The sequence below is a fragment of the Rosa chinensis genome, chromosome 1 (assembly GCF_002994745.2).
Source record: "Rosa chinensis cultivar Old Blush chromosome 1, RchiOBHm-V2, whole genome shotgun sequence".
NCBI lineage: Eukaryota > Viridiplantae > Streptophyta > Magnoliopsida > Rosales > Rosaceae > Rosa > Rosa chinensis.
The window spans coordinates 8,151,805-8,223,363 of NC_037088.1; the positions used below are offsets into that span (position 1 = coordinate 8,151,805).

The 71,559-nt window shown below is 40.4% G+C and overlaps 4 protein-coding genes and 1 long non-coding RNA gene across 15 annotated transcripts; all 5 read right to left on the minus strand.

The window, feature by feature from the left end:
* Positions 1–1,773: 1,773 nt before the first annotated feature.
* LOC112199750 (putative disease resistance protein RGA4) lies at positions 1,774–2,169 on the minus strand. The gene has a single exon (XM_024340724.1). The coding sequence runs from the start codon at positions 2,167–2,169 to the stop codon at positions 1,774–1,776; it is 396 nt and encodes a 131-aa protein (XP_024196492.1).
* Positions 2,170–14,632: 12,463 nt separating this feature from the next.
* LOC121051103 (RNA helicase aquarius-like) lies at positions 14,633–16,258 on the minus strand. Of its 3 annotated transcripts, none has more exons than XM_040513083.1 (3): positions 15,671–16,258; positions 15,407–15,496; positions 14,634–15,321 (listed from the first exon to the last, which is right to left on the minus strand). In XM_040513083.1, the coding sequence occupies exons 1-3, from the start codon at positions 15,926–15,928 to the stop codon at positions 15,283–15,285; spliced, it is 387 nt and encodes a 128-aa protein (XP_040369017.1). In that variant the 5' UTR covers positions 15,929–16,258; the 3' UTR covers positions 14,634–15,282. The 3 variants fall into 3 exon arrangements, with proteins under 3 accessions (XP_040369016.1, XP_040369017.1, XP_040369018.1); XM_040513084.1 differs by having other exon boundaries at positions 14,639–15,100; XM_040513082.1 differs by having other exon boundaries at positions 14,633–15,496.
* An 18,705-nt stretch (positions 16,259–34,963) lies between these two features.
* On the minus strand, positions 34,964–42,065 carry LOC112199759 (putative disease resistance protein At3g14460). 9 transcript variants are annotated; one of them, XM_040511018.1, is made up of 7 exons: positions 37,922–42,065; positions 37,461–37,557; positions 37,250–37,347; positions 36,995–37,080; positions 36,354–36,457; positions 36,087–36,242; positions 34,964–35,352 (listed from the first exon to the last, which is right to left on the minus strand). In XM_040511018.1, the coding sequence occupies exons 1-2, from the start codon at positions 41,916–41,918 to the stop codon at positions 37,490–37,492; spliced, it is 4,065 nt and encodes a 1,354-aa protein (XP_040366952.1). In that variant the 5' UTR covers positions 41,919–42,065; the 3' UTR covers positions 34,964–35,352; positions 36,087–36,242; positions 36,354–36,457; positions 36,995–37,080; positions 37,250–37,347; positions 37,461–37,489. The 9 variants fall into 9 exon arrangements, with proteins under 9 accessions (XP_040366952.1, XP_040366950.1, XP_040366948.1 ...); XM_040511016.1 differs by lacking the exon at positions 37,461–37,557 and having other exon boundaries at positions 36,087–36,172; positions 36,354–36,386; positions 37,812–42,065; XM_040511014.1 differs by lacking the exon at positions 37,461–37,557 and having other exon boundaries at positions 36,354–36,386; positions 37,812–42,065.
* Positions 42,066–48,129: 6,064 nt separating this feature from the next.
* LOC112191017 lies at positions 48,130–50,077 on the minus strand. The gene is made up of 7 exons (XM_024330548.2): positions 49,782–50,077; positions 49,392–49,666; positions 49,105–49,278; positions 48,891–48,998; positions 48,728–48,797; positions 48,523–48,621; positions 48,130–48,438 (listed from the first exon to the last, which is right to left on the minus strand). Exons 1-7 carry the CDS (start codon positions 49,977–49,979, stop codon positions 48,346–48,348), a joined length of 1,017 nt encoding a protein of 338 aa, XP_024186316.1. The 5' UTR covers positions 49,980–50,077; the 3' UTR covers positions 48,130–48,345.
* A 2,303-nt stretch (positions 50,078–52,380) lies between these two features.
* LOC121050567 lies at positions 52,381–53,766 on the minus strand. The gene is made up of 6 exons (XR_005803486.1): positions 53,639–53,766; positions 53,451–53,543; positions 53,238–53,306; positions 53,041–53,099; positions 52,872–52,911; positions 52,381–52,650 (listed from the first exon to the last, which is right to left on the minus strand). It is a non-coding gene; the product is annotated as an uncharacterized LOC121050567 (long non-coding RNA).
* Between the last annotated feature and the right edge of the window lie 17,793 nt (positions 53,767–71,559).

The following is a 71,559-nucleotide window of genomic DNA, read 5'->3' on the forward strand; positions in this document are numbered from 1 at the left end:
AGTGAATATTATATATAATCAAGGTTGACATTTTCAGAAAATGGAAGCTGAATTTCCAAGAATAAATTTTAATATGACACGGAGGGTGTAATGTGCGTATCTATACATTTCAAATGACCAAGGCATAGTATCAATATCTACATAAGAACAACAGAAACAAAACTTAAAAATTGCCGTACTGAATGCATCATTAAGAAACCGCAAATTCATGAAAACACAATCAGCAAAAGGAAGGAAAAGAAAAAAAACAAAAAACAAAAAACAAAGAGGCTCCTAGGCAAGAAAGTGCTATATATGAGCCTTTACCTTAAACCAGAATTAGAAGGGGGCGTGAATCAAGACTCTTGAAGTGGTCGTCCATTGCTCAAGTCAACTTACTTTCTCAATCTTGTACTTGTTGCGGGTCTATAGTCTGCCACACATACACAAACAGTTACCAAACGGATGAAGCATGAGCATATAACTTATAAAGAGTAAGGATTGACTAGCCGCATCATAGTGTACGGGCTCAAGGTCTTCAATTGCTTACCACAACAAGTAGTAAAGTTAGTTCGATGACGATGGTGGTGTATGGGAATTGAACTCCATAGGCTCTGTAGACGTGAAGATGATCTAGATTACAGCAAAAGATGATCTGCACAGTAGAATGAATCAAGGTTTTGTTTGTAGGTAGAAGTCAACTTACCTGATTTGTAAGGGATGTGCTATTGGCGCCGGTCGGCCTTGGCTTCGTCATCGAAGTCTCCAACATAAATGTAAGGGATGTGGGCTATTTTGGGGCAGTCACGTCCTTTACCTGGTTGGTATTTATTTGTGAGCAGCGGACAGCCCTCATAGATGCGAAGTTCTGTAAGAGAAAGAGGCAGATGATCCTCTTGTTCAAGGGATGCTAGCTTTGGGCAATTATCAATTGCAAGGGATTCAAGAGAGGTGAGAGACTGAAGAGATGATGACAGGCGCTTCAGATTTGGGAAGTTTGCAATGGTGAGTTTAATGAGAGATTTAGGGAGCAGCACTTCCCTTAGCGGAAAAGACACCAGATCTGGATCTACACCATAGATAATCAACTCTTTCAAAGAGGTGAGTCTGTCTAAGAGGTGAAGCCCCCATTCTGAGAGAGGCTTGCAGTATCAAGTGTGATTAGGTTGGGTGGGAAACCCTCTTCTAGAATGCATCCCAACGACAAACTCTGAAGAGAGCTGAGGTTGTCCGTGCCTCTGGGGAGGGTTTCCAATTGATCACAAATCAAGATAGACAAGAATGTCAGGTTGGATGGCAACCCTCCGCTCGGGAAGGAAACGAGACTTCCACAATTGCGTATAAATAACGTGCGAAGAATGGAGAGATGGCATAGCCCCTCTGGTAAGGATTTCAGATTTGCACACTTCACTATCGTAAGATCTTCGAGACAAGTGTCCTCGTGGAATGTTTTGATTATTGACTCCAATTGTTCACAGTCACTTATCAGAAGATATTTGAGCGTTCTGGGTAGTCGGCCTCCTTTGCTTGATAAGGATGTCCAGGATGCACACTCTCTTATCTCCAAGTCCTCCAGGCAACCCTCTAGCTCTCCAGCATCCGTGACTAGTAGTTTCAGATTTTGACATTTTGCTATCTTAATTGTTCTTATGCTTGGCGGTACTTGATACCTTACAAAATGCGTCAAAGAATTACACGACTCCATCTTTTCATATTCAAGACAAGGTGGCAAACAAGCTTCTGGAAGAGAAATTAAATTTGAGCATCCAGTTAACACAAGTTGCTTGAGTGCTCTTAGCTCTTGAATAAAGCAATAGGGGGAGTCAGAGATGTTGCCTCCGATAATATTAGAAATCCGACATCTCTCACCATTATCATACTTCCCTTAGCTCCCCCACCAAAGGGAGCTTGCAGTTTGGTCCATGAATCATAATCACATGTGCTCCAGACATCTTCTAAAACAATCAAAAACCTTTTACCATCAATCGCCTTACTCAGATTATCTTGAACTTGACTGAAATCATCCATATCGGATAGCTGAGATGTGACTTTCTTAGAGATAGTTCTCGTCACCATTTCAAGATTGAAGTCATCAGACATTGAAACCCAGATCTTGAAATCAAACTGTTCCATTGCAACTACATCATTGAAGACTTGTCCCGCAAGCATTCTCTTGCCGAGTCCTCCCATACCATGCCAACAATGGCAGCAACTTGGTATTTGGAGGCAGAAGAAGGATCAACATCTCTTGATAACAACTCCACTATTTTTCTTGTGTCTTCATCTCTTCCGATTAACCACAGGTCCATCCAGCGCATATGAACTTAGTGTCCTTTGAGATGATGATGTTGCAGTAGAGGTATGCTCAATATATTTGAAACCGAGCTTCTCTTTCCGTTCAAATATTTCTTGCAAGCAATTTTCTCTATTTCGGAGTTCATATTGAAGTAGAATTTAACATTGTGAGGAACTTTGGTAAAGATGCCTCGTACGTTGGTTGTGTTAGTTTGGCCAACCTTGAGCTGCTTGCGTGCTAACATCTCAGTGGAAAAGGAGTCAAGTAGATCCTCCATGTCACAGGCCAAGTGTCTGAGGTCATTCAGATTTCAGCCACAGCTCCACTGCCCTGCTCGTGATCAGCTGCTTCTCCTCCGCATCGTAAAGCACCACTGTGTTGGTGCCAATTTCGGCATCAACGAGTCAACGGAGGTTCCGTTGAAATCCAAGTGTAAAGTGGTGGGGTTGTTTTCTTCAAGTGGGCCTATCTTTTCCTTCGATTAGTTTGACTACTTGAGTAGCCCTGGTCATCCACTTGTGACTGAAGGTATGCCCTGGTAGTCCTGTGCCTAGCCTTGGTCGTTCACCTCTTGTGACTGAAGGTATGGCCTCGGGCTTCCTTCACCTGATCCTGGGCCTCCAAGCTACCTTGTTTGGTGAAACTGATAGTCTCGTCTCGGACTTCCTTCACCTGATGTTGGGCTTCCTCCACCTAATGTTGGGCCTCCAAGCTCCTTTCTTGGGTGGAACTGATGGCTTCACGTCGGGCTTCCTCCACCTCGTGTTGGGCTTCCAAGCTCCTTGTTGGGTGAAGCTAATAGTCTCGTCTCGGACTTCCTTCACCTCGTGTTGGGCTTCCAAGCTCCTTGTTGGGTGAAGCTGATAGTCTCGTCTCGGACTTCCTTCACATAATGTTGGGCTTCCTCCACCTGGTGTTGGGCTTCCAAGCTCTTTGTTGGGTGAAACTGATAGTCTCGTCTATGACTTCCTTCACCTAATGCTGGGCCTCCAAGCTCCTTGTTGGGTGAAACTGATAGTCTCGTCTCGGACTTCCTTCACCTAATGCTGGGCCTCCAAGCTCCTTGTTGGGTGAAACTGATAGTCTCGTCTCGGACTTCCTTCACCTGATGCTGGGCCTCCAAGCTCCTTTCTTGGGTGAAACTGATAGGCTTGCCTCGGGCTTCCTCCACCTGATGTTGGGCTTCCAAGCTCCTTTCTTGAGTGGAACTGATGATCTTGCCTTGGTCGTGCCATATCCTCTACTTGACGCTGGGCATCCAACTCCTCAAGTTGGCGGAGCCCCATGGAAAGGACCTGCAAATGTGAAGAGATGGAAAGTTATCGGAGGACCAGCCTAAGGCCGGCCAAACACACTCCGATGCCTAAGTTAGATAGGTGTGTTTGAACATTTATAGAGATTGGAGAAGAAAGAATGATGCTTAAGCATTTTGATATAAGAATGAAGTTGACATGTCAATAGAGAAAGAGAGAGAAGAGATTATGCATTTTGGCATAGCTTTGGGAGAGAAGAAAGAGTTGAAGTCCTCTCCTCAGCCTTGTGAAGGCTGGGTATTTATAGGAGAAGAGAGTTGACGTGGAAAGGGAAAGGCATGGCTCAATCCCATAAAATCGGGGTGTCAGCCCCCCACTCTCTGCCTACTGACACTCCAGGATGGGCTGACAGAGTTGGTACGTGACAGGTGTCACCATGATGTGGTCTGGTTTGGTTGAGATGGAAAGGACAAAGTATGGGTTCTTCCTTAAAATCGGAGTGTCAGCCCATACCTTCTGCTTGCTGACACTCCAAGGGATGGCTTTGACAGAGTTGGTGACAGGTGTCACCACCATGTGGTCCGATATGGTTGGTGAAGGGTCAGTGTCGCCTATCCAAGCTTCCTTTTCCTGGAATTACTCTTAGGCCATGCCTTATGTCGGAACTTGACACGTGGCATGGTTGGTGAGATTTTGCTTTGATTGGTGTTCCATGTCTCTTCATGACGATTACATTTGCGTAGCTTGAAGGTCGAGGCTTTAGCCTTGGAGCTCGTGGTCATGATCCTTAGAGGTCGAGGCTTCTAAGCTTGGGGGTCGAACTCTTGGTCTTGGGGATTGAGACTCTTGGTTCCTTTGGAGTGTGCTATTCTAGTAGTGAGGTCGTGATATGCTTTTCCCTTGCCATCCAAGATGGTGAGTTAATCACATGGTGACCGTCCGAGACTTAAGAGGTGGAGATCCAAGGTTAAAGACTTGGAGTACCAAAGTGAGGCATCTCACTAGTCATGATTATTTCCATCTTAGGGTTATCTTTTCTTTCTCGATGAAAGGTTTAAGTGTGTTGAAATGTCAGAGTCCTACGTGGACTCTTTGGCATTTCAACGCGTACCACCTGGAATGGGTTGAAAAATCAAAAGTATTTGTCGAACCAAATTATGACATCAACAAGCCCCCAGTTCCCTGGCCAAGCAAGGCTTATGTTGGGTAGGGAACTCAATATGAGGGAGAATTTGGTGAATCTAGGCTTGAGTAGGTGGTTCTTAGTGGAAGACCAAGAGTGGATGTAAAAAAAGTTAACCTCATTGTGTGGGGGTGAGTTTCTATATGTGATAGGCCATCACTATGGTAGTTTGAAGGTCGAACTACGGAGGTCCTATGTGGATGAAGACGACATCCTCGACTAGGGATGATGATAACCTTGAATGTCGAAGGACCACGGTAGGAAACTGAACTCATTGTGACTGATCTCCAATAGAGAGAAGGGTAACATCCTTGACAAGGGTGAGGATAGGTTAAATGACTTCCTTTTGTTTCCCTTTGAGCTTTAACTATTGGCTCTAATTTAGCACATAAGTGCATTGTCCCTACTTTTGCCATAACTAAAATATTAGCATAATTTATAAGGGAGTGTAAGACCTCTAACTATTGTTCGGTCTAAAAGTCTCACAACTAGTGGTCGTGGCAGTTGAGAGTCGATCAACCTCAAGTGTTCGTTGCGAGTTTCGGCCATTAAGACTCTCTTACTTGGCTATTCAAGTGAGTTGGACCTCGAGTGCACTATGTGTGTTAGTCTCAGTTGTTAAGACTTGCTCACCTGTGACTCAAGTGAGCTGGACCTCGAGGGCACTCTGTGAATTGGTCTCGGCTAGCGAGACTCTTTCATCGGTGGCTCAAGTGGGTTAGACCTTGAAGGCACTCTGTGAGTTGATCTCGGCTAGCGAGACTCTTTCATCCGATGGCTCAAATCCTTTGGGTGTTGGAATACCAAGGATGTCTATTATACAAACTACTACTATATTTATCTTAGATGGACTTCTATTGAGATAGCTATACCTTTGTGTTCCAATAAACTTTTAGGAGTTTATATATAGATAGATTTGTGGAACTGGTACCCCACTTGGTCCGCGTCTGGGCATTGACACAGGTTCATCAGTAATGAGCTGATGTAACCAGAGTTAATTAGTCATATGCTTAGCACGGGGGTCTTTGCCGAATTGTTGAATAGATGGATATATTTTCAAGCTAATTCGTTTGTACAAATTCCGATCTCAACATGATTTATAGCATGCAAATAGTATGGAGACACATATAGTAGATACATAGAACGCCATATAAGATGTAAAAATCAATACATAATAGAATTGAGCCCCCGGCTCTCTAGGGCTAACATATTCCTATTGGTGTTCGAAAATTCATCACTCTTGGCATATCAAGGAAATCTTTAAAGAGGATGTAATGGTGCATGTGATCATACTTTATGATAAGACAAATAAGTAACTTAGAGTAAGGTGTACCGTTTGAGGTGTAGCTCGCTCCTTTGAATGTGACTTGTTCCGGACGGTGTCTCCATGTGGGCATTTTCTTGATGCAGGCCTTTGGCAACAAAATTGGTGGAGTAGTGGCACGTCGAGACCTTTTCGGTAGGAGTACAGGTCTAAGGGCAATAAGATGGTAGGTTGAAAGCTCTTTCTTCTTCTGGGGTTAGCTCTCCTAGCTACTGATTTTTCGCCATATTGGTGAATGGGTATTTTCGCCATGCATGCAAGACTTGTGAACCCATCTATATGTTCGACTCGTGTGGTAGTACTCCCGCAACGCCAAAATCTCAAGATTGTCCAAGCATTGAAATATGATCAAGCGGTGGATGCTCAAGGTCTTTGCGCCGGTTGATCAACGTTGTCTGGTCCTAGTAAAATAGTTGAGATCATCGAACGAACACCAACGTGGCATCCTCTTGCTAGTGCGCTGTCATCATTTGATAGACATCGCCAAGTCTACTGTAAGGATTACTACGCTTTGAAGCTCGTCATTATCCGACATCTTTGCGCTGGTGGTGCAGCCATCAGATTTTTAGGGAGTTAGTATAACAGCGAAGTCGAGGACATAGGTGTGTTCCTAATTGAGGTCAACCTCCTGATCATGAAAGGATGAGGGACTGGAGTCCCATAATCTTGATGCTAACATTGTGTAAGATTTGTGGATTGTCGGTGATGATATATTGATGAGGTTGATCGATCATCTTTGATCAAAGCTGCAACTTTCTTGTTAGGGTTGATGAGGATCGTGTACGAGATCTCCACATCAGTCATTTATCCAACAAGCGAACATAGTCTTTCTATGTTGGAACTCTAGGGGTCTGGTCCATGGCTCAAGCTGCCTCCTCATGTCTTCAAGGTTTGATTTGTCGTTACCTCATTCTATAACATCAATTTTTAGCGACATGTTGATCAATAGCATTTCCATCGTCTTCTTGTCCCGTTAAGTGTTGGTTAAGACCTATGATGGTGGATGCATGCTGAAATTCCAATGAAGGTGGAGGGTGCGCCCAAGCTTTCTCCATTCTTAGAGAGTCAATTGAACCTCCATGGCATTCGAGCATCGTGCTTCAACCATAATAGCATTGATGAAGCATGAGTCGTGTGCATCCTTTTAGCTACATGTTACGACTAGGAGCTAAAGTCTCTCTCGCCTTGGTAATATGGTGGCAATTGGTGATGGAGCTCCAAGCTTGTTGACTACCATCATCAATCTGAGTAGTGGACTATCGATGGCTAGACGTCGCCTATCATTCATCTTGATACTTCTTATGGCAGCAACGGTCAAAGACTTCTAGCATGAGTGGATTTTAGTCCTTCGTCTTCGGTGAAACAAATGGTCTTGTCGTCAAGCATTTCGAGGTAAATTTTTCACTCTTCCTAGCGACTCCAAAGCTTTTACAACTCTCTCCTATTACACCAGTGTCCTGGGCTGCCAGGCGTTGGGGGTTCGGGACCTCTAGTTCGTTCCAAGGCTGCTACTTCATCTAGTGGTGGTCACACAATGTCACGAGAATTGAAGTTGCTCGTCATTGACTATGCGTTGGAGGTTCCTACGCGTCCTTGTGAGCTATCATCTAATGACTTGGATGTTGAAGGTAGGGCCGTTGCTGGATTTCTACTAGAAAGATTCTCCGTGTCAGGTAGCGTGCATGATCTTTATGTGAATCTCCTGACTGCACCATTCATCAAATCTACATACTTTGTCTGATCATCAGTTTCCAGCTTGAATTCTAGTGATGGTGCTCCAACGATTATAATCAGCTCGTCACCATCCAGTGATAATAATGATTAGCAGGGGTGATATGAGGATCAATTGTGTTCGTCAGCCTAGGGTGGTGATGGTTGCTTCGTGTTCGCCAAATCATAAAAGTGTTTGTCGTTGCGACGTTGGTCACCCTTGGTCTCCTCATCAGTGGCATGTTGGGGGAGTACACATATGACAACATCATGTTCAAGAGTGGGCTATCCTCCGTCAAATAGAGACATGTGGACAAAGATTTGTAGATATGAACATTGAGTGTTCAGCCTCCGATTGGTGTAGAAGGTGGAAGCCGAGGTCTGTAGTGGCAATGGTTGGTGGACTTCTCTTCTAGTACTTGCAAGCATGATATACTCGAACTTGTGCTCCTCCTCATAGGTGGATGTCCACCCTTGCCCAATTTGTCATTGTTTCATCTTTTATTCGAAGTTGTAGGTAAGGCTCTAGACATCGAAGGTCTTTCCGGCATACTACACGCTCCTTCTTAACTAAACCAGTGAACACGCGCCAAGCGTTCAAGGTTCCCACAGACGGCGCCATTTGTTGGTGCCAATTTCGGCATCAACGAGTCAATGGAGGTTCCGTTGAAATCCAAGTGTAAAGTGGTGGGGTTGTTTTCTTCAAGTGGGCCTATCTTTTCCTTCGATTAGTTTGACTACGTGAGTAGCCCTGGTCATCCACTTGTGACTGAAGGTATGCCCTGGTAGTCCTGTGCCTAGCCTTGGTCGTTCACCTCTTGTGACTGAAGGTATGGCCTCGGGCTTCCTTCACCTGATCCTGGGCCTCCAAGCTACCTTGTTTGGTGAAACTGATAGTCTCGTCTCGGACTTCCTTCACCTGATGCTGGGCCTCCAAGCTCCTTTCTTGGGTGAAACTGATAGGCTTGCCTCGGGCTTCCTCCACCTGATGTTGGGCTTCCAAGCTCCTTTCTTGAGTGGAACTGATGATCTTGCCTTGGTCGTGCCATATCCTCTACTTGACGCTGGGCATCCAACTCCTCAAGTTGGCGGAGCCCCATGGAAAGGACCTGCAAATGTGAAGAGATGGAAAGTTATCGGAGGACCAGCCTAAGGCCGGCCAAACACACTCCGATGCCTAAGTTAGATAGGTGTGTTTGAACATTTATAGAGATTGGAGAAGAAAGAATGATGCTTAAGCATTTTGATATAAGAATGAAGTTGACATGTCAATAGAGAAAGAGAGAGAAGAGATTATGCATTTTGGCATAGCTTTGGGAGAGAAGAAAGAGTTGAAGTCCTCTCCTCAGCCTTGTGAAGGCTGGGTATTTATAGGAGAAGAGAGTTGACGTGGAAAGGGAAAGGCATGGCTCAATCCCATAAAATCGGGGTGTCAGCCCCCCACTCTCTGCCTACTGACACTCCAGGATGGGCTGACAGAGTTGGTACGTGACAGGTGTCACCATGATGTGGTCTGGTTTGGTTGAGATGGAAAGGACAAAGTATGGGTTCTTCCTTAAAATCGGAGTGTCAGCCCATACCTTCTGCTTGCTGACACTCCAAGGGATGGCTTTGACAGAGTTGGTGACAGGTGTCACCACCATGTGGTCCGATATGGTTGGTGAAGGGTCAGTGTCGCCTATCCAAGCTTCCTTTTCCTGGAATTACTCTTAGGCCATGCCTTATGTCGGAACTTGACACGTGGCATGGTTGGTGAGATTTTGCTTTGATTGGTGTTCCATGTCTCTTCATGACGATTACATTTGCGTAGCTTGAAGGTCGAGGCTTTAGCCTTGGAGCTCGTGGTCATGATCCTTAGAGGTCGAGGCTTCTAAGCTTGGGGGTCGAACTCTTGGTCTTGGGGATTGAGACTCTTGGTTCCTTTGGAGTGTGCTATTCCAGTAGTGAGGTCGTGATATGCTTTTCCCTTGCCATCCAAGATGGTGAGTTAATCACATGGTGACCGTCCGAGACTTAAGAGGTGGAGATCCAAGGTTAAAGACTTGGAGTACCAAAGTGAGGCATCTCACTAGTCATGATTATTTCCATCTTAGGGTTATCTTTTCTTTCTCGATGAAAGGTTTAAGTGGGTTGAAATGTCAGAGTCCTACGTGGACTCTTTGGCATTTCAACGCGTACCACCTGGAATGGGTTGAAAAATCAAAAGTATTTGTCGAACCAAATTATGACATCAACACACTGCAACTGCGTACAGTGTTTCCCTCCATTTCTGCAGCTTTTTGCCAACTCCTCCCAACCTTCCAAGGATCTCTTGACGCGTTAACCTCTCCAGAAGCACCCGAAGGAATACCGCAAGAAAGATCTCTCCAACTGTCATAGTTAGCTTCCGGAAGATCACAGAGGAACAAACAATGCAATTAAAACAAAATGCAGAGTTCTTTTGCGCAAGCTTTGCAATGATGAGGATTCAAGAATGATTACTGCACGAAGTCAAACAAGAATGTTTTCTGTAATTATTGCTCTTACTATTATCCCATTACCTGAAGAGATATGGATGGCAGTTAAATCAATGGATCTTGACAGCGCTCCAGGGCCAGATGGATTTAATGGTCATTTTTTTTGTTTCTTGTTGGGATGTTGTGGGTGCAGATGTGATCAAGGCAGTGCAATATTTCTTTACTCATGGTCAGTGATCAGCCTCTTATAACTCATGACTTATTATTCTCATTCCAAAGGTGGACCATGCTGACTCTATTAAGCAATTTAGCCCTATTGCTCTTACCAATTTTGTTTTCAAGATAATTCCGAAGATTCTAGCACTTCGATTGTCTCCACTTGCATCTCGCATTTTGTCTCCTCAACAACATGCTTTTGTTGCTGGTAGAAATATATCAGATTGTATCTTGGTGACCTCGTAGTGTTTTAATCTTTTGGACTCTAAATGTCACGGGGGCAATGTAGCAATTAAAGCGGATATTACCAAGGCTCTTGACACTCTTTTATGGGATTTTCTTCTGCATGTTCTTCAACCCTTCGGTTTTCATGAGACTTTTGTGCAATGGGTTCAGGCTCTATTATTATCTGCTAAAGTTTCTCTTCTCATCAATGGTAGGCCAGTGGGTTATTTTTCTTGTGGGCGAGGTGTGAGACAAGGTGACCCACTCTCTCCTTTACTCTTTTGCTTGGCATAAGAGGTTGTCAGCCCTGGTTTGTCAATGCTTGTATCTTCTGGACAATTGAAGCGCATTTCTTCTCCTAGAGGCACTTTGGCTCCGTCTCATGTATTATTTGCAGATGATGTTATTGTGTTTTGTCGGGGGAATCGGCAGAATTTATTGAGGGTCATGAATTTCTTTGAGGAATATGGTGGTGCTTCTGGCCAAATCATTAACAAGAGAAGTCCCAAGTTTTCATTGGGAAGCATATGCATAGTCGTCGATATTCTATCTCAAATTTCTTGGGTATTCCTTAGGTACTGCTCCATTCATGTACTTGGGTGCTCCAATCTTTCATGGAAAGCCTCGAGTTGCACATTTTCAAGCTATTGTGGACAAAATTAGGTTAAAATTGTCGAGTTGGATGAGTTCATTTTTGTCAATGGCTGGGCGTCTCCAACTTATTAAGTCTGTCATCTTCAGTATGTTTGTTTATAGATTTCAAGTGTATGAATGGCCCGTGTCTTTATTAAGACTAATTGAGGTTTGGTGCCGTAACTTTCTTTGGTCTGGTTCTATATATAAGCGAGGAATTCCCCTAGTTGCTTGGAAATCTTGTTGCATGCCAGTTGAAGATGGGGGTTTGGGACTTAAGCAACTTGAGATTCTAAACAGGTCCCTCTTACTCAAGCATTGTTGGGAGATTTTTACCTCCTCATCTGAAGGTTGTTCCTTTATTAGAAATCGATTTTCACGATGACGTTCTTATGCTCCATCTTCTCTATGGCCTGGAGTGCGTAAGTTTTGGGGTGTAGTCCAAGAAAATACTCGGTGGTTGATTGGTCCTGGAGTTAATATTTCTTCTTGGAGGGACAACTTCTTGGGTAGACCTCTCATTGAATTGTTTGGTGATCATGGTGCTTTGAAAGATAATCCTTCCTTGGTCTCAGATTACATTGATAATGGATCTTGGGCTTTTCCTCCTCTCTTGCAAATTAATTTTCCGATGTTGTGTGATTTGATTAGACAAGTTCCCATTGTAATGGACCCGATGATGGAGGACAAAATGGTTTGGCAGTCTTCTTTTACTGGAGAGCTTACTGCTAAGGATGCTTTTTCCTTTACGAGCCAACCTTCTCCTATGGTGCCATGGGGTAAGCATTTATTGTCTTAATTTATTTTTCCTCAAATGTCTTTGCACGCTTGGAAGGTTTTGCGGGGTAGAGTAATTTCAGATGAGTTTTTACAACGACGAGGAGTGGCTTTGGCATCTTGTTGTGACTTTTGTGGTCACTATATTGAAACTCTAAACCATATTTTTCTTCGTTGTTCTTTTGCTGCTTCAATATGGAATCACTTCATCTCTATTTTTGACATTGGAATAGCTCCTACTACAATTCATGAAGTATTTAAGTTGGGTATGGATATGGAGAGGAGTCCCCAGCTTCAAGAACTTTGGCTAATATGCTTCATTACTGTTTTGTGGTATATTTGGCATGCTAGAAATCAAATCAGATTTGAGAGCAGGGCATTTTCAGTTCTTGAAATTTGTCACCTAATCTCAGGGCATAACAAAGCAGCTAGTCATCTTGCAGCAAGTCATATGCATAATACAATTCAAGATCTACGTATCTTGAAAAGTTTTGGTGCTTGTTGTAGACCGCGACGTCCTCCTAGAGTGGTTGAGGTTAATTGGCATCCCCCCATTATTGGGTGAATCAAGATTAATTCTGACGGCGCTTGGAAACATGAAGAGGGTATTGGAGGTTTTGGAGCTGTCTTTCGTGATTATAAGTTTATTGGTGCTTTTGCTTCTAACTTGGATATTCCTAGTTCTATTGCGGCAGAAGTAATGGCAGTTATTACAACTATTGAGATTGCTTGGCTTCGTGATTGGAATCACATATGGTTAGAGGTGGATTCCTCTACTGTATTGGATAATATTTGCTCTCCTTCTCTTGTGCCTTGGCAACTTCGAGTACATTGGTTAAATTGCTTATATAGGATCTCACAAATGAACTTCAAATCTTCACACATATTTAGAGAAGGGAATAAGGTAGCAGATGCTCTAGCTAATCATGGAACATCTTTGTCGGAGCAAGTATGGTGGGATATGTCTCCTCCATTTCTCTTGTCGTTCTATGAGAGTGATGTTTTGGGTCTTCCACAGTTTATATTTTGTTGACTTGTTTGTTTCGCTTGTTTATTATGGAGGTTTTGGTTACGTCCCCCTCCATTGTCATTCGCATTTTTTTTTAATTAATAAATTGGAGTGTTAGAGAGGTGAGAGGTTGCTCCTCTGCTATCACTCATTGCATAAAAAAATAAAAATAAAAAATAAAAAGATGATTGAATAAAACTGCAAACCTCGTCTTTTATCATATTCATGGCACGTTTACTTACTTGGAATGAGAGGGAATGATTACGGGGTAAAACTATTCCTACATTTACTAACACATGCAGGAATCGAAATGGGTGTAGGTCCCACCTCCTTATAAGGAATCGATTCCAGAATACTCAGGAATTTGATTCTGAAGGGAGGAGATGGATTTAGGAATCAACTCCTCCGGAATCAATACCGATTCCTTTCTTCTCCCATTCCAATTATCTCCGATTCATGATTAGTTTCCATTCCAAGTAAGTAAATGTGTCATCAATGTTGTTTTGTGTTAGCTAGGACGGTCACATGATGACAAGAACAACGAGAAAAACTAACCGCCGGTTGATCAAATCATTATATTATTCCTCATTATAGATGCAACGGCAATCTCTAGGTATCTTTCATACTTGATTAATTTTATTGCTTTAAAGACTCCAACTTGCATGATAAGAATAATTTAGTCCCTCTCACCCTACATCATCAATTTTGTAGAATCTAATTCCATACCTTGAATAATTTTTTGAAAAAATTTACCTTAATCAGGGCAATTGAATTTCCTACTCTACAGGACATACATACCAGACCTTGAATGTGCTGAGTGGCTAGCTTTCCTGGGTTCTGGGTTCACAACCGGTCTGCTGCCAGGGCTATCTATCTCTATTTGTCATTCCACCCATCTTTGAAAGAAAGCGAGCGAGAACAAATTCACTTTTGATTCGATTGAAGTTGTTCCATTTTTACTAGCATTCGCAGCTGTAACGTAAAAGAATTGATCAAATTATTTATTTATTATTATTATTAACATTTTTAAAATGAACTCACTGGATCGTGTCCTGCAGCCCATTTAAATTTGGACAAAGAACAGTTATGGTGTCCTGCAGCCCATTTAAATATTACCTAAACAATTTTGTCGTACTCATTCCTTCCTTGCGGGTGTTAAGTTGGTGCGGGGCATGTGCCGCAATTTTTCACTTGCTTCCAAATTCAAGTAGTTAAGACTAGTGTGACAACCCCACATAGCAACGGTGTGAATTTCTGGTTGGGTTTTCGATTTTCCAAGTTCTGGGACTAGGTTGCTTACCCTTCCATTACCTCCTTTTGCAGAACAAAAGCTCAATTAAGTCTGTGAGGATTTGATGTCGTGTGGGCAATTGGGTTCGCAAAACGTTTCGCACATTTGGGTCACTGACACCTCCATTGCCCCTTTTTGCATCAGACCAAGTATTCACTGAGGTAAAATCCGTAAAGAAGAATGAACTGTGGCGCAAGTCGTTGGGTCCCTACATGGATTTTTAAAAAAAAAAAAGAGAAAAAAAAAAGAGATCTGGGTCCTTGACAACTACGGTTCTACTCCACCACACAGAACTAGTTTGAACTTTCTTTCTTGCTAATATTAGCAACAGTAGCTATGGAGTATGGACACAATTTCATTTGGAAGCCTTATTGAATCCCAAGTCTTCGACAGCAGAAATGGTGGTGGAGGTATTTTTCTTTGAGGCTTTTCTTCAGTTGCGCTCGATGGGTTGACCCCCCACAACTTGCTCAGTTTCGGTCGTTTCCAAGAAATGGAGTGCAACTCTGTCTGGAATTGGAGCTGTGCTGCAGGATGCTGAGAAGAAGTAATTCTCACAAGAAATGGAGTGCAACTCTGTCTGCAATTGGAGCTCAAACACTTGGCTTTTGACATGGATGACATCTTGGACACCTTTTCCACCCAGCTCTTGGTGATCAATCACCAAAATGGGGCTGGCACAAGCAAGGTACAACGCCTCTTCTCACCCAACTCCTCATATATAGTTGTTTGGGCCTCATCAGCACCTCTGGCATACCAATTTCCATGAGAAAAATACCCACAAGAGTCGAGGCATAAACTACGGGCAATCACATGTAAACCACCGGAGCAATCATACAGTTTCACTACACAAGCTTGACATAACGAGGAAGAAGGAATAAAATGTTCCAACTGTATGTGAATACCAGTACCAAATTCTTCAGTAATTGACTATTGTGTTAATAGTTCATTGTTCCAAATGTTAAAACCCTTGACAAAAAACATAAAATAAAAAAACCTTAGCCCATATATGATGCATTAAGGATATGTTAAAGCAGAGAAAATGGGCACAAACCAATTTAAGGCGAAGAACCCTTCCAATGAATCCTTTAAACGCATCTTTCCGGTCATGAAAGCATACCCAAGCTGCCACATTCTCTCGAAACTGCAAGTAGGAAATAAAGTACACAAATTCAACCATAGTAAACATTTTCATTTAAATCCCAAAATTAAAAATTTAAAGCATTAAGAAAAACAATTAATGCATAAAAACTACTTGGACTAGTTTTCTGACCCTAATGTGACCCAAAGTAAATATTGTAATTCCAAAAGGCAATACCTTCTCATTGACCATGAGAATTATGGACATAACGTGCTCGAACGTCGTCGTTTCGGGAACGAAATTAGGAAAGAGATAGTTCTCCAAGTACTGGCTGACCTCCAAAATCATCACTCTCTGCAACGGCACCGTCTTCCTCTGCCCCTCCTTCACACACAACTCCGTCTCGTAAATCTTCTTCACCAGCTCCGTGTCGAATGCCTTCTTCACCTGCGCGGCGTCGCCGCCGGCTTTGGACCAATTGGCAGCGGCAATCATAGTGAGCTGGTCCCTTTGAATCTCCGACAGTGTTATCGAGCCCGGCAGCGCCGCACCGGGTTTAGCCTCCACCGGCTACTCTCCGAGCTGGTGGTTCAGCTCCACCGGGTACTCGCTAACATGGTGGTGCTTGAAATCGTACGCGCCTGTTCTGTACACCTTCGTCATTGCCGACGAGAACGACGAATTAGGGTTTTGCAATGCGGGTTTTGGAGGGAAGCTACGATTTAGGGGAGCGACGGGGGTTAGGGTTTCTGAGAGAGAAAGCTCTGCAACTTCTGAGAGTGATTATGTAATCATCAGAGGCGGTTCCTCAATTCTATTCGAGTTTTGGGTACTACTCTACTGCTTCGTTTTCTAAGGTAATTATTATATACCCCTTGGAAAATATAGCATATTGCCCCCGAAGTTTGATGGTTTGATGTGACCTCTTACTTTTAATTTTTTAATTACACCTCTAACATTCATAAATTCACTTCATCTATGCTCTCCTCGTCTACAGTCGCTCAAAAGAAATCAGGTCAAGGGACACCCCGACGACCGCACCCGAACGGTACTAGCACGCCCGCGCAGAAAAGAGACTGTTGACTAGCTCAAGAAAAACTGGAGCCAAACATTTTGGCACGCCCAGTGGGACTACACCAGAGTCTTTTTGTGTTCACCATCATTGGGATGCTAGAGGAAAATCTTTACCAAAAGAAATTACTGAAGTCATGCCTGTTTTTCTTAAGAAGAAGAAGTGCAAATTCCTAAACTTCTCAAAGCGCAAGGCCTCCAGTTACAAGCCGCATAAAACTGATGGTGACGCTGCTGCTGCAGATGACGAGGCGACGATAGAAGGTTATGTGCCCATTCCTATTCCAAAGAATGCGAGCATAGAAGAGCGGCTTGATATCCTTCAAAAGAATTCTATCGCATACCATGAGAATATGAGAAAATCCCTCGCGGAGGACCGTCGATGGCTCGATGAGTTCACGATTTCGGTCAAGAGGCTCGAGCTGGGGGCACAACAAACACAAGGCGAATTGGAACGTCAAGAACCTGCTCGCGAAGAGGTCGTTTCTGAGACTAACTTCCCTATAGGTGGCAATCAACCTAAGGGTCTCACTGGTGAGTCACAGCCTTACACAGAGGCTGTGCATGGAAAAGGTCATCAACAAGATTGTTCTTCTGACAATACAATTGTCTCCGAACAAATATCTGATTTCTCCACTGATCAAGCCAAATACGTGCCTACTGATAAGATGCATGGGGGGCAAGATACAGCCCATGTTTACTCCCCTGATTATCCGAAGCGGCTTCGCGACTCAACGAAAATATACGAGGGCAGAGAGGTGATTAAACAGGGTCTAGCAGATCAGTTGGTTATCTACAAGAAAGATGAACCACCACGTGGTTTCATTCAAGCAGATGATGATCATGATGCTACAGGACACCACCTTGGTCAAGATATTGATCAAAAGCATGGTCAAAATAATCAACCAAGATGGAATCTGACTGCTGGACGTGATCATGATCATGCAGAGGACCAATTAAGGCATGGTCCACTTAATCATCTTGGCCATGGTACTGGACGTCATTTTGGAGTTAATCAAAATCATGGCCAACTTAATTATGAATTAAGTTGTGGTCTTGGAAAGCCAATCTGTGGTTTTATTAGACAATTTAACTTGAATTTCTTCATCAGTGCTTCAAGGCCAAGCAGTGGCTTTGATATATGTGGGGGATACATCTGCAACCCATCTTACAAGAATGGCCAGAACAATTATTTTAGTGGCCAATTTGTCCTTCGTGAATGTAAGTTTGAGTATCACCAGTACAAATTAACTCTTATTTACAATTGTCCAGCTTCAAATTTCTTGCTAAGAGAATTTGTCTATGATGATACTATACAATCCATAGAGGCGTATCAATATGATGCCTGGAGAGTGGATAGAGGCAATCAAATTTCTCAAACACTCTCGTCTGATCGAGAAATAATATTTGATATGCCTATCTTTGAAGAAAAGATCAATTCACCACTCTTTGGTGACTCTAAATATGATCTCGATGAGGAGCCAATATATGATGAATATGATGATAATTACAATTTGATTATTGGTTCCAAAAATCATATGCAGGAGCTCAAGTTCTTTGAGACTCTTGATCATGAGAATTCTAACCAACAAGTGGTCAAATGTAATAGCCAATTCGTGGCTAATTCTGAAGACACCATGTTCCATGACATGGTAGTTTGCGAAAAAGCCAATCTATGCTCATCTTCATCGCCAAAATTGCAATTGAAGATCATCATTCGCCAAGCAACAAAGATACTTGGGGGGGCAAGATTACTCCTTCTACGAGCCAAATTTCTTCCAAGTCTTCGACGCGAAGTATCTTTGTTTTTTTCCTGCAAGCTCTCACAAGAGGGGTTTCCATGCTATAAATTTTGATACATTGGAGCTTGGAGTGAAGCATAGATGGTCTCCCCCGTGACCTTCTAGAGGTTAGCCAAACGTGTCGCTGCTAGCTCCTTGCTTTGTTGTTAATTTCCTGTCAGTTTTCAGTTTTTACCTTTATTTTCAAAGTTGAAAAAAAAAAAACAATATCTTTGTAAGGGGTTGTGAATCATAACGGAGTAGGTGAAGTCTCTTTTGTTAATATTGGCCTAAACTCCTTATTGGTGCCTAGTTCACGTCCCTTAAGGTTAAGGGAGGCTTTTATTAACACATGTTGAACTGTCTTCACACTTATGACCTTTCTCATCTTAGTAAGTATAGCCTATGTGAAATGGTGTCTAGAAAGGGGACAACGTTCATGACAGGTTCTTGAATCCAAAAGTGCGTGCAAATGGGCCTAAACCACTAAGTGGGAATAGCTCATGCCAAAATGGATTCTGCCTCTCTTGTTCGCCCTCCCGCACCTGCCCATTTCAGTAAGGATGCCCAAAGAATTTGAAAGAAAATTTGTGTCCAGGTGTTTGCCTCAAAATCGTCTCGGCCGAAATGAGGGCCGAGGGACCTATGGTTGAATTATCCTTCTAAAATTGTGTAGGCATGCCAACTCGTGGCCAAATGGCCGAGTGAGGTTCAGATCTGATTTGCGCTTATATCTGACTTCTTATCAAATGATTGAAGGTCGAGGAAGGAACCCTCTCGGCTGTTAGGTTCTAATGCCTCTGTTGCAAGGACTTCGGTTAGGCGTCAATCCTGACCGGGATCTTCTATCATGTTCACTTCTTGGGTAAACTCAAACGTCCGGGTGACAAGCGAGAGATCTATCGGGTGAAGGTACTCGCAAATCACGGTGAAGACGAAGGTGAAGTGGACTCGGTTGTCAAAGCGTTGTGAGATTATGTGTGTGTGAACAACGAATCACATCGACCCAATCCGGACTGGCCGAAAGAGATCAATGGACGATAATTCTATGTTATGAACTACTCCTAAGTTGCAAAAAGTAAAGTGACAATAAAGTAAATGAACAAGAAAGTAAAGTGCTTGAATGTAAAGTACTAATTGAAATAGAAAAATGATAGCTAAATTTAAAGCTATTGATTTTCCTTATTCTCCTGCAAATATGTCAATTGTAATATAGGGAAATAAGGGTCTCCCGCAGAGGATTAAGTTAAACTAAATGCTTCAACAAAAGTCACAAAAATGTGACTGCAGCTCCTACTAAACAGCAGTCGAAAAACAAACTAAAAACCTAACCAAAACAACCTACAAAAATACAAAAATTTACAGAGGTATACTAGACAAAGTGTCTAGCACACAAAAATTCCCAAAGTGTCTAGCACACAAAATTTGGGAATTTTTGGAGTTCGTTTACTATATTAAATAAATACGGGAAAACAGAGAACAGAAGGTAAAATAAAGAAAACCTGATTTGAGAATGGTTGAGATCAAGATAATGAAACTAGCTAGGAAGGAAGTATCCACCTCCAACAATCACACACAACACACTTTGTCCAATTTACTTCCAATTAACTTAGTTGAAGACACTCAGATTGGCTCGGTACGCTTGAACACAACCTATTACTCTTTCTTACTTTGTACACTAGGCAGGAAGTGCTCTACACCTAGACTATTCCCAAGCAATGCAACCTAAAGGTACATTTATTAGATTAAACATGCAGAGATCATTAAGTTTGAAAAGAGTTTGAGCAATCACTAGGCATCGCAAATAACTTAGAGCCTTGCTAAACCTAGGGTTTTGTCTACTTGCTAGTGAAAACTACCAATTACTTCTCTAGATAATTTGAGGAATCCAACTATTGATCCAGGCATCAAACAATCAAAGTATTAGAACCCTAGCATGCATACTAAGTAGGCCTCCAAATCATACAAACATAGAATTCATCAATGAGAAATCGGTAACCAAAACCTCAACTTTATTAATTGGAAAACAAATTGAATGTCAAAGCATGTTATGGATCATGTCTGGGGCTTCAACTGCCCCCTAACTACTGGAAATTTAGTTACACATAATGGGAATCAAAAACACAAAGGAGTTCATGGAGAGAGAAGACAACAAAAATCAGAAAATTGGAAAATACGGATCAGCGATCGATCTCGGAAATTCCAACGATCGATCGTTTTTAGAGCGGTTTTGCAGTCTTGCTTCTTCTTGAGCTCTGGTGCGTCTAGGCTTCTTTGTATGTGAGATCTTCCTTTCTTCAACATCCAAGGAGAGATTTTATTCAGTTTGTAACTCTTTCCTTCTTTCCTTTGGGACTCTAACTCCTTGATTAATGTTCTTGTTGATTTAGGATTCATTGACATCCTTCTATCCAATAGGAGCAGCCAAGAGAATTAATTGCTTAATATCTTTTGCTCCATGTTGCCTTAAGCTTCCTTGATTCATCAAGAGTTCACAATTCTCCATCAATTGCACATATCTCCTTCCTTTTGCTCTTATTTCTTTCCTTACTTCGGAAAACCTAATAAACATAAAAACAACTAAATTAACCAAAAAATAAGATAAACTAACTAAGTAAATATGGAAATTAACAACATTATTATCGCATAATTATGCTCCTATCAAAAAACTAGAAATGAAAACAAGTTGTGAAAGTTGAATCGAAGGTAAAGTACCTATGAGATAGCAAGAGAAAAGTTTGAGAGTAAAAGTTGTATATTGATTTGTTTGTGTGGTGCAGGACCTTTTACAATGAGTTTAAAGCTCCTATATATACAGATCAAAACCTAGGCTAACTTGCTGTCTAAGACGTGGAATTCAAGTAGGATTCATCTTCCTTTTTTGGGTTGATTCATCCATAAATGTTATGATTCGGCTGATATCTGAAATCTTCACAATTGAGATCCTTAATTGATTTGAACTCTTTCCTTGTGAGGATTCCTTCCTTGAACCGACTCCTCGACCGATGTTTGTCAGTTGGGCTTGGCCGAGCATATCTAAGCTCTTTCTCGGCCCATCTGCGTAGTCACTCATTTGAACTTGGATTTTCCAACCATGTAACTGTGTGATCCACTTTCATCATCTTTTGGGTTGTTAGACCCAAAATCTCAAACCTCGGCCGAGTGATTGAACGATGTCTTTATCTCAGACTCAAAACTCTAGTCTCGGTCAAGTGACCGAACAACGCCCAGTCGTACGACTCAAAACTATAATCTCGATCAAGCGATCGAGAAACTCTGATTTCGGTCAACACCTTTATTTCGGCCGTATGACCTAAACTTTATATTCTCGGTCGACCTAATGCTTATTTGACTAATTTCCTCATCTTAGCTGAATGTCCAATTAATTTCATTCTCGGCCGAATGATCGAGTGACTTCATTCTTGGTCCTTACTTAATCTCGGCCAAAAATCTCTCTTATCCAACAACGAGAGCTTAGTAGGTTGACGTGCAAAAAATAGGTGCAAACATAGCCCTCCTAGTCTCATGAGCATTGGCTCTCAAGTCAAGTGGTTATGAGACTTAAATAAAAGTAGAATACCTTAAGACAACTCGGTCATGTGACCGAGAAACTCGGCCGAGACATCTAAGACTTGAAAACTTGGCCGAGACATCCAAGATTTGAGAAATTTGGTCGTCCAGGTTGTGGAAGACATAAAGACTCGGCCATGTTGACTCATCATCTCAAACAGGATTTTTTGCAACCCACAACATGGTTCGTAATGCTTTGTTGTTTGATCCGAAGGTCGGCCATAATGCCATGCTCAATCATTTTTTTCTTTTTGCTTGATCGAAAGGTCGGTCATGATATTATACTCAATCTCTATCCAAAGCATTATCCCATTCAAAAGGGACACCCAAATAGGAGCTCAGTCGTGCATTAACCAATACTTTGAGAACTTGAAAATTTGGCTGACACCCGTTTGGAAACTCGGCCAAGACATCTACAATTTGAAATACTCAGTTGACACTTTAAACGCGGTTGAGACTTGAAAACTCGGCCGAGTCATCTTTATTTTGGTTGTCTAACCCAATGTCTCCTTGCTCGTTGAAGCCGAATGACTAACTATCCTCATTCTCGGCCGAAACTTTACTTTGGTCTTAGTCTAGTTTTTAGCCATGTACCTTTCTTTGCATGTGTGCACACCTTCACAATTTCTCACCGAGGTTTAAATGAGATACACACACAGACACATACACACATATGAGCTCCATGCGTTTCTTGTCTTGAAAAATGTAGTTGAAGTACTCACTTCAGCCAACCACTTCTTTCACTTGGATGATTATGAAATTTAGACTCGATTGGCTGCTATGATTTTATTCTTTCTCCTTATGTTGAGACTCAGAAGGAATTTGAAGCCGATGAGAAATGAGAAGTGAGGATGATGAAATCCGCAAGCACACAGATTTTGACTAGCTTCGTAAACTGAAGACTTGTTTGGTTGAGGGGAAGCATAAAGTGAATGTTCTGAAGGTGAAGATGGATGATTACCCCTTATAATTAGCCGAAGCTGAAGAACAAATTGAAACTAGCTTGACCTCCATCCGAAACATGACCTCGCCATGCGTATTTCTATTGTGTCCTCAGCCAAGCCTTGTGACAATAAGAGAGACTTCTTGAAGCGGAAAGTTAATCGCGACATGCAAGGCTTGGAAAATGATAGAGAAACCATTGAGTTTTGATATTTTACTAGGCCGTTTGGCTCATTTGTAGTGTCTAACTATCTTTATGTGTATGGTCTTGGTTGACTCGGCCGTTAATTTTGTAAAGTGACTTAGCCGCTTTCTTTATACATCTCGGCCAACTATTTTATTGCCTAACTCGGCTCATTTCTGTATTTGCCAACCCAACTCTTGGTCACCTTGACCAACATTTCTTTTTTACCTCGGTCAACCAATCCTCTTACTTAAAACTCGGCCGACACTTCTTGTTTACCTTGGCGGACCCAACTCTTAGTTAAAACTCGGCCAACACTTCTTATTTACCTCAATCAACCCAATTTTTGGTCGCCTTGGTTGACATTTCTTTTTTACTTTGGTTTACCAAATTCTTGGTCAACTCGGTCGATATTTTTTTTACTTTGGTCAACAAAATCCTTGGCGGACTTGACCAACTTCTCAAGTACTTCGGCCAACCAACCTCTTGGATAACTTGCCTGACATTATTATTCCAACCAAATTCTTAGTAGCCTCGGTTGACTTCTAAAGTACCTCAGCCAACCTAACTCTTGATTAAAACTCAGCCAACACTTCTTGTCTACCTCGGCTGACCAAACTTTTGGTTAAAATTCGGCCGACAATTCTGATTTACCTCGGACAACCCAACTCTTGGTCACCTCGGTCGACGTTTATTTTTTACTTTAACCAACCAAATTCTTGGTCGACTCGGCCGATATTTCATTTTACTTCAACCAATCAAAATCTTGATCGATTCGGCCGATATTTCATTTTGCTTCATCCAACTAAATTCTTGGTCGATTCAGCCGACTTCTAAAGCACTTTGGCCAACCCTCTTCTTAATTACTTTGGCCAACCAAAATCTTGGTCGATTCGGCAGACTTTTGAATTTCGGCCAATCAAATTTTTTCTAACTTGGCTGACACTTTCTTTCTTACTTCGGCCAACCAAGTTTTATCCAACTCAGCTGACATTTCTTTTTTACTTCGGCCAACCAAAATCTTGGCCGATTCGGCCGACATTTGAATTTCGGTCAACCAAATTCTTGGTCGACTCAGCCGACCCAACTTTTTTCTATCTCGGCAGAACAAAATCTTGGTCGAATTCGGCCGACTTTCTTTTTACTTCGGCCAAACAAAATCTTGGTCGATTCGGCCGACTTTTGAATTTCGGCCAACTAAATTCTTGGTTGCGTCGGCCGAGGATTTTTTTAACTTCAGCCAACCAACTTTTCTAACTCGGCCGAGTTTTGTTCAATTTGGCCGACAACAAACATATAAGTAAAATCTGGATTCCTACCAACACAACTTTTTGAAAATAAAATTTTTGCCGAAACTAAAGCAAGAAAATAAAAATATAAAAATTCTTATAGCCGTTATGGAGGTGGCCAACGATGTTTTATTTTGAACTTAGAAGTTCCTTTATTTTTGGCATTTGGTTCAAGCTTTTGGAGGCCTTGAAGCATCATACTCAAATCCTTTATAGTATGTTCTTGATTTTCGGTCACAATGTAGGCCGATATTTCAACCTTTGAACATGTACCTGAATCACAAACTTCGGCTTTTACATCAAATTTTGATGATTGTGATTTTTCTAGGTCAACTTTGTCTCCAACGATCATGTCAAAATGTTCGTGATCTTCAACCAATTGGTCTTTGTGCTCAACCACATGATTGTCTACTTCTTCGAACACACTTGAATGACCAATTTTGGGCTCAATCTTTAATTCAGCCAGCCGCAGAGCTTCTGGGCAGACCTTATATTCTACAACTGAACTAAAAATTTCCTCGTCGTATTGGATGAATGGATGAGGTGGACGAGACATCATTGAAATCATATATGCATTTTGTCTTGCTCGATATTCTTCCTCGGACTTTCTCCTTCTCTCCATGGAATCTTCCTCATACTTCCTCCAATCCTCATCCAGTTTCTCTTTACGCTTTTGAAAGTATTCATCCAACTCTTCTTGGCTCTTACGAGAGTTTTCATATAAACTTTCTATACTCTTTTTTATGGATTCATTGATTTTCCAACAATTTTGTTGGTGATTCGAAACAAGTTCTGGCTGTGGGTTGACCAAATATTCGACCTTTTGATTAGTCCACGTTCTATCCACGTAACAGCCATTAAAACCATATTGACTTGTTGGTGTTTGTAAACTCCATTCGGCATAACTATTCAAATCAACAAAACTATTGTACGTCACATAGCTGTATCCATCATTGGCATCATATATTGAATAAAAGCCGTTTGCATTCGGCTCATAGAAACTCATTTGTGAATATGCTAATACATTAGTGTCCCACTGGGCATGCCAAAAGATGTTTGTCTCAAAATCGTCTCGGCCGAAATGAGGGCTGAGGGACCGGTGGTTGAATCGTCCTTCTAAAACTGTGCGGGCGTGCCAACTCGTGGCCAAATGGCTGAGCAAGATTCAGATCTGATTTGCGCTTATATCTGACTTCTTATCAAATGATTGAATGTCGAGGAAGGAACCCTCTCGGCCGTTAGGTTCTAATGCCTCTGTTACAAGGACTTCGGTTAGGCGTCAATCCTAACTGGGATCTTCTATCAGGTTCACTTCTTGAGTAAACTCAAACGTCCGGGTGACAAGCGAGAGATCTATCGGGTGAAGGTACTCGTAAATCACGGTGAAGATGAAGGAGAAGTGGACTCGGTTGTCAAAGTGTTGTGAGATTATGTGTGTGTGAACAACGAATGACATCAACCCAATCCGGACTGGTCGAAAGAGATCAATGGACGATAATTCTATGTTACGAACTACTCCTAAGTTGCGAAAAGTAAAGTGACAATAAAGTAAATGAACAAGAAAGTAAAGTGCTTGAATGTAAAGTATTGAATTGAAATAGAAAAACTAGAAATGAAAACAAGTTGTGAAAGTTGAATCGAAGGTAAAGTACCTACGAGATAGCAAGAGAAAAGTTTGAGAGTAAAAGTTGTATATTGATTTGTTTGTGTGGTGCAGGACCTTTTACAATGACTTTAAAGCTCCTATATATACAGATCAAAACCTAGGCTAACTTGCTGTCTAAGACGTGGAATTCAAGTAGGATTCATCTTCCTTTTTTGGGTTGATTCATCCATAAATGTTATGATTCGGCTGATATATGAAATCTTCACAATTGAGATCCTTAATTGATTTGAACTCTTTCCTTGTGAGGATTCCTTCCTTGAACCGACTCCTCGGCCGATGTTTGTCAGTTGGGCTTGGCCGAGCATATCTAAGCTCTTTCTCAGCCCATCTGCGTAGTCACTCATTTGAACTTGGATTTTCCAACCATGTAACCGTGTGATCCACTTTCATCATCTTTTAGGTTGTTCGACCCAAAATCTCAAACCTCGGCCGAGTGATTGAATGATGTCTTTATCTCAGACTCAAACTCTAGTCTCGGTTGAGTGACCGAACAACACCCAGTCATACGACTCAAAACTATAATCTCGATCAAGCGACCGAGAAACTCTGATTTCGGTCAACACCTTTATTTCGGCCGTATGACCTAAACTTTATATTCTCGGTCGACCTAATGCTTATTTGACTAATTTCCTCATCTTAGCTGAATGGCCAATTAATTTCATTCTCGGCCGAATGATCGAGTGACTTCATTCTTGGTCCTTACTTAATCTCGGCCAAAAATCTCTCTTATCCAACAACGAGAGCTTAGTAGGTTGACGTGCAAAAAATAGGTGCAAACACTAGGCGACTTTACTTGGGCCGCATTTCTAAACCTTGATTCACAACGTCTTATTGAATTCAGCTACTTATTCAATTTAGACATCCAGAAGCCATTAGGAAGTCAAGCGCAAACCCATATCAAAAGGTTTACGTTCACTGCCCGAAACACAAGACCTCCAAGTACAGCCCGCACTTTCGTGCAGACTGTCGTGGTCTTTCTGATGAACAGGTAATCCGAAGATTTTCTCTCCACTCACCGTCATCTGACATGTCAACCAAACAGGGAGAAAGTCAACAGCCCACCACTGAGGGCAACAATGATCCTATTATCCAGCTCGCTGGGACTGGTAATGCATCCAACACCACTCAGGTGGTGGGAGGCGAAATCTTCTTGGATGGCTTCGTGCCCACTCCTATCCCACCGAATGTGAGCATAGAGGAAAAGCTTGCCATCTTCCAATAGAACAATGCATCGTACTATAAAAAGACAAGCAAAGGGCTTGCAAAAGAGCGATGAAAGATTGACGACCTTGTTAATCAGGTCCAAACCCTAGGGCAAGGATTGCAACAGACGTAGGGGCGTTTGGATAGCATGTCTCAGCGAAGCCAAGCGAACCACGATAAGCTCGTGACCTTGATTTATGACCAGGCCGCCCAGAACAAACACATCGCAACAAACGTCGCGGCTATGCACAAAGATGGGTCCAATCTCGCAACCCAAGTTGCCGTGAAGAGAGCCGAATTGGAACAGGCCAAGGAGGTTTTGAAGAAAGCATTGGGAGATCCCAATGCCATCTTGGGTTCTCTTGGTCAACCTGCTAGAACAGGCAAGTATGTACCACCGAATGCTCATGACATGGTCAGCAGCAGTACTACTAAACCATCTGCTACTGCCACAGCCGCGTCTACCAAAGCCAAAGAAAAAGCATTGGTGATTGGCAACAAAGACAAGGCCACACCACCGGCTGGACAAAAGAGCAAAAGTCTGAAATTCAGCGACGGCAGCCTAGCTGATCCTGTTGTGTTTGCTCAATATGATAGTGATGGGGCAGAGAATGTTTACCAAGAGCTCCCAGGGAATTATTACTGGATTGATCAGATGGGCACTCCGATCAGGATCACTGCTTTGGCCAAGGATGTGTCCGCACCAAGAATTACTCTTCAACAGCCCAATATTCCCCGAGTCGTTCACCTGGGAGATGGAACAGCGACTACTAGCCAAGCAGTGCCTCCTTTGCAAACAGCCCATCAGACGGTGGCTGCACCTCCTCCTCCTGGCCCAGGTTATGTGCGACGGGAAGAGGTGGAGGAGATGATTAGGTTGGCTAACCCTAGGGCCCACCTCGATGGGGTTTATGAAGAGCCTTTCCCGCCACACATCATGCTTGCACCTTTCCCCAGAGGCTATAAGAATATCATATTTTCTACTTTTTTAGGGGAAGACACCGAGAATGCAGCAACTCATCTGGCCAGGTTCAAGGTGCAATGCGGCCAGTACCAGAATGATGACAGCCTCAAGTGCAAAATCTTTGGCACTTCTCTGTCTAGAGCTGCTTTTACATGGTTCTCTAAACTCTACCCAGGGTCGGTGGCAAATTGGCTAGCAATGGAGAAACTCTTTAGAGAGACTTTCGGTGCTATAGAGCTTGAAGTTGATTTGGCTTCCCTTACCCAGATGTCCCAACAGCCTACTGAATCTGCAGTTGCTTATCTCCAAAGGTTCCAGATTCAGAAGGCTAAACTGAACATGGTTCTGCCAGAAAGAGAATTGGTTAAGCTGGCAATCAAGGGCTTAGAGCCGCGCCAGCTAAAGAAGCAGCATGGTAGCATAATACAGTCAATAGGCGAGCTCATTATTGAGGTAGGTAGCTTTGAGCATCTCCCCAGAGAAACGGATGCTAGGAAGAATTATTCCAAAGGAACTTATGTGCCTGACAAACACCATACAATGGCTGCCTTGAACTACTAGCCAGCCACTTATGATCCCTATTATCAAGGCGAAGAGGTTTTCCAGGATGACAATGAGGAAGAGGAAAATTATGTTTCCGCTTTAGAGCTGACAGGAAGAAAGAACCCCGCCTTGAAACAGTTGAAAATAACCAAGGAACCAGTCAAGCTCAAGTCCGTAGCCTTCACCAAACCTGAGTTCGCGACGTATACCTATGATGCCAATAAAGCGCATGAGATATTATATGAAATGATAGCCGCGAAGATGGTAAAGACTGACTTTGGACCTTTTCCTCGCCCCGATCAGCTAAAAGGAAAAAAGTATTGCAAATTCCATAATCTGTGGAACCACAACACTACTGACTGTGTTAAGCTGAAGGACTAGATTCAGGTATGGCTTAATAATGGTAGTCTGCAAGTGGAGACTCCGGCGACCGCAGCAGCGCTGGTTGATTTGAATCCCTTCCTTGACACCGGGGTCAATATGGTTGATGTAGCTTGGACCAAGAAGGGCCAGAGGAGGCCAACCATGGACCTGACAACTAGAGGTCAAGAAGAAAAGAATGAAGAGGAACAGGTCCCAGCAAAGAAAAGGGGCAGCCCTGTCAGCGAAGCCTCATTAGTGGTCTTATGTTCGCGATGCAAGGAGAAATGTGGCATCCAAGTGTCACATGAAGAGGACGAGCAGACATTTCATTTTGGCTCTCTTCCGCCAATTAAGTGGGCTTCGCCAGCGCGAAACTATCAGCCTTCCAGCCCAAGAGCGAGAGACAAGATAGAGCCACCATCATCCCCAAAGGATTCCAACTTGTTTAATAAGTTAAGGGTAGCTGCGGTTGAACAGAAACAGGTGGGGAAGCCTAAAAGCGATGTTTGGACCAAACCATACATACCGCCGTCTTCAACATCTTCTCTCAAGGAAGGTAAGTGGTACACCCGAGAAAAGGGGAAGGCGGTAGAAATCAGCCCTTCTAAGAAAAGGAAGTTGCAACGTAGGTTTGGAGGAGCCAAGCAAACATTAGAGGCTCTAGATCAGGGTTTAATCAAGCCTTCACAATTAGTTAAGTCTCCTGAGCAATATCAGAAGGAGATGAAGGCGCTAGCTGCTAAGCCTTTAGTGGCTCCCCGTAGCTTTCAGAAGCAAGTAAGCTCAACATCATGGGCGTCTAAGCCCATCGTCTTCTGTAGGATCACCAAAGAAAAGACACCCCCGCCGGTTAGGAAGGAAAGTTCTCCAAATAGGCGACCAAGCATCCGACGCAGGTTGTTTCGCGACAAGCCTAAAACCAAGTCCTCAGTTTTTGAAAGGATGGGGGGCAAGGACAATGCCTCAGACACCTTGCAGTGGAGACCTAAGAAAGTTCAAAGCTTGGTGGTGGCTCTCCCAGAGGAAGTGCCAGCGGCAAAACAAATTTTAGACTCGCTGAACCAGGTTCCCATGGTACAGGAGCACGAACAAGCCCAGGCGGTGATCCCCGCAGAGGAATCATTGGTTGCTTTCATGGCTAAACTGTTCGACGCCGAAATCCCAGCAGATGAACCCAAGCTCAATCTTGATGATGACATGGACGAAACAGAAATGGTGGATACCTCTTGCAATATGGTTTATGTGCTTCCTGCTAAGTATGCCTTACCAGTCGCTGCGCAGGAATGCGTAGAAGCTGGTGCGATTGGAGAACAGCAGTTGCAGATCACTTCAGCCGCAACAACACCGGTGGAAAAAGCAGTGTTCCTTGAGACTGAAGATGCTAACAGCAAGGGTTTCTTCATGAGCTTCACAAGACCCACGCCCACCATGGTGCAACACATGCGACCTTTGTATATCACAGCGGAAATCAATGGGACTAAGGTCAGCAAGATAATGGTTGATACCAGCGCGGCTGTGAATGTCATTACTACAAGGACCATGTAGCTTTTGGGAATCAAGAAGGAGAAGATCCAGTCTACCTCTCTCACATTGAAGAACTTCGCGGGCACAGTAACCAAGACGTTAGGTTTACTATTCCTAAAAATCAAGGTGGGTCCTGTGGAAGGCTTTTATGCATTCTTCGTTACGGATTGTTACGCGGCCTACAGTGCCATCCTGGGAAGAGATTGGATTCATCAGAGCTATTGTGTTCCGTCAACACTCCACCAAGAGCTGATCATATGGAACAGGGTGACAGATAAGGCTGAGACAATTAAAGCAAACCCTCGTCCTTTCCCTGTTTCCGCAAATTACATAGATGCCAGGTACTATTTTGAGCCAATTACTCCATTGCAAGTCAGTAACATCAACAACAAGGTCTGCCCCACAGGGGGGACGGCTTCTGAGTTGGCACAGTGGGGGCTCACGCTCGCAAAAGAAGACCTAGCGAGGCCCGGCCATGCTGTGCCCCACGCAATGGATAATTAATGGATTATGACTTTCCAGAGGAAGGGGTAGAGGCCTTCCACTCCTTGTACGATAGGTTATCTTCGTACTTAGTGGAGAAAGAGGCCTATGATCTAGTCGCAACATTAGAAGTGGTCAGCGAAGAAATATCTGGAGCTTTTCATTTATAAAATCTTAGAGAAATAAGCTTTTCATCTCAGGGACCTGGATGGAGATGTCCATCATAACCCTATCAATGGTAGATACTTGAAGAAATACTTTCCCAATGTCTGGGACTCGGAGGAGTCGTAGACAATTTCTTCGCATAAGACATGGGGGGCAATAAAGTTGGCAAAGAAAGCGTCAGTTCATGACAATGGCAATTCAGATTGTGGCATTCAAGCTTTATGGCCTATTTAGAGGCCTATATGAAATCAGTCAAGTAATTTCAGTCAAGCCAATAAAAGTGGCTTTAGAGAAATGACATTATAAGAGCAGTGTTGATTCAAGACCTTTTTAGTCAAGATGAAGACCTTTGACTTCGAGGTCTGGGGGGCAATGTTTGGACCCAACATGAGCATTTTGGCCTGACAAGGCGTGTCTTGGAGAAATTGAGCCAATGTCAGTGGCTCAAGCTATGTATTGTCGACAAGTTCGAAATATATTATTTAGAGGCTAAATAAAGCCTACCTGCATAATTATGGAAAGAAAAGGAAATGATGGAAGCATGGAAATGAAAAGTTAACTTTAGCACATTTTCCTACTTCGGCTAGGAGAAACCGAGCTAAACAAGGAAGGAGGGGCGGCAGACTAACCAAATGAAATCCAAATGAGCTAAAAATTTCCAGATTGATTCTAGACATCCCAAGGATAATTTCTTATGAAGAGTCCCAGAGCTATTTTTGAGTGGAAAGCCTTCAAAAAATCAGTCCAATTTTCTGCAGAAGCAAAACTGGAAAACTGGACCTGTAAGGAGTCCAGTAGCGTTTCCGGCCCAACCACATGGAATTAAGCTCTGAAATTTTACCAGAATAATGTACACTCATGATGGATCATTTGATATGAAGAAGTCGAAGGATCGTTCCGAATTCTTGGTGGAGATATAATTGAAGGAATAAAGGAGCAGAAAGTGCTCAAACCTAACAATTCCATTAGTGTTTAAGTGCTTAAACCTAACAATTCCATTAGTGTTTAAGTGCTCAAACCTAACCCATCATGATTTGTTTAAGGCCAACCACTATGGCTTGGTAGTCTAGTCCTAGTATTCTCAAGAGCCGACTGTCAGTGCCACCAAACCCTCTGTCAAAGTGCTTCGATCCTAGTCTTCTCGGGAGCCGACTGTAGTACCGCGACCACAATGGTTACGGAACCAGCTAAGCAAGGGTGACACCCTCGCAAATCAGCTAAGCTAAAGTCACGCTTTGGCAAGTTCTCTCTACTTCTCGGTGATTTCGCTCTGCTTAACCTACAACGTTGAGTATCGACTTGGTAACACAAGATAAAGTCCTCACCACGAGGCACAGAAGACCCCCACGACAAGGTTGGTGCTCTCCTCGTCTACAGTCGCTCAAAAGAAGTCAGGTCAAGGGACACCCCCGACGACTGCACCCGAAAGGTGCTGGCACGCCGCACAGAAAAATTACTGTTGACTAGCTCAAGAAAAACTGGAGCCAAACATAGTCGTCAATTTTTTATTTTGAGACTTTGGGATAGACTTAAAAAGATACTCATCTTCCAAAGTTGCTTGACCCTCGTTAAACCAGAAATACAAAAGACTTATCTTAGCCTGAGCATATGTATGATGACCAAGAGGTCCTTCATTTTCCAAATCACTCCAACAAAACTTAGTCTGATCAACACTAGGTTCTACCAAAGTAGAATTTGTATTATTACTCCCAACCAAAGTGTCATTGTGCTCTCTAAAGTGACTAGATGAAATTCTCCAAGATAAGGCTACATTAAACTCAACTTTGATGGTTTAGTCAAAATGAATCAACAGAGTGTAGAAGGTTTTATTTTTCCAAAATAAAAATGGAGATCTTATATTGGCTGCTTCTAAAAATCTAGGTCACTCAAATGTTCTTACAACAAAAGCACTAGCTCTCAGGGTTTACATGTTGCTGGTCTTCGTGGCTTCAGATAGCTTGAATTGAGCAAATCATCAAGGATATTACATTTCTTGCAAATAAGCTCCACAATGTCAATTTTAAGCATATCAAGAGGGAGATTGACTTCCTAGCAGAAGCAATTGCAGGCATAGTTCAAATGCTCAAGTTTGGAACGATTCTCTTCCTCTTTCTACCTCTAATGCTTTTAATTTTGATAAATTAAGTCTTGGCTGTAGTAGAGGTTTTTTGTTGTGGTTTCTTCTTTTATTCAGCGGAAGGGGAAAAAAATTATGGAAAGCTCCTTAGTTTGATGGTAAAACACTTACACCTCAAGAAGGGAAATTTTTGAGAATGGTACATCAACTTAAGGCGACTATGTATTTTTGTACACAAAGTTACAAATTATAAACTTTTGTACACGAACATTTGTCCCCGACCAAAGAATTGTACATGATGTTAACCATTCTGTCAGTCCATATGCCCAACCTAACCCTTACCGAGAAACCTACGCTCTCTTCTTCTCCTCCTCCTCCTCCTCCTCCTCATTTGGATCCAAATTTGCTCACCACCAATATTTTGGTGGTGATACCCACTACTCAATATAAAACTGCCATGTGATATAAAACATAATTATAGTTAATGATGATGTTTTATTAGAAAAATATAATTGAAGTATTCAATATGACGTCGCAAGTTTTAATAAGGTGGTGAGCAAATTTGAATCCTCCTCCTTCTCCTTCTTTTTCCTTGCCTCTCTCTCTCTCTCTCCCTCCCTCCCTCCCTCCCCTCTCCTCCACTAATCCTATCACTTTTTCTCTTCACTCTTCAAATCTTTCAGACCAAATTAACCAAAATCCTTCTTCAATCTTGAACCCTCAAAAACCCAAAACCCCATTCTCTTCCAAAACACAAAATGTTCACAGAAGGCCTCGACGAAAACCCAATCAAGTGAATCAAAGTATCAAACAGGTACCCAATTCGATTCAACCCTTCCTTTTTCCAAAAACCACACAAAAGTTTCCGTCTTTCCCTCTAATTTTTCCTTTTCAATTTCTTTCAGTGATCAGACAACAACCACCGCCGCTGCCGCCTCACATTCGGTCGCCGCTCGCCGAGAAGCTCACCTTTGACCGTTTTTCCGAAGTCCCCTTTACTCTTCAACTCCAATAGCTTTGGCCATGCTTTGCCCCTAATTTCTCAGGGCGTCCAATTTCTCAACCAGCTCTTGTTGTAACTTTTCAGTCTTCCTGCAAATGCTTCAACCTCAATTACACTCGACTACTATCTAGCTCTGCAAAGTTAAGAAAATCAAAGGGCTTTAACAGAACCCAATCTTGAACAAACAATCAAACTCAAAAGTTGAAGACTTCCCGAGATATCCAGGATGGCTGCTGCATCTGCAGCTAAGGAAGCAATGGCCATGATCTTGGGTGCCTAGAGTAAGACAGAGGGGTGCCCAACGTAAAATCTGAAGAGACTAAATTACCCTTCAAATTATGCCAGGTGGCACACTAACTGACGGTGACAATCACGACATGTACACATAGTTGGTCGAGATTATACACGAAGTTTAAAATTTATAAATTGATGTATAGACATGCATAGTGGGCCTATTTTCAGGTACTGTTCTCAAACTTTCCCCCTTCAGGAATGATAGAGCAACCAAAATTTATTGGTGACAAACATCTCATGATGCATTTTTCCATACATTTCTGAATGGAGAGAAACACGCAGAGCTTTACGTTGCGACCAACTAGGATTGAACTGATGAGCAAACCAACCCAGCCCACATAAAGACTAGTAAAGATTTGCACAGAAGTCGGATATAAAACAAAGAAGCAACGCAACGATAACAGAAGATTAAAGTATCAAAAGCATAGCTTGATTTATATATTATTCTATGTTAGTTACATAGATTAAGAATTGAACTACTGATCTAGCCTAATCCTAACCGACTTATTACATCATAGAGAGGAAACCCGCCAATATAAAACTGGATTAGACGACCTTTACTGACACAATACACTCCGAACGTCACCTTTGCACCAAAGTTGACTTATCAACTCTTTACCATTCTATTTTTACTCTCAATTAAACATACAACTGATAAGGAGCACGAAGACGTGCAAGAACACACTGAGAAATACCATACTTGCTGGGTGACATATCAAAAGTCTCTGATATTATGCTCCCCCGTTAGTGCCTGATACTATAAAACATGGCCAAAGATGTATTCAGGCATTGCTCTCCTGCAGTAAGAATTCCACATTATTTACTGGAAGTGGAGAAAGTAAAGGCCAAACTGGGGTTCGCATGTGAATTCTCTGATTATTGTTCAATGATTCTTAAGACTCAAACCGAGTGCCAAGTTAGTTGTTTTTTTTTTTTTTTCCTGATATGCAAGTTAGTATGTAAGCCATATTACTGATCCTAGTAATATTTTTATTTTCAACGAAAATTCCTGCATATTTTTAGGTAAAGTAATCCTGACACAGCAAGCAATCTTTCACACTAACTACTAGAAATAGACATGAACTATGGTTAAGCAGATTTTGTCTATGAAAAGATAAACAATTTGTGATTAAATAAAACTTCTGTCATATCTTCAGTAAAGTAGCTTACTAGGCACGTCATAAACCACACACAAACCACAAAAAGAAATGCAGCTCTGAACTTCTGATTAATAAAGAATAACAGAACATCTCAATGGAGGCACCTTAAGGGCAAATCAATAAATTGATTGGCTTTAAACTTTGTTGTACAACAAAGAACCAGCTCAGTGTAGAAAAGGAGTTTTGCAAAGCATTTTGTGGACTGCAATATGTACATTTCTCTTGACTCCATGTTACATAAGGACAAAGGACCTTTCAGGTTTGTTTTAAGATTTGGATAGACGCACCAATAGGAAAAAACTAGGTCTTGATATTCTACTGTGACAATGTTACTGGTACTGTAAACAAAAATAACAGAATATGTGACTTACAGGCAGTCGATGATTTTATGCTAGCATGACTCTCGGCCTCTTGTACCTCGGCTCTTGAACAGTTGCACATACATTCTTCGGCTTTTCTGTATTGAATAGCATTTTTTAACCGAGTAATTATAAATACGACTAAGATGATGATAGTAGCATGCTTTCCTGCGGTAATGAAGTGATATTTTCCACATCATTTATTTGACGTAAGCCGGCCAAAATTTCAGAAACATGTTATTTATATGATACAACAGAAAAAGGAAACTAGTAAAGAACCTGAACAACTGCGCTCGAAGAAGCTGAAACACCCTGAAATGGTAGCGGCATGCTTAAATACCTCAATGGCTATCATATAGAAAAGAAATGCCTGAGCTTCTAACCTGATAAAAGAAGTTATTACTATATGTATACAGTATATGTACAGTGTAGTCTATCTAACTAGTTAAAAACGTTTGATGAATTTATGCTCCTCGTGTACAATTGCTCTAAAACCAGATCAAAATAAGTATATGAATTTCATACGGAGAGGACCAATCATGCATGCTCTTCTGCAGCAAGCATGTGAAATTTCTACAGTATTCGTTGGGAAAGGTTGCCCTATCAAACAAAATTTTCAGAAACAATTTTCCAATATAAAAGATACGTCAACAGAAAAATTAGTGTAGTGCTTTATATACTTTTTAATATTTGTCAGCTTTGTTTGACTTACCTAAAACAGAAAAATCTAGTAAGGAACCTGATTATAACACTACAGAGACTTGCAAGACAAAAGTTAATGGAGAAAGGTTATCCGTCATACTAGATTAATCAGTCCCACATACAACAAATTTATTGTTCACATTACTCGTAACTGAAGCATATATCAAACAGAATGCATATCAATGCACCGTAATTGGAATTACTTAAGTGGACAATACCTTGAACCAGAACTAGAAGCCCAGATCAAAATTCTTGAGGTGCTCTCATTGCAAACAACTTTCTCCACCTTTTACTTGCTGCTGCCCTGCGAAGTGCAAAACAAGATTCATGAGCAATTCATAGATAAGGTTGATCAGATAACTTAGCCAATAAGGATTAATATCCAATCAGGCCACTAGGCCTCGAAGCTCCTATAGGCAAGAAAGTGCCAGCTCAGTGTAAGGGATGAGATTTGAAGTGCTATGAGCCAGTACCTTAAACCAGAATTAGAAGGGTGCGTGGATCAAGACTCTTGAGCTGGTCCATTGCTCAATTTACTTTCTCAATCTTGTACTTCTTGCGGCCCTATAGTCTGCAAAACATTCACAAACATTACTCAACAGATGAAGCATGAGCAGATAACTTAAGAGTACGGATTGACTAGCCGCGTCATAGTGTACAGGTTCAAGGTCTTCAATTGCTTACCACAATCAGTACTTCAGTAGTAAAGTTAGTTAGATGACGATGGTGGTGTATAGGAAATCAACTCCATAGCCATAGGCTGTGCAGACGTGAAGATGGTCTAGATTACAACAAAAGAAGAATGATTGATTGGCTTCGGAACTTTAGTAAAGACAAAACAGCGGGCAGATAATATAAAAAGGACAAATGAATTAACATGATAGTTCCGATGTGGTAAATTAATTGAGCTTTTTGTTTTCTAACAAGGAGTGAAGAGTGAAAACAAGTTGTGATTTTGCTTTGCCAATCAGTGAAAACAAGAACAATATGCGGTAAACATATTTCTTTCTTGACAATTAAACACAGTTGACGTACTTGATTTCTAATTTTCTATGCCCAGCGGTCGGCTTCGGTTTCGTCACCGTAGTCTCCAACAAAAACGTAAGGGATGTGGGCTATTTCTTTGGGCCAGTGTGGTCCTTTACCTGGTTGGTATTTCTTTTTGAGCAGCAGACACTCCTCATAGATGCGAAGCTGTGTAAGTGAAAGAGGCAGATGATCCTCTTGTTCTGGAATAATAGATGCTAGCCTTGGGCAATTCTTTATGATGAGGGATTCAAGAGATGTGAGTGACTGAAAAGATGATGACAGGCGCCTCAGATTTGGGAAGTCTGCAATGATGAGTCTAATGAGAGATTTAGGGAGCAGCACCTCCTTTGGCGGAAAGGACACCAGATCTCGATCTACACCACCGATATCCAAGGCTTTAAGAGAGGTGAGTCTGTCCAAGTGGTGAAGCCCCCACTCTGAGAGAGGCTTGCAGCTTTTGGGATCGAAAATTTGAAGAGTAATTAGGTTGGGTGGGAAACCCTCTTCTAGAATGGATGCCAAACCTCCACAGTATCCCAACGACAAAGTCTCAAGAGAGCTGAGGTTGTCCATGCCTCTGGGGAGGGCTTCCCATTTATCACAAAACGAGATAGACAAGTCTATCAGGTTGTATGGCAACCCTCCGCTCGGGAAGGAAACGAGACTTCCACATCCGAGTATACTCAACATGCGAAGAGCGGAGAGATGGCGTAGCCCCTCTGGTAAAGATTTCAGATTTGCACAATTCATTATCCAAATATCTTCAAGACAGGTGTCATCGTGGAATGTTTTGATTATTGACTCCAATTGTTCACAGCCACTTATCAAAAGGTGCTTAAGCGTTCTGGGTAGTCGGCCGCCTTCGCCTGATAAGGATGTTAAAGACGTACACTCTTTTATCTCCAAGTACTCCAGACAAGAAGAAGAGGATGCATAACCCTCTAGTTCCCCCTCCTTGACTAATACTTTCAAATTTTGACATTTTGCTATCTCTATTCTTCGTATGCTTAGTGGTACCTGATACCTTACAAAATGCGTCAGAGAATTACACGACTCTATCTTTACATATTCAAGACAAGGTGGCAGAGGAGCTTCTGGAAAAGAAATTAGATTTAAGCATCCAGTTAACTCAAGTTCCTTGAGTGCTCTTAGCTTTTGAATAAAGTGAGAGGCGGAGTCAGAGATGTTGCCTCCAATAATATTAGAAATCCGACATCTCTCCTCATTCTCCCATAAACATGTCAACTCTTCACAACCAGTAATCCACAAATTTTGAAGCTTTGGCAATCCTCTGATGAACCCGTCTATTTCGAGTCTGAACTCTGGTATACTTGAAAGCCCCATATACTCCAATAGCTCAAACTTAACTCCACTTCTGTGCACCACCCTTTTACAACCGTTGATGGTCAACTTATGTATATGTTTATAATGGGCAATTGAAACCACTAACTCTTCACATTCATCAATATACAGCTCTGATAATGAATCCATGTTCTTGGGCAACCAACCTTTCAATTTGGGGCAACTAAGGATGGAAAGCTTTTCCATGCATGGGAAAAATCGAATTTCTTCATCTCTTTTGCAAGGAAGCCACTCCTTCCAATTTTGCATATCCTTGAACGTCAGGGCTTCCAACACTGGAAAAGGCAAGCTACACTCTCCATCAAACTCAGCACCCACACTTTTAACATTGACCAGTCCTTGTATCTGAAGTTTTTTCAGAAAAGGTAATTGGCCAAGAGGAGGTAAAAATCGACAGTTTTTACAGTTCTCTAACTTCATAGATATCATATCAGAGAATGAAGGATGTCCAATCCATTTTGAAAATTCGAAACCATTGTAGCCCTTGATGGTCAGCTCCTTAAGCTTTTTATGAGGTTCTAAACTGCACAGCACCTCCAATTCCTTCTCGCTTGTGCCGCTCCATTCCAATTGCAAGATTTCCAGCCCTTCCTTGTTCATTATTTGAGCCGTCTTCGCATCCCCAACATCAATCACATTTTCCAATCTTCCAACACTCAAGGTCCCACGAAGATGCAATGACTGTATCTCTCCAATCCCTGATGCACTACCTTTCCCCACCACAAAATTAGGCAAAGTTCGCAGATGAGTCAACCGACTTACTTTGGGAGGCATTTCTTCCAATGAAGGCATGTTTGAATTGTTGAGATGACGTAAATTAGATAAATTGCTCATGTTTGAAGGTAGTGTCTTCAATTTTGAACAATTCTCTAATATTAACGTCTGTAAGTTGTAAAGCATGCATGTTGACTCAGGCAAACTCATTATTAATGTGTGAGAAAGATCAAGGTATTGTAGATGTCTCAACTTACCTACGGAATTTGGCACCTCGGTCAGTTTATAGCCATTGAAGGAGAGCACCCGCAAGTACTTCAATTGTGGCAATAAATTAAAAGTAGCATAACGAGTTACATAATTCTCATAACCACCGGAAACAGGAAGTGGTAGGAAAGTCCGCAAGCGTTTTGCTTCAGAAAATGTCTCAAATCTTTTTGCCCCATCGAACTTACCAGAAACGTAAGTTAGATGACGAGTATTTGCAGAACATCTACCATGCCGTTTATCCTCCAATCTGCAAAATGTGTCTCCAGCAGCCCATCGTGCCAAATCACCAACAAGGTCGTGCATTACATAGCACAAACTGTTTTTGCCCGAGTTCTGAAATAATGACCGAGACAATAGCTCCCCAAAATATTCGTCACCAATATCTTCCATTGCTTTCCCTTCTGGTTGCTCAAGGAAACCCTCTGCCATCCACAGAAGGATCAATTGGGTTTTCCCAAATTCATAGTCATTGGGAAGTATCGAGCAATAGACAAAGCACCTCTTCAAAGTTGAAGGGAGATAATGATAACTCAATCTCAGTACAGGGAGTATTTTTCTCCCATCTGATATACTCCATAATTTGTCATTTAGTATTTCCTCCCACTTGTCAGTTTCTTTACAACGTAAAACACCACCAAGAGTTTTTGCAGCCAATGGCAATCCATTGCAGTTCGTAATAATTTTCTTCTTAAGCAACTCGAAATTCGGTGGCCTGTCATTGCCAACATGCTGCTCAAATACTTGCAAACAACCTTCATCTGATAGAGTCTTTAAATAATAAACTTCAGCGGCTGGGGCTCCCGTCAATGCAGCTACTTTTTCATCACGTGTTGTCACCATTACCTTACTTCCCTTGGCTCCGCCACGGAGGGGAGCTTGCAGTTTTGTCCATGAATCATAATCACACGTGCTCCATACATCATCTAAAACAATCAAAAACCTTTTACCATCAATCTCCTTGCTCAGATTATCTTGAAGTCGACTGAGCTCATCCATATCACATGGCCGAGATGTGACTTCCTTAAAAATAGTTCTTGTCACCGTTTGAAGATCGAAGTCATCGGACACTGAAACCCAGATCTTGAGACTAAACTGTTTCATTGCAACTACATCATTGAAGACTTGTCCCGCAAGCGTTGTCTTGCCGAGTCCACCCATACCAACAATGGCAACAACTTGATAATTTGTGGGAGAAGAAGGATCAGCATTTCTGGACAACAATTCCACAATCTTTCTTGTGTCTTCATCTCTCCCAACCACAGGTCCATCCAACACATATGAACTTGGTGTCCTGTGCGATGACGATGTTGAAGTAGAGGTATGCTCAATATATTTCAAACCGAGTTTCTCTTTCCGGTCAAATATGTCTTGCAAGCGATTAGCAATGTCGTCTATTTCGGAGTTCATATTGAAATTGAACTTAACTTTGTGAGGAACTTTGGTAAAGAAGCCTCGTACCTTGCTTGTGCCAGTTTGGTCAACCTTGCTTCGTTCTAACATCTCATTAGAAAAGGTGTTGAGTAGATCGTCCATATCGTAAGCCAAGTGTTTGAGGTCATTCAGCCACAGATCCACTGCCTTGCTCGTCAGCTGCTTCTCCTCCGCATCGGAAAGCAAAGCTGCAACTGCCGACAGTGTTTCCCTCCATTTCTGCAGCTTTTTGCCAACTCCTCCCAAGCTTCCAAAGTTGCCCAGGATCTCCCGAGGCGTTAACCTGTCCAGCAGCAACTGAAGGAATGCCACAAGAAAGATCTCTCCCACTGCCATTCTTTTGTTGAAAGGAAGTACAACTTTAGTAGTAAAGAGACAAGAGAATTGAGAAGAGAGCAGCAAAGCAAATGAAGCAAAGAAGGATACTGAGAAATCTTTGCAGAATTATGAAGTTGAAAGACTAAGTCAAGGTGATTAGCTACATATGTTCGACAGCGCAAGACAACCGGCAACGACCAAGACTTTCCACTCTTTTCTTTTTGGCCAATGCACAATTCAATGAAATGGAAAATGACACCCGACACAAAACCCATCAACCTAAATTTGATGAGTTTGAAGATAAGGGAATTCTGACTTCAAGTAATTTTGTCCATATGAAATAAATATTCAGTTATGGACAACTTATACTGGAGAAATCTCATATTTTTTATTTTTTTATTTTCTTTTTTATTAATAAGGTACGTAGTCCTCAACTTAAATGGTGAATTGTTGATGACATGGATAATTATTAGCATCTATCTTTGTTGATGACAATGAGTCAATGAGTCATTGTAGAATACCTCTTATTTTTTGGTAGATCTGGTACATAAAAAAAAGATGGTAAAAATGATATAGTGTTGAAGGATATCGACATTGAGTGTGCCTCTTCAAACTAGGGTTTATAGAATAGAAGAGAAGGTTCTAGATTTCCTAATTATATTCGGATTCTATTTCCTTGTATGAAATTATTATGTACTTTGTAGGGTTAATTACAGTTTACCCCCCTGAGGTTTGGGGGTGTCATCATTTCACCCCCTCTACTTTTAATTTTGACTTTTTACCCCCTAAACTTTCCAATTTCAATCAGCCGTGTCCAATTTCTCCTATTCCGTCCAAATTGGACATTAAGTCTGACCCTTGAGGGCTAAAATAGTCATTTCAACATAAAAAAAATTTTAAATAATAATTTTTTTTTTCTGTTTTTTTTTTAAAGAGTATTTTTTTTTTTTTTTGTCTTCAACCTATACACCACAAGTTATAATAGGTTTATAAAAAAAAAAAAAAAATACTCTAGGTGGGTGAAAGCCACTCGCTGGTCTACGATATTTGTGATATATCTCCGATAAAGTGAAGAATTTTAGGATATATCCCCAATAAAGTGAAGAAATATTTGTAAAAAATAATTTTACACTTTATCTGTAAATAAATATTTGTATATCCCCAATAAAGTGAAGAAATATCTGTGTAAAATCATTTTTGGTCTACATATTTGTGATATATCTCCAATAAATTGAAGAATTTTAGGATATATCCCCAATAAAGTGAAGAAATATCTGTGTAAAATCATTTTTTACAAATATTTATTTACAGATAAAGTGTAAAATTATTTTTTACAGATATTTCTTCACTTTATTAGGGATATATCCTAAATTCTTCACTTTATCGGAGATATATCACAAATATCGTAGACCAGCGAGCGGCTTTCAACCACCTAGAGTATTTTTGTTTGTTTTTATAAACCTATTATAACTTGTGGTGCGTAGGTTGAAGACCCAAAAAAAAAAAACCGAAAAAAAAAAACTAAAAAACAGAAAAAAAAGAAAAAATAATTTATTTTATTTTATTTTTATTTTTTTATATTGAAATGACCATTTTAGCCCTCAAGGGTCAGACTTAACGTCCAATTTGGACGGAATAGGAGAAATTGGACACGGCTGATTGAAATTGGAAAGTTTAGGGGGTAAAAAGTCAAAATTAAAAGTAGAGGGGGTGAAATGATCACACAATATTCTCTCATCAATCTCTCTGCAAAACATATTTTCCTTAAATACGTTATCAGCACGAGCCCTAACTCTAGCCCTAAAAACCAAAAAGCTGCCGCAAACCCTAACACCCGAAATTTCTTTCACCAAAAACTGCCGCAAGCTCCTAGCCCTTGCTCGCCATACAGTGCGCTGCTCATGCAGCCCTTGAGCACCCGTGTGCCGCCTACTGCCCCTGCAGCATCGTCGCACCCCTACTGCCCCTGCAGCACGCTCGTTCCTGTGCAGATTAACCTGTTTGCACGCCCCGAAACGTCTTGATCGAGACCTCAGATCAAAATCCTTTTTTCATCAAAGTTGTTCGTCTATGCCTCTTCTACCTGACCTCCAAATTTCAGCCCTATTGGAGTCGTTTTGAGACCTGTACACCATTCAAAGTGGGAGCTGTTCAGAAGCTAATCTACTCCGAATTTCAACAAGTAAGTTTTAAAGATTAAAGTTCCTGCTTTCTTGTCTTTTAAATTCCTTTATTTTCTGCAGGATTTGCAATATACGAACATGGGTTCGATTATTCAATAAGCGGAATTGTGTGGATTCACGCTAAACGGACTAAGAGTGTTCGTAATCAATGAACTAAGAGTGTTCATAATCTTCGGACTAAGTGCGTCCGCAAGCATCAATTTTTGACCATATTAAACATCATTGTTTCGGTCCAATCCAAATATTCTTGGAAATTGATTTCTTGGTAGCATAGCTTAGAAATCTTATTATTTTAGTTTTCGTGGAAGTTTTTACTCCGAAACTAATCTATTCTCCTTCATTTTTGAATGTCGAATGCAAACGTACAAAAACTCGACTTAACTAAACCAGATTCAAATAACATTGGTTATCACCGATGAGTGAATAACGTCAAGAATCATCTCACTACTAGTGGGATTCTGTGGAGAAGAGCACACAGAATAAAAATTAATTGAGAAAATCCTCTCAACCTTCCCCGTCTCAGCGCTAATGATTGCCAAGAAATATAGGCTTGTGTGCAATGCTAGACGGATCACGAGGTTTCATCAACTTATGTCAGTTACTGAGTAAGCTGATAACATACTCGTGAAAAACTATAATTCAAAGGCCCGTTGGAACTAAGAGCGTTCATGAGGCGAATTATAAATTGCACATCTAAAGGAGGGCGCAAGGAGCGGAACCCTAAAAGTTAGGGGACAACAAAATGGACGTGTGGGTCCATACAACCGCCCTACAAAGGAAGGAAAACCGCGAGATACGCGGACATGTGGCAACATTGGCCAACGTGGGAGAGACAAAACAGGCGCCGTCGGTAGTGGTGGTGTCACCACCAACGTCCATGGAGGATGTCTAAATGCACAAGGTGCATCTCAATTAATGGGTGAGGTAATGCTATAGATGGGGATCTTTAAAGCATTGGTTTAAGCACTAGAATGCGAGTGGAAAAACAAAGCTGCACAATACAAGTGTATAAAGATATAAGAGAGCATGAGGCTCATCTCGCAGCTGAAGGAGATGATGGAAATGATAATGATGTCAATCTCATCATTACAGACTTCAAATCTGGCGAGGAAAATAACCATGTTGATGCCGCAGATTTTGATTAAATAGTCCATTTATTTTCCAAGAATTATGTAATTGCAATTATGCCTTAATCAATAAAATGACATTTTGTATTAACTCTTTCTTTCTAGGCTCACCCAATTAAGTATGATGTCTAGGAAAATAGTTGAGATTAGTGGTACTTAAGTGAGCTTTGGTCCACCGACATCTCCTTTTACTTTCCTGGTCATATTTAATTGGATTACCGAACGGATTGAGTGACTACAATTTGTCTAAATTTGATTTTTATTGGATTAGACTTTGGTTAAGAAACTTTGATGTAATCATTGGCTATAAATAAAAGTGTCGATTCTTTTATTTAATGTCTTGGACATATCTTAATTCGAACTTTATTATTTCAAAGATATAAAAGCCAATGGTTTTCATGTGGAAACACATTGTGAGAATGGACAAGAGTTCATTTGCATCACCTCTAATGACTACGGACATAAACGAGTATTAGAGAAACTTATGTGTCGCTCTAGTGGGTTGTATGCAACCACTATTCGAGTCATTGAATCCAACCATGTCATGAGAGATGATTTATGGGATTCTGACACATATAGGCTTTGGCACGACCGTTTGGGACACCCAGGTCATGATATGATGATCCGTGATACTAAAGACTTCACACGGACATCTCTTCTTTAGAACGAAGAGAAGTGAGAATCAAAAGTCGATTCAAAGAGAGCATTGCACCGTCGCCGCGCCTTGGGGCGCCGCCGCCATGCACCACCGGCCGGCCAACGCCAGCGCCGTCATCCCCCTGCAGCAAAATCATGGCTTTGACGCCATGTATGGAGACTTGGCTCCTCTCTCTACTTCTCAAAGTAAATTGTGACATTGTGGCTCAACCAAAACCTTCATTGGTTGATTATAAGGCCAATCTTTCATTCTGTAAAGCCTGTTTTTTTTAGGATCAAGACCATCCTATGCAAAGGACACTAAAGAAATAATTCCATTCTTACATAGAATCCAAGGGGATTTTGTAGATCGATTCAACCAACTTGCGGACTGCTTAGATGTTTTATGGTGTTGGTTAATGTGCGGACACGCTGGTCACGTGTCGCGCTATCATCCACTCATAATGCTGCTTATGATGAACTTCTAGCCTAGAACATATGGCTACGGGCTCACTACCCAGATCATCCCATTCAGTCAATTTGACTTGATAATGCTAGAGATTTTACATCGAAAATTTTTGATGACTATTGCATATCATTGGGTATTGATATCAAGTATCATATTCCCATGTACACACCCAATTGATCTCGCGGAAAAGCCACCATTAAAAGACTACGATGGTTGCCCGGACTTTGGTAATGCGCACCAATATTTCCGCTTGGGTTATGCAATATCGCATGCAGCTATGCTAATTCATCTACGACTCATAGCCACTCAACTTTTATTTGCGTTACAGTTAGTGACTGGGTGCGAGTCTAATATCTCGTACTTATGCATATTTGAGTGTGCGATTTATGTGCCAATTGTGCCACCACAGCGCATCAATATGGGTCATAGCAACGAATGCATATATATATTTCTATTGGATATAAATCTCCAACTATCCGTCCGCTATGTAGAACCCTTGACAGGCGATCTCTTTTTCGCTGGATTTGCGAATTGTCACTTTGATGAGACAGTCTTCCCATCGTTAGGGGGAGATTAGAACGTCAATGTTCAACAGGTACGACAGGAATTGTCGTGGTCTATCCCCACTATGTCTCATCTTGATCCCCTAAAAGTGACGAGATCACATATACCTGCTGCAAACATGTCTGCAAGGATTGATGTCCCCACAAGAGGACATGGTGCCACCCAGAGGAGATGTCCCCACAAGAGGACATGGTGCCACCCAGAGGAGATGGGTACGGCACCACTACCATGGATGGTGGTATGGTGACGCCACAAAGGTGGCATAATGGCGTCATAGGCCATGGGTTCCCACTACTACAAAAAGGTCATCAGACGACGGTGAATTTCTGTTGTCTGATGACCAAACTCACCGTGGTCTAAGTGAGTGTTGTGTGATTAAAAAATCAGACAACGGTGATTTCACCGTTGTGTGATATCACTTTGCTCAACAGAATACTAGTTTCCGTTGTGTGAATGTTGCGCAGGCATGTGCCTGCCATGGCATGCGCGGGGATGCCGCGGCACAGTCAGACAACAGAAAATGAAATTTACCGTTGTCTGAGATTCATAACACACAACAGATGTAACTCATTTTTTGTTGTCTGATATTCATAACAAACGACGGATATAACTCATTATCTGTTGTCTGAAACTAATAACAGACAACGGATATAACTGATTATTTGTTGTCTGAGACTAATAACAAACAACGGATGTAATTTAATATTTGTTGTCTGAGGTAAGTAACACACAACTAAAGTAAAATTATCTCCCTTGTATGTTGATTACTCAGACAACAGTGATCGTTTTATTTCTGTTGTGTGTTATGAATCTCACACAACAGAATTTTGTTTTCTTTTGTTGTTGGTTGTTAGTTCACACAACAGCTATATTTGGTTATCCGTTGTGTGAATATTGTAATCAAATTGGGTACCAACCGGTGACTGTTGTAGGAGAAGCCTCAATTTTGAACTCTTTTATCATCACACAACACATGGTTTTGTCTTGTGTTGTATAACTTAACCTTAGACAACTTGGATTGCCTTAACAAATTGTATGAGGTTCTCTCAGACAACATATTCTTTTTATCAACTGTTGTGTGAACATTATAAACCAGTTGTGTGATTTTGGAGGTTGTGTTGTCTGAGCTTGCTTCTCACAACTTCTTGTGAACTGTTGTTTGTTCATTCATTACCTAGCTAGCTTGGAACCATTTTCCAGAAACAATCCAGCATATATTTTACCACAAAAACAGTACATATATTACCAAATGAACAGTACATATAAATTCACATTGATCCATATAATTAGTGTAACTATATAGTTGCATTTGTCAAGTACAACCAAACATCTAACTAGATAATTAAACTACTAGACAAACAAAAAAAGCATGAATGAATCAAATGCTGATAATTGTTTCATCTTATATCTATCAGCACAAGCAAAATTTCATCATGCTTTACAAAAACATCAGCTAGTGATGGCTCCTACACGTATCTATTAACCACAAACCTAGCCCACTCATTCCTTATCTCATCAATATCCACTTGGGTATAAACAAGGCTGCTTCTTCTCTCCCACTGAAAATAATTCAAGTAACCCATGTCAAAATTACCATAAAAAGCTCACTGGAACACAAATAGAATAAACAATCTTTATGGTACCTTGTTAACAAATGAAAAGTCTTTATCCTCAATGATGTCTCTCATGTATCGCATGACAAAGTAGCCGCACTCCTTGTTGTTCGGTTGAGGAGGAATACCCTAAAAGCAGTAAATCCGACATAGCAAAAACAAAAGAATCCAAAATTAATCATGGAACCTAATACAAATTTGCTTCCAGAATCCTCTATAGGAAAAACATACATACCGACAAATTTTTCCATATAGGTGAACTTCGGCCTTTCCTACCCTTGTGTGCATTATACATAGATATTGCACTAAAACATAATAGATGCACAAACTATCAGGTTTCAAGAAATAGCCATTGTACTCAACATTTCATTATTCAAACTTGTATGATTGTAACTTACCTATCAACAATGGAAACCCATTCTCCGGTGGGTAACCGCCTCTTCATGGGATCCATAAAATAAACAATTTCTTGTTCGGGATCCACAACAGTCAGTACCCAATGTTTACTATATAACAATACAATATGATTTTAATTATCAGTCCACATGTATCAGTACAAGCAAGTTATTACATATATAACAGTTGCTAGCATTCAGTTATCAAATTACTTACTCTGAGTTATACGGCAGCATGAAAATCTGTCCAGGTTTTGCAGATACCAGCCTCTCCTTTATATGTTGGGACCTTTCTTGACCTTTCCCACACCCAATTGCACCAATCATCGCAGGGTCAACAAAAGCAACCATATCCAACATTTTATATTGACTCAGGACATCATAGAGGTACCTAATTACAAGCATATACACCAATTTGAATTCAGCAACAGATTATTCACATTGATACACCAATGAGATAACACGTGGTACTTGCAAGAAATAAATCAAATTTTTTTTTTTTACCTCTGGTATATCACTATGCAGTTCCCAGTTAATTCGTTCATGGTTGCAATTATGTGCACATCTTGCCGTAGTATAAATGTTTTCCGTGCACGGCCAAACACTTCAGCCTCAATTTGAATGGTGATAGCCTTCCTATCTTTGAATCCGACCTCACCCCACATGCACAACATGCTCAATGAATTTGGTAAGGAAGCTGCCAATGATTGTAGGCTCAACTCATCCTCAGAGAGTTCGTCTTCCTGTACCACTTTCTTTTTTCTCTTCCTCTCAGGTTTCTACACATACAAGATTGATGATTTTATTTTCTAATCTTATAGGCTGCAATCTTAAGCAAATAGGAATATGGACAAATCAAGATTTGGATATATTACAATTATTATGAGTACTTACCTTCACAGGTGACATTATGACAAGCTCTTTCGGCCATGGTACCCAACTCCCCATGGCCTGCCTAACAGTTCGTATTTCATCACCCACAGGAAACGGAACTAAGGCGTTCTCCTCAATTGCAACAGAGACTGAAACACGCAAATTATTATCCCCTAGTGGATAACCATGACAAAGTTGGGAGGGGTCATTGTGTTCCATCACAGTGCCAAGAGCTACAATATGATCAACTGAACCTAATGCGAACTTGGCACTAGTCTCAACTCCTTGTACCTGAAACACACAAAAAAGCTGGAATTTTATCTTCAAATACAGATTTCTATACACTGTGTGTGTGTGTGTGAAACACACAAAAAAGCTGGAATTTTTGAACCCGTCTGATGATAATGCAAGTCTTAGGTTTCTAGGGTCAGAACCAAAATCTGGCCATTTTTCATCTACTAACTTCCATGAAGTTGCATCAGCTGGATGACGCATCAAGCCATCGCGTTTTCTGTCAGTAGCATGCCAAGTCAGACTCTTAAATGTACCCTCTGACTGAAACATTTTTTTGAATCTAGGAATAGGAGGAAAGTACCATAGTACCTTTGCAGGTACGCCTTCCCTCTCTTTCAAGTTTTTACCTACTTTCCACCTTGAAATACCACATGTAGGGCACTTAATTGCATCAATATACTCTTTTCTATACAAAACACAATCATTTGGGCAGGCATGAATTTTAGTGTAATCCATTCCTAGAGAACTCAATGTCTTCTTTGCCTCATAGACAGAGGCAGGTATCTCATTGCCTACTGGAAGAAACTCCACAAACGCAATCAACCACTCAGAGAAAGCAACATCACTCATACCGTGCTTTGCTTTCAAGTTGTAAAGCCTCACCAGAACATTCAGCCTTGTGTGCCTATCACAACCAGGGTATAACGGTTTATTAGCGTCATCTACAAACTGTCTAAACTCGTTACACTCATCACTTTCCATGTCTGCATCACTACCTAATCCTAATTCATATTCAGGTATCTCATTGCCGTTCACAGAGTAAGAACTATGTGAATCTGAATCTACTGCTGCATCATCAGTAGATTCATCAGCTGCTGAATCCAATATGGCCTCCCCATGCTCATTCCATTTATCATAACTCGCATCAATACCATTTACAAATAGATGGTCCCTTATTACAGAAGCGGAAAAGTAGTCAACATTTCCACATTTTGTACAAGGACAACAAATATGGTTAGGGTCTTTAGCATTTTCGAAGGCAAATTTACAGAACTATGTCACCCCTAATTTATATTGCCGAGATCTCCTATCCGCAACCATCCATGTTCTATCCATTTATACTACGCACAAACAGAAAAACCAAACAGGAAGACTAACTTAATTGCAGATATATCAACACGAACTCATATATATTTGTTGGTTTCTTTTAAACTGATAGGTACTGGAACAGGGAATCTCGGTGTGCAATGGACTGAAACAGCTACCAATCCAAGATTATGTTTTACCCTATATACCTTCAGCATACAGTAATATGCAATCGCACCCAAATAGGAAGACAAATTTTAATTCAGTTTTTCTCATTACAAAGTGGAAAATTTTTGAAATATGTGTACTGAAAAAGCAAGCAACAAAAATATCATTATCTGCAAGTAACATCAATAATCAAAAGCGAGCAACCAATCCGCAACCATCCATGTTCTATCCATTTATACTACGCACAAACAGAAAAACCAAACAGGAAAACAAACTTAATTGCAGATATATCAACACGAACTCATATATATTTGTTGGTTTCTTTTAAACTGATAGGTACTGGAACAGGGAATCTCGGTGTGCAATGGACTGAAACAGCTACCAATCCAAGATTATGTTTTACCCTATATACCTTCAGCATACAGTAATATGCAATCGCACCCAAATAGGAAGACAAATTTTAATTCAGTTTTTCTCATTACAAAGTGGAAAATTTTTGAAATATGTGTACTGAAAAAGCAAGCAACAAAAATATCATTATCTGCAAGTAACATCAATAATCAAAAGCAAGCAACCAATCCGCAACCATCCATGTTCTATCCATTTATACTACGCACAAACAGAAAAACCAAACAGGAAAACAAACTTAATTGCAGATATATCAACACGAACTCATATATATTTGTTGGTTTCTTTTAAACTGATAGGTACTGGAACAGGGAATCTCGGTGTGCAATGGACTGAAACAGCTACCAATCCAAGATTATGTTTTACCCTATATACCTTCAGCATACAGTAATATGCAATCGCACCCAAATAGGAAGACAAATTTTAATTCAGTTTTTCTCATTACAAAGTGGAAAATTTTTGAAATATGTGTACTGAAAAAGCAAGCAACAAAGATATCATTATCTGCAAGTAACATCAATAATCAAAAGCAAGCAACCAATCCGCAACCATCCATGTTCTATCCATTTATACTACGCACAAACAGAAAAACCAAACAGGAAGACTAACTTAATTGCAGATATATCAACACGAACTCATATATATTTGTTGGTTTCTTTTAAACTGATAGGTACTGGAACAGGGAATCTCGGTGTGCAATGGACTAAAACAGCTACCAATCCAAGATTATGTTTTACCCTATATACCTTCAGCATACAGTAATATGCAATCGCACCCAAATAGGAAGACAAATTTAAAAAAATAACAAAAAAAAATACCCAGATGAGAATTGATGGTGTTGTTGACGCTGCAAACAGGACAGTGTTCTGTTGTTCTCAAAGTAGCAGGCACCTAGCTAGCTCCCAATATACAACCAACAGCCATTTCAGAGATGGATTGAAAGTTCAATTACCTAGTACTCCCACCACCAAAGCTACACACCCATTATCATCATCTGCACCAAAAAAAAAATGTGAGAGAAAATAAAAGCATACTTCGAATTGATTATTTAGATGTCAACCTAAAGAACAAATAGAATATGCAAAACACAAAAACTGACATCAATCGTAAATGAAGAACAGCAAATCATATAATAGAAGTTATGGTATATAAAAATAGAGTGAACAGCAGGAGAAGCAAACTTTCATTAGAAATAAAATTTGTTTTCAGTCTAACCTTGTTTTACCAGATTAGTAACAGAGCCTGAACTTCGGAACTGTTGAAAAACAAAAACATGTATTATGATTGAGAACATATATAATTACAGATATGGATTATACAAATCGAAAAATTGAGTAATTAAAGTACAAAGATAAAACTGAAGAATATGAAAGTGAAATTTTACCAAGCTTTTGCTGAGATTGATTGTGATGAATAAGGTTGAAATTGCCTTTTGCACACAACCTAAAGAATAAAAACATAACAACCATCACTATTCCAGCACAAAGAAAACACCCAAAAATTCGAAACCCATATCAATTGAAAGCCAAAGTTTTGAAATTCAGATAAAATAAGACCACAATAAAAGAAAAGAAACCCAACTTCTCTTGCTTTCGCGGAAAATAAGACCACAATCACTCAAAACCCCAAACTGCAGCAGGAACAATACCCCTACAAAATCCAAACCCAGGTCAATTGAAAACTACTTAGATTGGTTGTTGTACAGCAAAAACCAAAATGTTGATGTATGATGATGGAAAAGCTGAGAGACTGACAAAAAAAAAATCAAACAAATTCGAACCCATCGCAGAGTACCTGGGATCGTTTCTGTTCGAATCAAGCATCAAGTTGTTCCCGTCTAACTCTTCTTCTTCTTCTCCCTCCTCCTCTTCCTCTTTTTCTTTTTGTCTGTTCCAACAAAATCCCAAAGCAAAAACAGATTTTATTACGCGTAATCAAACAGACACCCACCACCATAGACTGAAAATAGAACCGAAAACCACCTTGATGTGGGTGTAAATCAGATACTTCCAAAAAGAAGTAGAACCGAGAATTATGAATTATAGCCATACTTCACAGGCAAAATGTCATTCATCAAAATACCAAGGGCAGAACTATCACTCCACCACTTTATAGCCAAATACCAAAGGAACTCTATCTATTGACAAACAAACATTTTGCTTTTCTATTGGCTATAGCCTAGTACAGATTAGAGTTCATTTTTGTTTTTTCTTTTATCAACCACCTAGTTCTCAAAAACAAAGAACTACATAGACTTTCCTCAAATTAATAAAATACGATGGAAGCCAACAAAAGGAGAAGCAAGTCAACAAAGTGCAGTTCACTTCAATCATTTCTTTCATCCTCATTCCTAGAGAATCCATAATCAGAAATTGAAAATTTTCCTCCTTTTTCCATTATTCCCACATCTTCTGAGCAAACCTAAAGCAAAGCATTCAAATTTTGCTAAAAATTTCTTTGCCCCAAGTTGTAAAACACAACAAAAGAGCTTCCTAAAGAACCAATTTCTGACTCAATCATTCTCAAGTCATAAAGCTCCCACACATTGACTTCCTAAAGAACAGGTTATCAAAGATTCAAAGTTCCAATCATTTTGGCAAGATGGTTTCTGGGTATTCACAAAAGAAGACCACACAACTCGAAAATGAACAATAAGAATTTTCTTATCAAACATCCAAAAGAGAGCGACGGAGGAAGAGAGGAGAAGCACCTAGTAGTCAAAATTACGAGCAATACACACTGGGTATATTGCAATTAGGAGCAATACACCCAAAACACCAAACATCATGATTCACAAATCTGGACAACCCATTCACAAATCTGGGTAATCGATGTTTACCTAAGATTCAGGGATTGAAGCCTTGAAGGAGTCGCAGAGATATAGACTTGCAGTGAAGGTGACTCGGTGGCAGAGGAGGTGGCTCAGGCAGACTGAAAGGAAAGGTGGCTCGGTGGCTGGAGCCTGGAACTCTGGAAGGCGGAACGAGAGAGAAATCGCGACCGGTGGCAGATCGAGAGAGAGAAATCGCGAACGGTGGCAGATCGAGTCGGGACAGGCCAGATCGAGAGAGAGAGAGAGAGAGAGAGAAAGCTAAGTGTCGAGAGAGGGAGAGAGAGCTGAGAGGTGAGTGTCGAGAGAGGGAGAGAGGGCTGAGTGTCGATAGTGTCGATAGTGTCGAGAGAGACCTAATTAAGTGAGTGTCGATGCAGTCGAGAGAGAGACCTAAGTGAGTGTCGATAGTGCCAAGTGTTTATTGTTCCTTTCCTTTCTTTTAGACACGATGTAATCAAAACCCTAAATTTTTTTTAAGTTATTCACACAGCTGATATATATCTCACCGTCGTCTGAATGTATAAAATGTAAAATCATGGAGGGAAACATGGCGCCTTCAACATTTTTGGTTAAAATGTTACCGCCATTTTCATGTTCACACAACAGAAAATCTTAAATCTGTTGTATGATTATTGTAGCTTGCACTAAGCCCTATCTCGGTGAAGACATTCAAGCAAGCATCCTTCAACTTTGGTGCTTAGTTTTTCAATCACACAACGGCAATAATAAAACCCGTTGTCCTAGTAGCCCAAATTTCAGCTTTTCAACATCCAACCAAAACTCCGAAGTGGAGGGAAATCTGCCGCTAAATTTTTAAGGCTCAGACGACGGACCATTCTTAATTTCCGTTGTGCAATGTAGTTCCTATAAAAAAGTTATCACTTTGTTGGCATTCACACAACAGAATTCAACCAGCACCGTTGTATGATTAAACTGACTTTAACACACAACAGAAGATTTTTGTTCCGTTGTGTGATTAGTGTTGTGTGATTAACTTTTTGTACTAGTGTCCGCTAGAGAGCGTAGGAGACCCATAGGTTTGATGGATTCTCGCCCTAGGAAGAGAGCGAGTTTGGCACAACTTGATCCATTGATCATTGATACTCAAAATCCATCTCATGAGAATATTCTAGATTGTGGTTATGTCCAAGAGACATCGTTGGGGGAGGCCTCAACGTTAGAACCAATTCCTGAGAATATATAGATCTCTACGAATTACACTAGTGTACATGAAGACGTGAAATTATTGAGACCAATAACATCGAACCTTACTCCGTTGAAGAATGTCAACGTAGAGAAAATTGGCCTAAATGGAAAGATGTGATCCAGGTTGAATTGGATTCACTAACGAAGAGGAAGGATTTCGGGCCTGAGATGCCAACACCTCCTAACATAAAACCTGTTGACATTAATAGGTCTTCGTTAGATAGCGTGATGAGAAAAAGAGATGATAATCTCGCCTTATGGCGCAAGGGTTCTCACAAAACGCTCTGGAATCGACTACGAGAAGACATATTCTCTCGTAATGGATGTCATTGCACTCCACTACCTTATTAGTTTGGTAGTTTCTGAATAACTGAACATGCAGCTTACGAATGTGGTCACTACGTATCTCTATGGGGATCTAGATACGGAATATAATGAAGGGTCTTGTGTACTTCATTTACCCAAATCAAGTGGCTTTTGACCACGGAGCGCGTTTGCAATGAGGGTGAAATGCTCACTAAAGTGACTACTTGATTGGGAAGGGATATGAAGAACTATGCCCCTGCATTTTCATGACAAGTTCTGGATTTGCAATTGTCACAGTTTATGTTGATAAACATAATTGGAACCCTTGAGAGTTAAGGGAAACCGCTGAATACCTGAAATCCAAGTTTGAGATGAAGGACCTTGGGAGAACACGGTTTTGTCTAGATTTAGAACTTGTATACCGTGTCAATAAATGCTTGGCATTTGATAAAGTCAAAGATGCACTCCTATGGTCGTCCGTAGTCTTGACTCTAAGAGGGATACATTTCGTCCCAGGGATGATGACGAAGACGTGTTAATTGGCAGAAGTGTCTTAATTACCTAAGTGCAATAGGCGCATTATTGTACTTAATACAATACAAGACCGGACACCTCATTTGTTATGAACTTGTTGGCTAGATGTAGCCCTGCTCCAACGCAACGCCATTGGACTGGTATAAAGATAATCTTTCGTTACTTAAAATGTACCATAAATATGGGCTTGTTCTATCCCTGCAGAGAGAAAAGAATGATGGAAGAATGAGAACGGATCTCATTAGCCCAAGTAGCGCCGTCCAAGACGCCGTGACCGGCAAAGCTGTCGCCACCAACGGTGGCCCACGTCATCCTCTTCCCTTAATCAAAACCATGATGATGTTTTGATAGATTTTGCTGATGTAGGGTATCTCTCTGACCTTCACAAATGTCGTTCCCAGACCGGTTATGTCTTTACCATGGGAAGCACCGCGATATCTTGGAGGTCTACAAAGTAGACCCTTCTTGCTACTTCCTCAAATCATGCAGAGATTATTGCTCTACATGAAGCCGTGCATGAATGCATATGGCTAAAGTGTGTAATTAGACACATTCGAGGAACTTGTGGTTTGAAGTCTACCACAGATGAACCTACATGCATTTATGAAGATAATGCCGCTTGAATTGAGTAAATGAAATTAGGTTTCATCAAGGGAAACAACACCAAGCATATATCACCTAAGTTCTTTTACAATCAGCACAAAATTAATCACTTCTAAATATTGAAGTGAATCAAATCCGATCAAAGGATAATGTAGCAGACTTATTCACTAAGTCGTTACCTAAATCCACCTTCGAGAAACATGTGAAGTGCATCGGATTGAGAAAATTATCCGAACTCCCATGATTGTAGCAATCAGGGGGAGATGTCGACATCAGGGGGAGGAATGATGTGTACATGATCGATCTCGAAGAGTGAAGGACGTGTTGTGCTCTTTTTGTCCTTCGACCAGGGTTATTGTTGTCCCACAGGGTTTTTGTTACCTGACAAGATTTTTAACGAGGCAACGATCAAAACGTCATCACCAAGTTTGAGCGGCACAAGGGGGAGTGTTGAAGGATATCGACATTGAGTGTGCCTCTTCAAATTAGGGTTTAGTTCTAGAGTTGTAATAGGAGAGAATGTTCTAGATTTCCTAATTATATTCAGATTCTATTTTCTTGTATGACAATATTATGTACTTTGTAAATCCGTATATAAAGGGCTCCTATTATCAATAACAGAACACACAATTCTCTCATCAATCTCTCTGCAAATCATCATATTTTTTATTTTTTTATTTTTTTTATTTTCTTTTTTATTAATAAGGTACGTAGTCCTCAACTTAAATGGTGAATTGTTGATGACATGGATAATTATTAGCATCTATCTTTGTTGATGACAATGAGTCAATGAGTCATTGTAGAATACCTCTTATTTTTTGGTTGATCTAGTACATAAAAAAAGATGGTAAAAATGATATAGCACTTTTATGTATCAGCTAATTCGTACTTGTTGTACAGTTGTACACCCGGACCCTTTACTGTTTTGCAGATTAATTATATCTTATCTGTAGCCCAAGGCCCAAGGGGACAGAGAATGGTTGGAGTCTAGATCAAGTCTCAATACTTAATCTATGTTTCTACATGAACCAAATAATATTACTTTACAACAGAAATAAAAAGATTAAATGATACATGAAGATGAACTTTATATCAATATCAAGCAAAACGCTACCATATTCTAAAACTAGTAACAATCTTCTGTTCAGGCACTACTCTAATCAACTGCAAAAGGATAAAAAAAGTAGAAAAGAATAAATCACAATATTGAATCACATTCATCTGTTATGATTAATAAGCGAATCCTTTTCAAGTACACTGTGTACACCAGAATTAGAATAAGTGAACAGTACCTTGAAATCAAACCAGAACGAGAAGGGAAGACAGAGATTCTTGAGCTTTCCAAAACGTGTACTAGTAGTTGTTAAAAAGAAAAAAAAAAAAAAAAAAGAGTAAAATCCTCATATAGTACCCGAACTATCACGAAATGCACTTTTTGGTACCTATAAATTTTCAGGGAGTCCAGTGGTACCTGTACTATCCCTCCGTTAGCCCTTATAGTACATCCGTCCATTATTCCGTTAAAAATGCCTACGTGGCGGTCATGTGACACTCATGTGAGTAAAATAATTAGGGTAAAATAGTCTTTTCATTTATAATTAGAATTATAGAATTTAATATATTGAATATTTATAATTAAAAAATATTTTGACACATAAAAAAAAAAAAATAATACCCAATTTATTCTTCACTGTTATCGGGATACTTGGGTCAATTAATTTCAGTACTTTTATTTTTGTTTATTTTTATTTTATTTTATGAAAATTTAATATATACTAATTTGGAGATCGAGAAAAGCTAACAGTTAATAGGATTAATCAATAGAGATGGTTAGGTAAATCTAGATATTCACTAACTTCAATTCTAGGTCTTTCTTTTAACCTAGGGCTGTCAATTCCGACACGACCCTATAACACGACTCGAAACCCGCACGAAATAAAACTGGTTGAACCCGCACGATTAAAAAGCAGGTCGGCGGTGGGTCAACCCGCCATGACCCATTTAATAAATGGGTCGGCCACGGGTCAACCCGCCAACACGTAGTGAACCCGTATAACCCAATTATGCTGTACTTCTTCTTGAAATTTTGGATGTTGGGAGTATTTGATCATAGGATTAAACAATTTGAAATATTTTTCTTTATAATTATTGGATTTAATTATTTATGAATTATATATAATCATTTATATTCTTTGTCTTGTGGAGTTTTTAGCGAATTTAATCAATTTATGCATTTTTTTAGTTAAATGGGTCGTATTGTTAACCTTTAAATGAGTCATTTTGTCTAACACTACACTACCTATTTATTAAATGGGTTAAGCGGGTTGGAAACGGGTAACCCATTTAATAAATAAATTGGGTTTGGGTTTAAATTTTTGACACGATTATTAAATGGGTTGGGTTTGGGTTTGTCTCTTGCGACACGACAAATACCTTGACCCGACACGAACCCAACCCGACACTACCCATTGACTGCCCTATTTTAACCTAGTCTAATTTATTTTAATTTAGTTTAATAAAAAAATTGTAAAAAAAATATGAAAAATAGGTGTTTTACGATTTTACCCATACTTTAACGGAAGTACTAAAATGGCTAACGGAGGGATAATATAGGTACCACTAGACTCCCTAAAAATTTATAGATACCAAAAAGTGCATTTCGTGATAGATCAGGTACCATATAAAGATTTTACCCAAAAAAAAAAAAAAACAGTTAATGGATAATGCATGCAAATCCTGACAAACATAAAAAATTGACTGCCCGGCCATCAAGTAAGAGCAAGTTCACCCATAGTTAAGAAATGTCAAGGTCGAAAAGTCAAGAATTCGACCAATCAAGTTACTGTTCACTACCATTGGACATGGGTTTCCACGCATTTTTTTTCTTGACCAGTCAAGACTGTTCATTTTCACTGTTCATCGATTTTTTCTTACATAAATAAAAAACTAGGAATAAGTACAATACAACGTTATTTAGTTGTTGTACGAGAAATTCGGTTTCTAATCGATTTTTATTTTCGAAATAAACGTTATTTAGGGAGTCGTTAAAATTGACTTTTTATACATTCTGAATTTGGCCAAACTTTCTTCATGAAAGTTGTAGAATTCGTCGATACGATCTCGTGCATATATGGAGCGCAATATTTGGAGTTCGTATGAATTTTATTATGAATTTTTGAAATCTGAAAATTATCTATAAATAGCAAAAAAAAAATTCTGTTTTGTTTCAAAGGACGAAAATTTTTCTTTTTTTCATTTCCCCCCTCCGATTCCCTCTCTCTCGCACTCCCCCAGACCTGGCGGGTTTCGTCCGACCCGACCCGCCTGTTTCTCCCTCCTCCGGCGTCCTCCGTCCACGGACCCGGCTCCCCCGAGGTCGCCTCACCTCTTCCGGCTGCTCCGTGGAGTCAGCCGGCCCAGACGCTGCCCCCAGGCCGAGATCGAAGCAACCCCAGGTGGAGCAAATCGTCCTCCGGCGACTGGGCTTCAATTTCTGCTTGCTGCGGCGCCATGCGTCAGCTTCTCCTGCTTCAGTCTCTTCATCAGCGCGTCTGTTTCTCTTCTCTCTCCGCAGACGTCACCCACGTTTGGGTGCGGGCCGAGCTGGCACAGGCCTTGGCTGGGCAAGGAAAATGTCATCCTCTTGCCTTTTTTCTTGACCGAAGTCAAGAAAGTTCATCCTTTGCCCGGTCAAGCTTCTGTTGGTGGAAGAGAGTTTTTTTTCTTGCCCGATCACCACCTCAGCAAATCCATGCTTTGCCCGGTCAAAGAGGAACCGGTGGACTTGCTCTAACGGTAAAAGACATGAGAAATGCGCTCCATAGGAAGTGCCAGATGTGATTAATTGCATAAAAATTAGCAACGATTGCTTGCTTCAAAAAGTTCAGACAAGAAAGTACTGCCAGCTTTGTGTAATGAATTAAATACGTACGGCAGCATATTGTAGACTGCATACACTTCATACAAAGGAAAAATACCTTTCAGGTTTCTTTCAAGATTTGAATAGATAGAAATGGGAACAAGCATGCATACCAACTATTGAAAAGGTAATTCAGGACATCAAATTTTAGGTCAATGCAAATGCATTAGCCCTTTTTTTTTTCTTTTTTTCCAGGAATACCATCTGTCCTCCTCCCTCATATTCCATATATGTACGTGTTCCGAATGCTTATATAACTCATATTCATAGGGAAAATCGTCCGTACAGTACTTGACATTTTCCCCATTCTAAACTTCAGTACCTCACGTTCAGAAAATATTAAAACGGTACCTGAGGTTTTGACCCCGACCGAAGATTGGTACGTGGTGTCGTTAGCTCCGTTACAAAAATTGACAGCTGGCATATTTTGATCATTAAATGACCAATATACCCTTTAGTTTTTGTTTTCTTTATTTTTTTTCATATAATAAAAAAAATTCTATTAGTTTTGAAAAATTATTAAAATTTTTGGTTTGTCAAATTTTATCTTTCGAGCCCGTAGGATTAAACTAGATGTCGTTTCAAGATTGTAGAATTTTCGAAGGATTTTTTCGTACACCCAAGCTATTTTTAATAATTTTTGGAAGTTGATAATATCCAAAAATATAATTAAAAATAGAAACTAGAGGCGGTTTAATCTGGAGCATCCATTTTAATCACCGTTTGATCTCACCCGTTGGATTTGAGTATATATAAGTTGAACCAGCTTGAGGAGCACCAGATTACAGCCCAGACCGATGGTATCTCCACTTTCCGGCCAGCACCCGACGTCAGACAGGCGTCGTTTGACTCCTCTCGGCGTCGCGAACCGGAGCTCGGTCGTCCCTGCTCCGAACGACCTGCGACGGAGGCAGGAAGAAGCTCGAAAACTTCTCTGGTTCGCCGGCGCGTTTTCCGATTCCGGCTTGGTCATAGCGTCTCACTGGTGTCAGAAGCTTCCTTCCGACCTCGCCGACCGATCCATAGTGTTGGTTTGTCCAGATGATAAGACATGAGAGAGAATCGAAAGGGGGAATAATTTTTGGGATTTCCGGCAAGTTTCCAAGCTTCTGGCCGACCAATCTGTTTTAGTTTGCTTGCAATTATTGTCTTTGGAAGATTATGCTTTCTGGATTCGATTGTTTCAGTGTATAATTGCTAGATTTGGGTACTGTGATTTGTTGGGCCACTGTGTTCTTGAATCAGAATATGCTTTTGTTAACGTTTAAAGTTCAGCGGTAGCTAAACCTTTGCTAACGCTGGTCCGATGGGCAGACCGATACTTGTGATGTTCTTAAAGCTTCCGCTACCTGTCAAGTAAACTACAGAGGGCGTCAGAGGGAGACCGCGCTGGGCGGTCTTCAACTCTCCGATGCCTAAGTCAGTTAATGTATTTATGTTGACAAAGTAACAGTAGGTAAGTATTAAATGCGTGATTAATGAGGAGAGAAGAGAGAACCTTTTATAGGTGAAGAAGGAGCTGATCTTCTTCATGTTTTCGATGTGGGACTGATATGCTTCAGTCCCAGCTTCTGGAGCTTCTGATGCTGTTTTGGCGCGGCGCGTCAGTGGTGATCTAGGGGTAAGCTGGGGCTCAGGCGGTAGCCCGCATGGCTGTGTACCCGTAGGTCACTCCTTTGGCGGGAGTTGGTACCGCTGGCGGTAGCGTGAGCGTGGCTCATTATAGCTAATTATGCTTGCAAATGCTTATGTAAGTACAGCTTTGGATTTTGATTTTTGTGTGAAATAAATAGATAAGAGAGATAGCTAATACAGATTCATTGATTGAGGGAAGGGCAATAGAGGAAACTGATAGCGGAGTGGTTAGTCTAAAGACTCCAAACTTGAATAGACCAGAGGGGACGAGAGAGAGAGAGTTTTGAGTTTGAATGGGGACGAGAGAGGGGAACAGTAGGGAGAGAGAAAAAAATAGAAAAAAAAATGTTTGGATAAAAGAATAATGGATTAAGACATGAAAAGACAAAAATATATTTCAGCTGTCAGGTTCCGTAACGGAGCTAACGGCACCAGGTACCAATCTTCGGTCGGGGTCAAAACCTCAGGTACCGTTCTGATATTTTCTGGACGTGAGGTACTGAAGTTTAGAATGGAGAAAATGTAATGTACTGTACGGACGATTTTCCCATATTCATATTCAATCCTATTGAAATTACTAAATCATCATGAACTCTGTAAATCTGTTATATTGAAGTTATTAGTCTCCTCTTGTTTGACCATCAATAAATGAAGTGGCTAGACCATTTGAATCTATTATTAACTGCATTATATGGTCAACCTGCTTTACAGCAAAGTAGCCTGGAAAGACGCAGCATCGTAGTTTATTATGCAACAGAAGATTATAAAAAGAAAATTAATAACTAAATAAATATTGTAGGTTCTCTATAATCAATTCTCAAACTTATGACTACATATAGTGTCAAATCTATAGTCAGCTGATTATACGCATTTCTATGCATGTAATTGTATCTAAAACACTAGAAATAAGTTAATTCTCAAGTAAATTATTATGTAATTAATCTATTTTTATTTATTGTGTAGGAAATAAGCGGAATTGTGGAAATCATGAGAAAATGGAGCGATATTGAAGCAAATTGAGTTTTCAACAAAAAGACGAAAGTCAAGCTTGAGTCAAGTACATTGAAAAGAGCGAAACTTGATGAAATTGCAGCAGAATTATTTAAACTAATTAACTTTAGTTTAATTGGAGAATGGGGACAGCTTAACAATTAATTAAACCAATTTGGTTTAATTAACCAAAAAGGGTGCCGCCACATGTTGATCATTCAATTAAACAACCCCTTTAGTTAATTATCCATCTTGCATTGGCCACCATTCTTTTAATCATTTTTTTTCTTACACAAAGGCCCAGACCACAATTTCATTCTGCTGATATTTTTGGCTCCTTTTTCTTTCTCATTTGCTGACGTCACTATCACATGACCTTATCTTCCTCTCTCTTGAAAAACGTCCAGCTAGCCATATATAACCATCCTCTTCTCTTCTACCCTAGGGGAGACGAATAGCGCCGCACCACAAAACAGAGGCAGCCCTTTGGGTTGCTCTCTTTTCCCATTCTCCTCCTCCATTTTTCATAATAGTTTTAGTTTTCTTTTGGGTATTCATAAAATTTCTCACACAAGCTTCAAGGATTCATCAAGAGCTACAAAATTCAAGTTTTAGGTATTTGTGGGAGTTATAATTCAAGGGAAGTCATGCTAGCTTTCTAGCAAATTGTGGCTACCCATATTTTCTCCCACACTTCTATACTCTTCTCTCTTTGAATTTTGTAATCTTGATGTCTATAATTATGAGTTGTGAGTAATTCCCTTGTTGGGGGTTAGGGTTGTGTCCCTAACTCAAATTTTGTGTAAAAGATGTTTAATTTAATGTAATGATGCAATTTTCATATGATGGATGCTTATTTCAATTATTGTTGGGTTGAAATGCATGTCTAGGAGCCTAGTCAACTCTAGAGTATGTATTTTGAGCATATCTAGGACGGAGTTGGAGGCTTGACTCCCTCTAATTTCTAAGCTAGAAACCTTCAATTTCGTATTCGAGGGGTTATAAGCATGGTGATTTACACCTGTTGCGTGATTGCGCGGGTGGATCGCTTAGTAGTCTAATTTCTCGATCTCTACGCCTCTTGATGTGAACTAGTGACCCTTGAACCGGCTCTAATTCATGCCAAGTGAGTTTCTACGGCCCTTGAACCGGAGTAGAAATACCATGAAAGGGAATTTCGGTCCTTGAGCCTTGAACCGCCTTGGATACGACTACCGCCAAAGTAGGAATTTGCATCTACATTAGATTAGCTTCCGACACATGAGATTTTGGGTGAAGGAACCTCCCTAGCACCCGACATTCCCATTTATTTGGTTACACTTTTATTAATTTCTTAGTATTTTTATTGATTGCTTTACATTTCATTACATTTTGTTAATCTAAAATCAACTCTCAAAATATTGAAACTCCGACTCATTGTAAATAACCACCACTAGGCTCTTAGTTTTTATTATGCTTTGGTGAGAATCAAATCCGAGCATTTCTAAGGCTTGGTGCCTTAGATTAGCATTTTTATTTATTTTCTTTTTTCTTTTGCTTTTATTTGCTTAGTGACTTTAGTTCCGACTACCCAAGGATTGTGGATTAGCCACTAATCCCCTTGGTACGATAATCTTGGGCTTAATACTTCTCTATTTTGACAATGATACGTACGCTTGCGTAAATGTGTATCAAGTCAATGGCACCGTTGCCGGGGATTAGGGTTTAATAACCTTAATCCCTTGGTGAATCAGTTCTTTAGGTCACTTTAGCATATTTTTATTTCTTGGTTATTAAAAAAAAAAAAAAAATTGGTTGTTTATTTTGTTTGCTTACTCTCTAATTTTATATTTTCTATTTTTTTTTTTTTTTGTTACTAATCTTACTTGTGGGAACTCATAGGTGCATATTTCTTATCACATTGAGCTATGGATCAGTGGAACTATGGATGGGAAGACCCATGGGGATATGAGCAAGAAAGTTTATAAGGTGGAGGTTATCAAGCTTATGAGCCTAGGAAGGAATTCGTTGAAGGACTACTAGCTCAATTGCAAGCCTCCCAAGCTAGGATTTCACAAGAAACCAAAGTTCCCGAAGCATATCCTCATGAGCAAGCATATGAGTCTAGGAAGCCTTCCCTTGAAGAAATACTAGCTCAATTGCAAGCCTCTCAAGCTCTATTGCAGGCCTCCCAAGCTCGATTGCAAGCTTCTCAAGAGATGCTTATACATTCCAATGAGCAACTTGAGGCGAGTCTTGCACAAGAGCCACCCTTCACAATTTTTCATGAGCATGAATCTTTCTTTGACCAAGTGGAGCCTATTTCAAGAGAAAATGTGTATATTGAGCATCTTGAGCAAGAGTCCTTATGCAAGTTGAAAATGATGATAGTGATGTTGATGTACAAGAAATTGAGCTTGGTTATGAAAGTTCCAATGCAAGTGGGGTGAGAGACTACACTTCGGCGGAATGGGTATAATCTAAGCATCCAAATGAAGGGGAGATACTTGAAGATGATTCCGAAGAAGATGATGGCTTGTCTAATGAGGAGGATGCGGAGTTTGAAGTCCTACACCATAATCCCTTATTCATTGAGGAGGATGCGGAGCTTCAAGACATATATCACAATCCTTTATTCATTGCGGCCGATGTTCCTAAGGAGGAAGAGAGTCAAGCAATGGTTTGTGATGATGAAGAAGTTGAAGAGCCAAGGACTTTCTCTCCTCCCACATCCAAAGAGTTCCATCATGAGCTTCCCAAGGTGGAGAGTAGAACATTGAGCACTTATGTTCTTAATGAGAGGATTGGGATCAAGGTACTTTTACCTCTCAATCCACCATTAAGTGGTCAATGTTTCTACAATGAGGTGATGGATTGGAAAGGAAGTGAACCTCTTGCACTCAACCTTTCCCATCACTTGCAAGAGCTTCTACCACCTATTGTTCCTATGTGCATCATTTCTACACCACTTGAGAAGGAGAAGGCAAGGATAGCTCCTAGAAGAAAAATTGAGAAGAAGGGGAAGATTAAGAAGCTTTATTTTCGGGAACCAATTGGAACATTCATGGATAGCTCTTGGTCTTGTCTCTATGATACATCAAAGAGTCCCTTAGCCCCAAACAATAGGGTGGTCGCACTTGAGAAGTATCCACCTTGACAAGATCATGTTCTATATGGACCGGCAATGAAGTCCTTAAACAAAGCGCTTCTAGGGAGGCAACCCTAGGTTGTTTTGAATTTACCTTGTTCATTTTGCATCAATAAGGATATTTAGCCATCTTTTTGGGAGGATGGGAGGTGTCTAGAGTTTGAAATGTGGAGAAAGAATGAATTTGGCAGTGAGCAGTTTCTGTCCAGGAATTCAGTTGACTTTGGGTGACTATAGCTTCCATTATACATGCTATTTTGAGTTAAAATTTTCTGAAACAATTCTCCTATATGTCTACTGTCTTGTGCCAAAATTTGAGCCATTTTTTATTACTGGAACTCAAGTTATTTAGTGGTCAATGCAAGGAGGTCAGAACAGAGGAAGCTACTGTAGAGTGACTTTGGGAGGCTACACCCTCTACATATAAAGCAATTTGGAGTTAAAAATTTTCAGAGATGTGTCTTCACATGTCCTCTGTATATAGAAGAACAATTTTTGATTTGGACCTTCTTACCTTCATATTTAATGTTCCAAGTGACAAGGGTGAGAAACAGGGCACAACAGAAACTGCAGAACAGATCAGCGAGTTTGGAGGCCAACGATTTTTGACTCAAAAATTATATTTCAGTGAAATTTTACCATCAAGTAGCTTTATGAGTCTAGTTTTATTTCCCATTAGTCTCACCCTCTTTGCACCTCTGGAGCTTCCGATATTACAGTTTTGGTGACTGAGGGTCAGCAGAAGACTCCATGACAGATTGGTAACTTTGACCAGCTTTGATTTTCATCTCAGTTGGAGATAGGTGGCTCACTTTATATTGATAAAAAGATCTCTGAGTCTACTTTCCAATTCATGTGATATGACTTAATTATCTCTTTCTGAGTTTGAGATATGGGATGCAGAGAGGTCATTACTAAAAGTTTTTTGCACTCACTAGTTTTGATCACTCGGGTTGGTTGGACTTCTTTGCACTTCATTTCATCTTTGGAGGATAATCTACGGGCAGTTTTGGGTGTGTTGGAGGTGTCAAGACCATGAGCTTAATGGAGGACTCTTTTCCTTATTCTTTGAAGCGGTTGTTGTGTGACGCATTGCTCAAGGACATTTATGTTCTAAATGGAGTCGATCTTTTCATGAACACCTAGAGCTAGCTTGGTGCATACGTGAGGAAGTCAAGGCCTTGTGCCTTGAGGTTGGTGTCTCATATTGGTCTTCTCCGAAGGTCGTGAGCGATGGAGGTTCACCACAAGGGGGTTTTCCGTAACTTTACTCCGCATTTAGATTTTTATTTTCGTAGTTAATTTTTGTGCTTTCGCTCGGACTTCACTCTCATGCCTAACTCCGACACGGATTTAGCTTTCGAGCTCACTTTACAACATTGAGGACAATGTTGGTTTTAAGTGTGGGGGTGAGGGCTAGGGTGCCCTATGAAAAAAAAAATTAGATTAGCTTTATGTAATTATATTTTAGTGGTTAATGCTTTTTCCAACCCTAATGACGAGACATGAACTTAATTTGTTATGATTGTGGATAGATTAAGCATGATCTAGGACTTTGAATTTGTTTTGTGACTAAGTGTATATGTGATCTATGCTTGATTATATGTGTGCACATAGCCTATGTTAGGTTCGTTCATCATAGTTAGAGAAGCATATAGATTATTCGATTAACTTGCATGCCTTATTTGTGAGCTTTTGAGCCTAATATCCATAGTGTATGCATTGTTCATTCACTTTTTTTCATGTGTGTACAATTTCATGACATTGCGTATCTAGAACTTGCTTGAGACCTCTCGAGGCTACTTTTAGCTTATGATGGGATAGAAAGGATTGAGACAATTAGGTTAATACCACCATGGCCAAAGAAGCATGTGCCCAAGGATATTTACCACTAGATTGCCACTTTGAGCCTTTTTATATCTTTAGCCTTTTTATTAATTTGCACCACAAATTCCTACCTAGCCTATACACTTTTATCCTACCCTTCCATGGTAGTTGGTGAAGCGATTCGAGAGAATGACTTTATGTTTGAGTGCTTCAAAAGAAGAAAAAAGTCAAAAGTGTGAGGTTACAAAAGAATAAGTGTGGGGGTGTGTGTCTGCTTAGAAAAGAAAGTTCGAAAAAAAAAAAAAAGGTTCAAAAGAAAAAAAAATAGAAAAAGAAAAAGGTGATCGAAAAAAAAAGTGTTGAAAAGAAAAAAAAAAAAAGAAAGAGCTAGTATTATTTTTTGCTTATAGTATAGTGTAGTGTGGGTTGTACATCGGGATTAGAGTGAGTGAGTTAGCATTTGAAAGCAAAAGTCATATATCTCTACAAGAGAGAGTTGCTTCATCGATTTCCATGGACTTTGTATTTCCCTATCCTTCATTTCTATTAGCCACTTACCCTTAGCCCCATTACAACCAAATAAAAGACCTCTTGATCTTGAAAGTTGTGGGCTACCTAGCGGAGATGAGATCGAAGAGCAAGCATATGACGGCGCGTGTTGTGAAATTGTTTTTGAGTGAAACACATGTAACCCCTAAACACTTGAGTGGTAATATTTAGTGAACCTATATGAATTTAGTGGGTTATGTCGGATCTTCTATATGCCTATTTGATTATGGTGGATTGATTTGACACATGGTTAACACTTGCATATACTTGAGCATTTCTCACATGTGCATCTTAATTGCCTTACAAATTCAAAAATCTTATGTTGTGCTTCGTCTACTTCATGGTCATATACATAATTAGTTTTCCGAGGGTTATGGTTGGAAAGGCTAATACTACTCTTCCTTTATGTTTGTGAGTTAATAGATTTTTCGATATTTTACATTTAGTTTGCTTGGGGACAAGCAAAGTTCAAGTGTGGGGGTGTGATTACACGCATTTCTATGCATGTAATTGTATCTAAACACTAGAAATAAGTTAATTCTCAAGTAAATTATTATGTAATTAATCTATTTTTATTTATTGTGTAGGAAATAAGCGGAATTGTGGAAATCATGAGAAAATGGAACGATATTGAAGCAAATTGAGTTTTCAACAAAAAGACGAAAGTCAAGCTTGAGTCAAGTACATTGAAAAGAGCGAAACTTGATGGAATTGCAGCAGAATTAATTAAACTAATTAACTTTAGTTTAATTGGAGATTGGGGACAGCTTAACAATTAATTAAACCAATTTGGTTTAATTAACCAAAAAGGGTGCTGCCACATGTTGATCATTCAATTAAACAACCCCTTTGGTTAATTATCCGTCTTGCTGCTTTCTTTCCCTTCATCACGTGGTGCATTGGCGACCATTCTTTTAATCAATTTTTTTCTTACACAAAGGCCCAGACCACAATTTCATTCTGCTGATATTTTTGGTTCCTTTTTCTTTCTCATTTGCTGACGTCACTAGCACATGACCTTATCTTCCTCTCTCTTGCAAAACGTCCAGCTAGCCATATATAACCATCCTCTTCTCTTCTACCCTAGGGGAGACGAACAGCGCCGCACCACAAAACAGAGGCAGCCCTTTGGGCTGCTCTCTTTTCCCATTCTCCTCCTCCATTTTTCATAATAGTTTTAGTTTTCTTTTGGGTATTCATAGAATTTCTCACACAAGCTTCAAGGATTCATCATGAGCTACAAGATTCAAGCTTTAGGTATTTGTAGGAGTTGTAATTCAAGGAAAGTCATGCTAGCTTTCTAGCTAATTGTGGCTACCCATGTTTTCTCCCACACTTCTATACTCTTCTCTCTTTGAATTTTGTAATCTTGATGTCTATAATTATGAGTTGTGAGTAATTCTCTTGTCGGGGGTTAGGGTTGTGTCCCTAACTCAAATTTTGTGTAAAATATGTTTAATTTAATATAATGATGCAATTTTCATATGATGGATGCTTATTTCAATTATTGTTGGGTTGAAATGCATGTCTAGGAGCCTAGTCAACTCTAGGGTGTGCATTTTGAGCATGTCTAGGACGGAGTTGGAGGCTTGACTCCCTCTAATTCCTAAGCTAGAAACCTTCAATTTCGTATTCGAGGGGTTATAAGAATGGTGATTTACACCTGTTGCGTGATTGTGCGGGCGGATCGCTTAGTAGTCTAATTCCTCGATCTCTACGCCTCTTGATGTAAACTAGTGACCCTTGAACCGGCTCTAATTCATGCCAAGTGAGTTTCTACGGCCCTTGAACCGGAGTAGAAATACCATGAAAGTGAATTTCGGTCCTTGAGCCTTGAACCGCCTTGGATACGACTACCGCCAAAGTAGGAATTTGCATCTACATTAGATTAGCTTCCGACATATGAGATTTTGGGTGAACGAACCTCCCTAGCACCTGACATTCCCATTTATTTGGTTACACTTTTATTAATTTCTTAGTATTTTTATTGATTGCTTTACATTTCATTACATTTTGTTAATCTAAAATCAACTCTCAAAATATTGAAACTCCGACTCATTGTAAATAACCACCATTAGGCTCTTAGTTTTGATTAGGCTTTGGTGAGAACCAAATCCGAGCATTACTAAGGCTTGGTGCCTTAGATTAGCCTTTTTATTTATTTTATTTTTTTTCTTTTCTTTGTTTGCTATCTGTCTTTATTTCCGATTACCCAAGGATTGTGGGTTAGCCACTAATCCCCGTGGTACGATAAACTTTGGGCATAATATTTTCCTATCTTGACAATGATACGTACGCTTGCGTAAATGTGTATCAAGTCATCAGCGAATGTTGGAAGCAGGTAAAAGAAAGGATGGGTTATCATCGACAATTG

Coding starts and splice junctions, on each gene's coding strand:
- LOC112199750 (XM_024340724.1), bottom strand. CDS start 2,169: ATGGGAGGACTCGGCAAGAGAATGCTTGCGGGACAAGTCTTCAATGAT.
- LOC121051103 (XM_040513082.1), bottom strand. CDS start 15,928: ATGATTGCCGCTGCCAATTGGTCCAAAGCCGGCGGCGACGCCGCGCAG. Junction 15,497..15,670: donor TTCTCATGGTCAATGAGAAG/GTATTGCCTTTT, acceptor TCCTACTTGCAG/TTTCGAGAGAATGTGGCAGC.
- LOC112199759 (XM_040511016.1), bottom strand. CDS start 41,918: ATGGCAGTGGGAGAGATCTTTCTTGTGGCATTCCTTCAGTTGCTGCTG.
- LOC112191017 (XM_024330548.2), bottom strand. CDS start 49,979: ATGGAACACAATGACCCCTCCCAACTTTGTCATGGTTATCCACTAGGG. Junction 49,279..49,391: donor TGCATAGTGATATACCAGAG/GTAAAAAAAAAA, acceptor GCTTGTAATTAG/GTACCTCTATGATGTCCTGA. Junction 48,622..48,727: donor CTATATGGAAAAATTTGTCG/GTATGTATGTTT, acceptor TACTGCTTTTAG/GGTATTCCTCCTCAACCGAA.